This window comes from Lepidochelys kempii, chromosome 9 (assembly GCF_965140285.1).
Source record: "Lepidochelys kempii isolate rLepKem1 chromosome 9, rLepKem1.hap1, whole genome shotgun sequence".
Classification (NCBI taxonomy): Eukaryota; Metazoa; Chordata; order Testudines; family Cheloniidae; genus Lepidochelys; species Lepidochelys kempii.
In genome coordinates, this window is record NC_136388.1 from 6,824,727 (window position 1) to 6,892,935 (window position 68,209).

Sequence of the window (68,209 nt, forward strand, 5' to 3'; positions counted from 1 at the left end):
CCCAGTCCATGGTGGGTGCTGCTGCTTTCTAAATAACACAATTAGCGTAACATACACAGACCGCAGTGAGCAGCCAAACACAAGGCCATGGTTTCCAGACGTGATGACAGATCTGACATTCCTTCCAGAAGTCTGGTTTTATCAGCTAGTGCCAAACACCTGCCTCTGAGGATCAGGCCCCTTCAGCTTGTCTCAGTTTTGGCACCCAAAATCCCTTGTCATGTCTTAAGGTCTTGGCCCGTGGACCTGATTCTTCAAACTCTGCCTCACTAGAGCGGCCCCATGAAGTCAGTAGGGCTACTCATGTACATAAGGACTACTTGTGCGAGTCAGGATCGGGCCCCCAAGAGCGAGAGAGGGCTGGCATGTCAGCTGAGTGCACCTTTAAATTTTTAATTAATAAATATCTGTGGATATAAATTTCCTAGGCCTGATCCTGAGCTTGCTCACGGTAATGTAGATGAAGAGCGGAAGTCACCCACGGAAGTCATAAGAGCGGCCATACTGGGTCAGACCAAAGGTCCATCTAGACCAGTATCCTGTCTTCTGACAGTGGCCAGTGGGGAATGAACAGATGCCGGGGAATGAACAGATGCCAGGGAATGAACGGAATAGGTCATCATCAAGTGATCCATCCTGTGTCTCCCATTCCGAGCTTCTGGCAAACAGAGGCTAGGGACACCATCCCTGCCCATCCTGGTTAATAGCCATTGATGGACCTATCCTCTGTGAATTTATCTAGTTCTCTTTTGAACCTTGTTATAGTCTTGGCCTTCACAACGTCCTCTGGCAAAGAGTTCCACAGGTTGACTGGGCGTTGTGTGAAGAAATACTTCCTTTTGTTTGTTTTAAACCTGCTGCCTGTTAATTTCATTGGGTGACCCCTGATTCTTGTGTTATGAGGAGGAGTAAATAACACTTCCTTATTCACTTTCTCCACACCAGTCGTGATTTTATAGACCTCTATCATATCCCCACTTAGTCGGCTCTTTTCCAAGCTGAAAAGTCCCAGTTTTATTAATCTCTCCTCATATGGAAGCTATTCCAAACCCCTAATCATTTTTGTTGCCCTTTTCCATATCTTTTCCAATTCCAATATATCTTTTTGGAGATGGGGCGACCACATCTGCACGCAGTATTCAAGACATGAGTATACCACCGATACACAGTCAATATGATATCATCTGTCTTATCATCTATCCCTTTCTTAATGATTCCCAACATTCTGTTCGCTTTTTTGATGGCCGCTGCACACTGAGAGGATGTTTTTCAGAGAACTATCCATAGTGACTCCAAGATCTCTTTCTTGAGTGCTAACAGCTAATTTAGACCCCTTCATTTTGTATGAACAGCTGGGATTATGTTTTCCAATGTGCATTACTTTGCATTTATCAACACTGAATTTCATCTGTCATTTTGTTGCCCAGTCACCTAGTTTTGTGAGATGCCTTTGTAACTCTTTGCAGGCTGCTTTGGACTTAACTCATTAACTTACCTTAAGTCACTGCGGTTGTGCCAGGGTGAAAGGAGCCTCCATGAGATCAGAATCAGACCTGCTTTGCTTGTAGCGTATTTGCAGAGAGTGCTTTGATAAGCTCATTGAGAGGTCGTCTGGTTTCATTACAGCTCTTTTAAGAATCTCTGCAGCCTGTGCCGAAATGCCGGCTTGTTATTTCTTAAGGGAAGGCATCAGCCAATGAATCAGAAGAGATATCCCTTGACCCACTCCCACCTCTTGCAACAGGAAAAGTGGGCATGGGGGACTACTTTCTGTTCCTTCACAGTGGAAGGACCCCTAGTGTCATAGAGCTGTGCTAAATCCTGACCCTGGCCCTTAAAGTGCATCCCGAGAGCCTTATCAAACTTAAGTAGAAGTTGGGGCAAACGGAGCCTCTTGTGGGCAGCCCCAGCACAGAGACCAAGGAGCAAACTATATGCAGTTGCCTTCTCACCCCCGAAAGTGGTGCCTTCCAGGGAGGGCTCTGCAGGGTGCATGTGGAGCTGCGTGGATGATTGTGCGTGTGCGTGTGTGTGTCTGAGTGTGCACGTGTCTGTGTGTGTAGGTGAGCATGCACGTATGTGAGTGTGCACGTCTCTGTGTGTGTGTGTATCTGAGTGTGCACGTGTCTGTGGGTGGGTATCTGAGTGTGCACGTGTCTGTGGGTGTAAACGTGAGTGTGCACGTGTCTGTGTGTGTCTCTGAGTCCGCATGTGTCTGTGTCTCTGGGTGTGTATGTCTGTAGGTAGGTATTTGAGTGTGCACGTGTACACATGGGCAGGTGAGGGTGTGTCTGTGAGCACCAAGCATGGCACATGTAAGCAGCACTAAATTTACACACACCCAAATGAAAAAGGGGGGACAATCCCCCCTTAGACGGGTTTCAGAGGAGCAGCCGTGTTAGTCTGTATTGGCAAAAAGAACAGGAGGACTTGTGGCACCTTAGAGACTAACCAATTTATTTGAGCCTAAGCTTTCATGAGCTACAGCTCGTAGCTGCTGCTGCAACTGGGAAACACAGGAGCCATTGTTTAAAGTCCGTTAAAGTTTGCCTTGTGGATTTAATTGCCTGCAATATTTTATCATTCTGAATGAAGCTGTTTATTGCTCTAAAACGGGACAAAAGAAGCGTCTGAAATCCTGCAACGCACGCTGGCGTGTGTGTACAAGCGTGTGCACGCACGTGTGTGTGCATCTATATTCATTGAGACCCTAACCGCCCAACCAAACTGAAAGACTGCTCGGAATGAAACGCCTGTGGTCGCATGTTGTTCCAGGCCTTTACCAAGGGGGGACGTTCAGACCGAGGCCTCTGCTAGAAAGGCTGCCAGCCACTTAGGGGCTGCGTTTTTCGGGTCACCAAAATAAGCAGCTGGATTTTCCAGCCAGTTCAGCACATTGGGGGCCGAGCGCTCTGGGAAATCCATGCCGAAATGTCGCAACGGGAGCTGCTGGGGGCTGAACTGTTCTGCCACTCTGGCAGGTGCTGAGCACTTGAAAGTCAGGCCCTGAGCTCTTTGGGAACCGGGGCTGAGTCCCCGAATTGTGTGCACCAGGCCAGTGATGATGTTCAACCCCTGGGGTTAGGCTTAGGCCAGAGCCAGGCATCAGGCTCCGTGACGCCTCAGCCCTGGTTGTCTTCACCGCGCCAACAGAAAGGAACACAGTGTGCAGACACTGATGACGTTGTGCTGGTGGGACGTCTTTTAGCCGGATCCTGCTCCCGCTGGAGTTGTGAGCAAAGCTCACACATGGACTTCAGCGAGGCAGGAGCAGGCCTTTGAGCCCCAAAGGAGCCAGAAACTCCAGTTCCAGGCTGACGGAGAAGCTGCTCATTGTGTTGTGCTTTGGGAGCCTATTCCCTTATTCTGCCTTCTCAGGTAGCGCCCAGACGCGGCAATCAGGAGCCTGCCCCGCTGTGCTCGGGAAACTGAGGCACAGTGATGTGTCTAAGGTCAGCCAGCAGGGCAGTCGCAGAGCTGGGACCAGAACGCAGGTCTCCTACTCAGGTCACCTGCCCCCTGGACCATGCGGCCTCTCCAGGTAACGTGTGCTTTGGCATCGCCCAACCCCTGTAGCCCTGATGTCATATGGACTCGTTCAGAGCCTGGGAGGAGTGCCGAGGAGCTCCACTCTGCTCCTGCCTGGCTGCTAGATGGAACTGTGCACCTTCTGCAGGAGGCCTGCTCAGGACCGGCGTGACCTGCATCCAGCTGGTGGGCAGGAGACTGAAAACTGAGCTACAGCTTTCAGAGGAACAGCCGTGTTAGTCTGTATTCGCAAAAAGAAAAGGAGTACTTGTGGCACCTTAGAGACTAACCAATTTATTTGAGCATGAGCTTTCGTGATGAAGTGAGCTGTAGCTCACGAAAGCTCATGCTCAAATAAATTGGTTAGTCTCTAAGGTGCCACAAGTACTCCTTTTCTTTTTGAGCTACAGCTGTGGCTCGAGAGCACCCCCTTCTGTCAGGGGGCCCTAATGGACACGCTGCCCATACCCCAAAGCACAGTGCATCTGCAGGGCGATCAGATGGTCCTATCGAAGCCTGGGTAATGGCTATTAATGTTGTTTTCCTCCACTCTGCTTTGCTTCAAGTGAATTACCTGGGGCTCCCTGGGAATTATCCTGCAATTACTGCGGCTCTCTGGGTAGCCGCCAGTGATTTATTTAACGTGGAGCAGCACAAGGAGCTGGGCCTGGCAAGTACTGCACAACCAGACAAGCCCTGGAAGACCCAGCAGAAGAGGCGGAAGGCAGAAGGGAACCAGTGTAATGACAAGGAGGTCACTGCTGTCCCCTCCGCCAGAGAACCGATTGCAGGCCCAATGGCCGAGCAAGCAAACAGCTGAATGAAACCAAGCTTAATGACAGCATCTGTCCCGATCTCCCCTTACCCAGCACAGAGAGGGCCAAATACAGACCTAGACAACACCAGTGCCATTTGGATTTGGTTTCTTTCTCCATCTATCACTGCAGCTTTAATACACCCATCTCCCTCCAGACTTCAGTGTTAACATCTTCAATGGCCAGAGGGTGAATAACATCCCTGCCCCCAGAGTGTCCCAGCAACGCTAAGCGCTGTGTGGCGGAAGGCCCGTCAAATCAGGCCAGGCAAAGCACTCGAAGAGCATATGCGGGGTTACAATCCTGTCTTGGGAGGCAGTTTAAATGGTACCTAGCTTCTTCACCACTGATTTCACCTGTTCTGTGACCGCTTGGGCTGAGCCAGGGTCAAAGTGGAAAGAGAACAAGTGAATCATAGAATCTCAGGGTTGGAAGGGACCTCAGGAGGTCATCTAGTCCAACCCCCTGCTCAAAGCAGGACCAATCCCCAATTTTTGCCCCAGATCCCTAAATGGCCCCCTCAAGGATTGAACTCACAACCCTGGGTTTAGCAGGCCAATGCTCAAACCACTGAGCTATCCCTCCCCCCCTTCGGTCGCGTTGTTTTAGTGGCTCGCAGGGTGTTTCCAGACACGTGTTTATACCTCACGGTGACCACGTAGGGTGTGTCCGCACTGCAGTTGGGAGCCAGCCTGGCAGCCCGGGGAGACAGACTCGTGCTCGTAGGAGCCCGCCCGACCCGGTAGGCTTCAGAGCCCAAGCTCCACATCCACACTGCTCTTTTTGGCGTGTTAGCTTGAGCCCCGCGACCTCAAGCCTGCCTGCCTGGTCCAGGAGGCTCGCTCCCAGCCGCAGTGTAGACATCCCCTGGGGAGTGCTGGGTGGGGCGACAGTCCTGGCGTTGGTGCATCAGAGAGAGCACCACATCGCCACGAAGCTGACTGGCTGAGTTTGTCGCTCGTGGCATCGCTGGCTATTCGCCGTGAGTTCTTATACCACCCCCATCACTCAGCTCCTTCCAGCCGGGCACTGGGCGATGTGACTAACGTCTGTCCCATCCTCGCCCCGGGGGTGAGACGCGTGGGTCTTGTTATGGTAAAGTCTCCGCTCCAGGGACCATGCAGGGAGCAGCCCACAAACAGCCAGTGCCAGCAGCTGGGAGGCTCCTGTGGGGTTCAGTGGCTAGGGATTGTGCCCGCTATGCCATGTGCTCGTTCATGGCATCCCTGCAGTCTTGCAAGGTGCTGCATACACCCAGTCTGCTGTGCGCTAGGGAGGAGAGGAAGGTTTTGTGGTGGCACTGAAGGAGGGGAAGTGTCTCTCTCTCTCTTTTTCCTGTCACCCATCCAGCCAAGTTTCCATACCACGCCCATCACCACAGGATGTGAGCACCTCCCAACCCCCACAGATTCACCTGGTGGTTTGAATTGAACAAACGGGGGAGCGTCATGTCCCCCAGCTGCCTTCTCCTCCCCCACCAGCAAGCCCCAAGCCTCCTTTGGAGGGTCAGCTGGGGGCTGTGAGGAGGGAGGTTTGCTGGCTTCCCAGCTGCCAAGCACCTCAGCCATAACTTCGGGAGCCTGACCCCGAGGGCTCTTTGAGTAGGTCTCAGGGTCAATGCAAATATTTGCCATGGCTTTAATGACCCCCTCTGTGCAGAGTCCTGGGCGGGGAACAGAGACCAAGGTCAGAGAGCTTTTCAGGGTGTAAGCCACCCTCTGACTATTAGGGGGAGGAAGAAATGCCCCCTGGGGGCAAGTTACCCCATAACTGCCTCCTGTGGGGCCCCTTCCTCTGAAGCAGGTGATGCTGGCTAGCGTCAGAGACAAGATGCTGGGCTACATGGGCCCTGGATCAGATCTAGACGGGCATTCCCTATGGCACTAGTGAGTAGGCTGCGGGGGAAAGCCTTCCGGGTAGTTCCCAAGTGTACGAGGCGTTGGAGAGGACGATGGCAGTGGAGGACAGGGGCCTATGCTCCAGCTCCTGGAACCAGAGATGAGCCAGGGTGCCGCAATCCAGGCCTCCTGAACGAGGGTGGGTAATGGCAGGGAGTGATTAAGGGCTGTGGATCTCAGCTCAGACGAGATCGAGGCCATGGGGGAATTCTGCTCCTGCTTCGAGGAGGTGACCCCAAGATCTCTGGCTCGGGGAGCAGGGGCAGGGCGAGTGGCCATGAGAGAAGGGATTGGAACAGGGTCAGGAGTCATTGAAGGATTCAGTGCTGCGGCCACGAGCTACCGGGGTCCAGACAGGCTGAGAGCCCAAGCCGAGGGCGTAAGAGAGAGGGCCTGGGGGGAGGCAGAGCTGTTGTGATCACGGGACCAGTGGGACATCCCAGAGGCAGACGACAAAGAGAGGAGGACAGAGCCTGGCAGCTGCATGCGGGGAAGAGGCATGCGGAAGGCATGAGCCCAGGGCTGGTGGGGACAGAGAGAGAGGAGAGTGCTGGAGTCACCTGCTCCTGGAGGGCCGGCAACGACCAGGAGCCCACTTAGGACAGGTGGAGGAGGAAGCCTGTGGCCTTAGCCTAGAAGCAGGTCACTTACCGCCTTACCGCCTTACGGCGGTCCCAATGGGCTGGAGGGGTCAACACCGGGCTGCTAGTGGTGGACGGGGCTGGGCTGGGAGAGGCGAGCAGAGGAGATCTCTGTCTCCAGGGTGTCGAGCAGGAAAGGGCGGCTGGTGCTGAGAGGATAGGGAAGCAAGGAGGGGCCACCCTTATGTCCAGTAACCCAGTCTCTGCAGTCTTCCCATGGCGGGCGGGAGACCCATTTGGCCTGGTTTGGAGCAGGGACTGGACTCCCACGGGAGCGCCCAAGACACGGGGATAGTGGGGACAAGGGGGAAGGGGACACAACCTCCCCTGGCTGGCTCTGTGTGTGTTAGGCATGCTCAGAGCACACCTACTGGATTGGGCCCCGCAGGCAAGACAGACAGGGGAACACGGCCTTTGCGAATCTGCTGGGGCTCAGGCATGAGCTTGGTGATGTCAAGCAATGTAACTGCCTGGGGGGCTTGACTGAGGGAAACGGGGGCACCTGCCGGGCTGAGCAGCAGCTGAGCACCGATTCTGTGAATGTCACTGGTGCCTAAATGTTGGAGTTAGGTGCCTAAGTCCCGCTTGCGACTCTAGCTGCGCCGGCAGCCATCTGGGGTGCTCTGAAGTGAGCCAGGAAGGGGAGAGGGGAGCAGACCGGTGGCCAGGGCAAGGAGACAACTGGAGGTGATGCCGGGATGGCAAATCTCCATACTCCTCAATAGCTGCAGAGCCCGGCTGGGTCTGTTCTGGGTGGGGTGACCAGATGTCCCGATTTTATCGGGACAGTCCTGATTTTGGGGTCTTTTTCTTACATAGGCTCCTATTACCCCCACCCCCGTCCCGATTTTTTCACATTGCTGTCTGGTCACCCTAGTTCAGGGGGTGAGGGATGAGCAAGGAGGCACTTCCTGCATCCACCGGACCTTCCGGGGCACATGGCAGGATATTCTCGAGAGCAGCGGGGCTGGGGGTCAGGATTGAGAGGCGTGGAGAGAGCTGTATGCGTGGGGAGTCCAGGACTGGACTAGCAGGGGGCTGAGGGTCTGGATTGAGGACCACGGGCAGGGAAGAGTGTGGGAAGCTGGCCTGCCTCTCCCTGCATGGTGCCCTGCTCTAGCCAGCACTTGTAACCGTTCGCTTTCATGAACACTAAATTCAGGCAAGAGCAAAAAGGGCCTGGGGGTTCCCAGCTGCGCGGTTGGGGAGGGTTCTCGCAGCGTCTAGACTTTGTCACTTTCACCCCAGCGGCAGCGCCCGTCCCACTCCTCTCTGTGTGGCGCAGACAATGCAGCGGGCTGGGGCAGTAATGCAGCGTGAAGCCCCCGGGAGGGGCGCTCAGAAAGAGCCCAGCCCCGGGAAAACAAAGAGCCCCTGAAAGGGAACGAGAGAGCCTGTCCTGTGAAGCCGGAGCACTTTCCTCCAGGGGCCGGCTGGCCCGGCGCAGACACGACGGGGGAAAAAACCTGCCTGGCCAGGTGCCCGTGATGAGGTTACTGCTCCCTGGGCAGCAGAGATCTCAGAGGAGCCCAGGCGACCAGCCGGGCTGAATGTCAATGAAACCAGCACGAGCCAGACGCAGGCCCTGCCGGGTGCTCGCAGTCACACAGGGGGTGCTCTGCTCGCCCGGCACCAGCCCCTCGAGAGGCTGCCTGGCAGGCTCAGCAGAACGCTCCAGGCCACCCTGTTCTCGGGCAAGGGCCTGGCTTTGTGTGCGGGAGGCTGCCCTCTAATGGCGAGCCCGTTGGGATGGCGCGGGACCCACGGCCGCTCCTCTGAGCCCCAGTGGCAGAGGCCTGTCCGTGTGGAGCTGACGGATGAGGGTTCCCCCCTCCCTGCCTCGTGACGTGCTTGTGTCTGTGACGGTGACACACCCGGGCCCCACTCCTGCTCCCACCCCCACCCTGATCGGCCCAGTGTTGTTGGGCGGTGGATGAATCGGGTAGCTCCACACACGGACCTGTCACCCCTCCCCTGCGCGCAGTCCCTGGGCCCTGTGGATGAGGTCTGTCCTCAGTTGCTCTGCTGCGGCCACAATCTGGGTAGCACCTGGAGGAAGATCCAGGCTTTGGAGCGTGTTTCAGCTGCCTCTGCTCTTTCCAGGCCTTCCCCCACCTGAGACTGTCCGCAGCCCCCAGCATCTCTGCAGGATGGGGACGCTGTTCAGTGCATCAGAGAGGATGGGGCCGGGCTGCTGGGGAGGAGATGCAGGGGAGCAGATGGGGCCAGGGAGGAGGTGTGGGGTGGGAAGAGGCAATGGAGCACAGGTCTGACCCCAGCTTGTGCCGCGCATCATTAATCTCCCGTAGAATCTGTTCCCATGTGTGCCGGGGAAGATAGCAGCTGACGGGGAAAATCCTCCGCTCAGCAGTTATTGTGTAAGTTGCAACACAGAGTCAGGGAAATACTGAGTTATAGCAAGGCCCGAGAGAGGCAGAAGCAGACAGGCCAGGAGGACGGAGCTACATGGCAGTGAGGCTCACAGGTCCACCCCTTGATGTCCATCTCCTTCACACAGGGCCTGATGTACAGGAACAGATCATTAGTCAGTGAAGCTGCAGCCCCACGGACTGTATCTGGCCCAGCAGCGTGTGATGCTGCAAGTGAAGAAAAATCCCTTCCTGACCCCTGCAGTGAGCAGCCAGCACCTTGAAGCATGAGGGTGGAGCTCACTATTGCTAGCAGTGCACAGCAACTACAGACACTGCATCCCACAGTGATGGGTCTGGGGTGACAGACAGCAGTGGGGGTGGGAGGTACAGCCCCATGCTTTGAACACAGGGAGCCAGGAACACCAGAGTTCTGACGCCAACGCACTGGGAGACCTTGCACAAGTTGCTCCCCCGCTGTGTGCCTCAGTTCCCCTCCCCCCCCATCCCCATGGAGTAGAGTTAATGATCCTGAGCCCAGTGTGTTGTGGGGATCAGTCACTCAGTGTTTGCAACGTGTAATTAATTCACGAAATATTATAGCCAATCCTCGTCCTCTTCCTCCTGCCTCATTGTGGCTTCTCCTCTGAGCCTTGCTGGGTTGGGCAAGGAAAGGTCCAAGCAGTACAGGCCAAAGCAGCCTCCCTAGCATGCACCCACGCTGGGCCGTTTTACTGCCAGTCACTTTAGCGGATCCAATGTGTACAACTGTCAAGTGCTGTCCTGCCGCGGGGCTGCTAACCCAGCTGTCTGGGGCCACCTGAAACCGAACATCTCCACCCAGCAGGGATCCCACCAACACACACACAAAGACACCCCATCACAATCCACACATAGCCCATGATTTATACACCCCCACCATACACACACACGCCACAATGCACCATGCTCCTCATATACACACCCCCCCCCCCCCCATGATACATATGATCCACCCACCCACCACACTACACCATGATCCTCCTCATACACAGCCACACATACATAGACTCCAGGATGCATCTGATCCATGCACACACCCCCTTGCTACACACTGTTTGTACACCGTGGGAGAAGGATGTGCACTTCGGGGTGTTACAGAATTTTACAGCTCTGAGCCCAGAACCACCACATTACTCATCGGTCTGTTTTTAGTGTGTGTGTGTGTTTTTCCCCCCTCCATCTCAAGTACATTAGCTACTATGGAAACAGTGATGTCATCCCTATGGGCAGAGCTTAGCAACATCCACAAATGCAGTATATAAAGTCCTGTGGCCACATTCAGATCTCAGTTCACCCGGCTTCAATCTGCAGCGACTACTTTGGAGGCAACGGAGTGACTCTGGATTGACTCTGGAGCAGAGTTTGGCGCCTGGTTTGCAGTGCTGGCCAGGGCTTGTGGTTGGCTGGAGGGCCAGGGGTGATCCGATTATCCCGTATGTGGTATAAATAGAGAGTATGGTGTGGATCTACTGAACACATGAAATAGATCTCATATGTCTGTCCTGGGTGGCTGGGTTATTCGTCACCAGCAGGAGATGAGGGCTCCCCAGTTGGTGAGCCGATAAATGGCCGGTCCACAGTGCACTTGATCACTCCTGGCTATTTAGACTGTGTTTGAAAGTGTCCTGGAAGCCGAAACCCAGAGGCTGCTGCTGCCTGCTCAGTGATTTATCTGCAAAAGTCAGAGGAGGGTGGAAGTCGCACAAAGGGCTCGAAGCTGTAGCCGCAGCCAAGGGCATCTGCTGAAAGGCTGAGCGAATATCGGGCCAGATCCACTGTGTGTGTAGCAAAACCCATCTGCTACTCCAAGGGTGAATTTTGGCCAGGAAATCAAACCCCGGAGAAAGAGGCAATGTTCATTCCCAGGAGTTATTAAACCTGTGAGGCCAGAGTATCCAATGCTAAGTACCCACAATCGGGGCTGGATTCCCCAGGGCTCAGCACCCACAATCGGGGCTGGATTCCCCTGGGCTCAGCACCCGCAATCGGGGCTGGATTCCCCAGGGCTCAGCATGCGCAATCAGGGCTAGATTCCCCTGGGCTCAGCACCCATAATCGGGGCTGGGTTCTCCAGGGCTCAGCACCCGCACTTGGCACCAGGTTCCCTGGGGCTCAGCACCCGCAATCAGGGCTGGATTCCCCAGGGCTCAGCTCCCACAATGAGGGGCCAGATTTTCAAACGATACCAGCACCCAGGGGAGGCCCCTTAATAAGTTCTGACTTTTCGAAGTGCTCAGCCCCCAGAAGCTCGCACCGTGACCCCTCTAGCCAGCTTTTCAGATGGGCGCAGCACCCAAAATGTTGAGATCTCTGGAAAATCTGGCCCCCGATAGTGAGTGCTGAGCCCCTTGGAAGAGCTGGCTCTGAGAAGCAGTGAACAGGGAAGGCGCATTGGGAGGAGGGAGAGAGGAAAGTTCACAGCCTATAGAGGAGGCTGGTCTGGACTAGGAATTAAAGGTGTGTCGCTAGCATGTGTTAGCTGACACATTTTAATGCTAGTGTAGATGAGGCAGTGTGTTCACATGTGTTAGTTAGCTTGTGTGGGCCAATGTGGGCTAAGAGCACAATTTAAATCCCAGCCTAGGCAAGGCCTCAGTCAGTGATTGCAGCCTCCAGGCCTTTGTGGAGTGGGCTTGAGTGGGAGAAAAGAGAAAAAAAGATCTGGAAAGAAGAGAAGTGATACGTGGAGGTGAACAGGGGTCATGGGAGAGTTGCTAGCTGCATTGCGCTTCTATAGTTCTAGGGGCACAGACAACCAAAACCAATGTCACTGTAGCTAGAGCGATTCACACAGGAGCTGCCTCACTGTAAAGTCAACCTTTGGAACTCACTGATGCAAGAGGTCTCAAAAACAGATTTTCTGGAGCGATTTTGAAATGGGGGTGGATGGTCTGACTTCTAATAACATTTTCAGCCACATGTGTTAAAAGGATGGTCTCTCTTGTTTATATAGTGTCTTGCATTTCTCTAGTGCTTGTCCTCTTGAAAGATCCTAGTTATTACTATGCTGCACGATGGGGCCAGTGAGAAGTTTATAGAGGCAGCTGGATTAGAATTCGGATATTCCTCTCCAAAACCACAGGTCCCATCCACTTGAGCTAAAGGAGAATCTCCATTAATAGTTAGCAGTATGGGACTTATGACACACAGTTGAGCAGTTCTGATTCTCTCCGATAGAGGGCCATGGTGCACATACATAGTAGCCAGTTCATTACACTCTATACAGAGGTCACTTCATCAGTGAGATGCAGCCACCTCTGAAATGTGAAATGTGGCAGCTGTCAAACAGTACAGAGCAAGCTACAAAACAGCTTAGCACATGGGTATAAAAAAACAACCCCTCACCACTTCAGGCGTTTATACTGATCACCTGTGGGGCTGAGGAAGGAATCCTGCTTTCTCCCCTAACCCTACCCTACCACATATAGTATGGGGCAATGGGCTTGGTGCATTATGGGTTCCCCACCACCACCTTCGTCTGTATCATCGGGTGCTAGCTGCTTCCAGAGGCAGGATGCAGGACTAGGTGAATAAGTGGTTTGTTCTAGTGCGGTGAAGCCTTTTAAGAACTGATCGGTTGATGCTTTTTTACAGGGAGAAGAGGGGTTCTGCTCACTGATCTTACAGCCAGAAGGGACTGTTACGACAATCTGTTCTGGCTTCCTGCTTAACACAGGCCAGGGGACCTCAGCCAGTGATCCCTGCCTCCAACCCAACTCCTTGTGGTTGAGCACGAGTGTGTCTTTTAGAAAGAGGCATCCAATCTGGATCTAAAGTCACCAAGCAATGGAAGAAACCACCATGTCCCTCACTAGGTTTTCCCAATGCTTAGTTTCCCTCCAAGCACCGGAGAAGCTCCCACGCCCCATGGTAACTTGTCCCAATGGTTAGTTCCCCTTGCTGTTAAAAATGTGCATCTTACTTGCTGCCAGCCACTGGATCTTAGTCGGCTTTTGTCTGCTAAGTTAGAGAGCAGAGCGGGGATGCCAGTGTGCACAGCTGATTGTCTGGGGAAATGATCAGTACCACGGTTTCTTACAGAGATACTAAAAACTGGGCTGGCAGTTAACTGATGGGGTTACCTGCCTAGGGCTCCTCAGCACTGGAGGGCTGCAAAAATGAACCTGGCTCCACCGCAGATCATAGCCATAAGAAGCGAATGATTACTTGAGTGTCTCGTTTCACGGAGGGATTCGAAGTGACTGCACCACTGTTCACCAGAGCTGGATACCGGATAAACTCCCTACCCACTCAGCTTTCAGTTGGATCCTTCCCTTTGCAAGGTGGGATTAAGGATTATTAATGAATTACTTGTTGTTATTTTTGTATCTGTATTATACCAGTCCCTGGAATTTTAGACCCAGATCCAAAGCCTACCACAGTCAATACAAGTCTTTCCAGTGACTCTTGGGCTTTGGATCAGGCTTGGTTGTACAGTTCTTTGTATTTCATTATTATTGTGCGTTAGCCGGAGGGTTCCCACCATGTTTCTTTTCCTGTTCTTGGGTGGGTGAGAATCAAACCATTTTTATTTCCAATAAAGCCTGAACTTGCTCTCCATTCCCACCCCCCGGTGCATTAACCCAAGAGGGCCCTGTCGAGATGGCGGCTGGCCGAGAAGCGAGCAGAGGTGGCAGCGGTGCTTTAGGGCACCGTCTGCAGCCTCAGTGAGACTTGCTGCAGGGTGGTGAAACTGTTCCCTGTGCAAAGGCCCGTGCACCGGTTATGTCACACCAGGGCCATGCCTGTAAGTCTACACTGGGGTGTAATGGAGCATAAGCCTTGAGTCAGACCTTTGCACTAGAGTCAGTTTCATCCTGGAGGATTCATGACCCTGAGAGTTCAGGGTGGTTTGACTGAGCTCAATTTCACTGCAAATTGTGTCAGTGACGAGGTGTTAAGCTCTGTATTCAGGGTCCCCGTCACTCCCTCGTGCTCTCTGTTGTTACCGTTCCATCTCTGCTCATTGCATGCACATGCCTACATGCCCCCTGCCCTTTTGGCTGCTTCTGGAATTCTTCCCTGCTGTGTGTGGGTGCTGGGTTCTGGTAAACAGCCACTGTGCTCCACCCCAGAGGTAGCTGCAATTTCAGTGATTCCCTATGCACCCCTAACCTGCTTCCTGGGGATGTCACAGGGGTTACTTAGATAATGAGAGTGGAATGCACTATAGCAGCACACAGTGCAGAGATTGTGACCTTATGAGGGAGCCCCCCTAGATACTACCAGAGTGGGAGGTACCTCTCGGCTTTGGCCTCCTGCAGGTGCCCCAGAAGCAGGGCTGAGGAATGAAGGACCAGTCATGCACTCAGACTAGCAATTGCTGCACTAGCTCCTGTATGGGATGGGGGGGAAAGAGCTGGAACCAGCCCCCCCCCCCCTCGGCCCCCAACAACAGGGAGCAGCCCAGCAGCCAATAAACTTGCCTCCCAGCAGCTGTGCAAGTCCCATCTCTGTCATGCATTCAGACATTGCGCTGCTTTCCCTGAGCCCTGGACTGTGCCATCCAGATGCCTGGGGAAACTGGCAGCCCCAGCTAAGATGTACCAGCATCACAGTAGAGTGTGAAATGGAGACAGGGAATATTTCTTCTGGGAATGCTTGTTTCAGGCACGTATTATTAGGGAGTAGATGTTTATTGAACTCTTTAACATACTGGGATTAATCTCCTGAAGCTGATCTAGGCTATGATGATCCCTTCAACAGCATCTCTTACAACCCTAATTAATAGAGCTTTTGGGAAAGAACTTATTGGAAAACCGAAGAGCTACAAATCCACTAGCCTGGGCGCTTTGCACCCTGCAGGGCTGGGGCCCCGATCCAGTAAGGCATGTCAACACATGCTTAACGTCAGCCATGAGAACAGTCCCATTGACTTCCGTGGAGCTACTCACATTAAAGTCGAGCACATGACATGCTGAAGTGCTTTGTCGGGGCAGGGACTAGGGGAGTTAACGCATGAAAGTGACAGTCATTTCTGAAAAATCATGCTTGATTGCATGGCGGGAAGAGATCAAAGGGAAGCAAATGTGGTACCAGCTTTCAAGCAAGCCAAGCAAAGTGATCCTGGTAATTACTGTCTTATAAATCTGAATTCTGACCCTGATAAATAATGGAGGAAATACCACGAGAGAAAAATTGCCAGACATCTAGAGAATAATAGAAACATGCAATGAATGGCCAGGGTTTTATAAATCTGGCGAGATGGTTATTTTTTGGTTTCCTTTTTTTTGTATAGAATTTTTAAAATATGAGAGGGTAGTATATTTGGAGCCTCGTAAAGAATTTGATACAGTGTTTCATACAACCTTACTCTGACAATTAATTCAGACCAGCCTAGGTGTAAATATTGGGGCATGGACGGAACACTGGCTCAAAGGATGTAAATTCAAGGTAGTAAGAAACAGCAAAGCACTGAGTTGTGGAGGGAAGGGCTTGGTGTCACAGGGACTGGTGTTAAGTCAGGACAGCTTGTTTATTACCTTCTTAAATGAAAAAATGACAAAGTGAACTAGCTTGGAAAAGCACAGCTAGTACATTCAGCACTCTTACAACCTTGCTATTTACCGATAGAACCGCTTAAATGTTGTTTGTGATGGTTCTCTATTCTGTGTACCAAACTGCACCATAGGGTCTCTATGGATAGAAATTCCAGGCTTGAATAATAGGAGTATAGTGGTAGGAATATGCTACTGACCACCTGGCCAAGACGGTGACAGTGACTGTGAAATACTCAGGCTGATTAGAGAGGCTACGAAACCGAAACACTACCTCTTTATTGACTGGGTACATGTCACCTCAGGATGGGACGCAGAGATAAAATTTCTAGACACCATTAATGACTGCTTCTTGGAACAGCTAGTCCTGGAACCCACAAGGGGAGAGGCAATTCTTGATTTAGTCCTAGGTGACGCATAGGATCTGGTCCAAGAATGAACTGCTTGGTAATAGCAACCATAATGTAACTAAATTTAACATCGTTGTAGGGGGAAAATACCAAAGAAACCCACCACTGTAGCATTTAACTTCAAAAAAGGAAACTACACAAAAATGAGGAGGCAAGTTAAACGGAAATTAAAAGAAACAGTCACAAGAGTGAAATGCCTGCAAGCTGCATGAAAATTCTTTTTAAAACATCATAAGAGAGGCTCAATTTAAATGTATACCCCAAATAAAAATAAGCAGCAAGAGGACCAAAAATATGCCACCATGGCTAAACAATGAAATAAGAGAGGCAGTTAGAGACAAAGAGACATCCTTTACAAATTGGAAGTCAAATCCTACTGAGGAAAATAGAAAGGAGCATAAACTCTGGCAAATCAAGCGTAAAAGTATAATTAGGCTGCCCAAAAAAGAATCTGAAGAGGAACTAGCAAAAGATACAAAAACTAACAGCAAAAAGTTTTTTATGTACATCAGAAGCAGGAAGCCGGCCAAACAAACAGTGGGGTTACTGGACGATTGAGGTACTAAATCAAGTCAAGGAAGACAAGGCCTTTACGGAGAAACTAAATGAATTCTTTGCATCAGTTATCACTGCAGAGGATGTGAGGGAGATTCCCACACCCGAGCCATTCTTTTTAGGTGATACATCTGAGAAACTGCCCCAGACTAAGATGTCAGTAGAGGAGATTTTGGAACAAACTGATAAACAGTAATAAGTCCCCAAGCCCAGATGGGATTCACCCAAGAGTTCTGAAGGAACTCAACTATGAAATTGCAAAACTACTAACTGCACTATGCAACCTACTGCTTAAATGAACTTCAGTACCAGGTGACTGGAGGGTAGATAATGTAACGCTGATTTTTTTAAAAATGGCTCCAGAGGTGATCCTGGCAATTACAGGCCAATAAGCAAAACTTCAGTACCAGGCAAACTGATTAGAACTACAGTAAAGAACAGAATTATCAGACACAGAGATGAACATGATATATTGGGGAAGAGTCAACACGGCTTTTGTAAAGGTAAATCAGGTCTCACTACTCTATTAGAATTCTTTGAGGGGGTCAACAAATGTGGACAAGTGGGATCCAGTGGATATAGTGTATTTAGATTTTCAGAAAGCCTTTGACAAGGTCCCTCATCAAAGGCTCTTAAGAAAAGTGGGCAGTCATGGGATAAAAGGGAAGGTCCTCTCATGGATTAAAGTTAAAAGATAGGAAACAAAGGGTAAGACTACATAGTTTTCACAGTGGAGAGAGGTAAATAGTAGGGTTCCCCAGGGATCTGTACTGGGACCAGTGCTGTTCAACATATTCATAAGAAAGGGGTAAACAGTGAGGTGGCAAAATTTCCAGACAATACAAAATTACTCAAAATAGTTAAGTCCTAAACTGACTGCAGAGAATTACAAAGGGATCTTACAAAACTGGGTGACTGGGCAACAACATGGCAGATGAAATTCAGTGTTGATAAATGCAAAGTAATGCACATGGGAAAACATAATCCCAACTGTACATACAAAATGAAGGGGTCTAAATTAGCTGTTACCACTCAAGAAAGAGATCTGGGAGTCACTATGGATAGTTCTCTGAAAATATCTGCTCAATGCACAGCAGCAGGCAAAAATGCTAACAGAATGTTAGTAACCATTCGGAAAGGAATGATAAGCTAGAAAACATCATGGTGCCACTGTATAAACTAATGGTACATCCACACCTTGAATATTGCGTGCAGTTCTGGTCACCCCATCTCAAACAAGATAAATTAGAATTGGAAACAGTACAGAGAAGGGCAAGAAAGATGATTATGGCTATGGAACAGCCTCCATACAAGGAGAGATTAAAAAGACTGGAACTCTTTACCTTAGGAAAGAGACGACTAATGGCGGATATGATAGAGGTCTGTGAAATCATGAACGATGTGGAGAAAGTGAATAGAGAAGAGTTATTTACCCCCTTCATATAACACAAGAACTAGGAGTCATCCAATGAAATTAATAGGTAGCGAGCTTAACACAAACATAAGGGACTACTTCGTCACACAATGCCCAGTCAGCCTGTGGAACTCGTTGCCTGGGGATGTTGTGAAGGCCAAAAGCATAACTAGATCCAAAAAAGAACTAGATAAGTTCCTGGAGGATAGGTCCATCGACATGTATTAGCCAAGATGGTCAGGAACACAGCCCCATAGTCTGGGTGTCCTTAAGCCTCTGACTGCCAGAAGCTGGAACTGGACGGTAAGGGATGGATCACTCAATAAATTGCCCTGTTCTATTCATTCCCTCTGAAGCATCTATCACAGGCCGTTGTCGGAAGTCAGGATACTGAGCTAGATGGACCATTGGTCTGACCCTGTCTGGCCATTCTTATGTGGTCAGGAATTATGGTAAGTGTCAGAAATAACAGTCGAAGTGGTAAATGGTAGGTCTGCATCTTCACCAGTAATCAGCTGAAATGTGGTGGGCTGAAGGGTCCTGGAAAGCAGCAATGGCTGAAAGGGACCCAGGGGTGACCATGGACAGCAAATGCAACGTGCGCCTGCAGTGGGAGGAGGCAGCTGCACTGAAGCACCATGTCATGGAACAGGCAGGTGATGGAGCTCTCTCTTGGCTTAACACTGTTGTCAGTCGGATTGCATCTAGCACACTGTATGCAGCCTGGAGAAAAGCTGGGGCAAACTGCAGCCAGAGAAGCCATTTGCACAAGTTTTATGGTGTTACAACCCCAGGATCTATGCTGCATATTCTTCAGCGCCATCTACTGGCACTTTATCTACTAACTACCTATCTCCAGAAAGAGAGGGCGCACTCCTGGACCAGGGCCTCCTTAGCAGAGGGATATTGACAAATCAGAGGGGCTGATTAAGAGAAGAATGACAGTAACGAACAAGGAGCTGGAGAGACTGAATTATGAGATGAGACTAAGGATTTTCAAATAAGTCTAAAGGAGCTAGGTGCCCAGCTTCTGCTGAATTTCAAACGCCCTCCGTTGAAGCCCCAATCCTGCAAAGGCTTATGCACATTCTTAATTTTAAGCATGCAGGTAAATATTTGCAGGACCAGGGCCTACCAGAGCTTGGCCAAGTGACCAGCTGATGACAAGGTGAGGACATGATAGTACTCTGCAAGTACTCAAAGCATGTTAACAGCAAGGAAGGGGATGAATTGTTTCGGGTGTAAAGTATAACTACAAGTGGTGGGAAGAAATCAAGAAAGGGAAAAGTTTAGGCTGATTATTGGCTGCGGGCAGAGGTGACGCGAGGGGGCGGGTGTTATGTGGAGTCACGTGCCCCCCCCCCACCCCACCCCCAGATTTCTGCCAGGGTTTATATACCCTGCCCTGAACGCTGCTGCATACCACCAGAACCTTTAAATTGTGCCTCCCCACTGTCAACAGTCAGGCATTATCCCTGGCTGTGGGGAGAGAAGGGACAGCTTCTTAGAAGATTTGAAGCGGTGAAATGATATAAGCCATATTAGTTGAAAACGCACTGGGCCAAACAGTGGGGGAAAATTGTGCCGGACTCAAGAACAATCCTGCCCCCAGAGACTGGATTAGAAGCTGGATTCCCCTCTTATGTCTCTGCAAATCCAGAATATCTCCACTGAAGTCTTGCCAGCATAAAATAGGTATGAGTAGAAGGAGAATCCAGCCTGCTTGTTTCTGTTCATCTCTCACATCTGTGGTAATTACTGGAGCTGGCCAAACAGAACCAACAAAGTGCCACAAATCTGAGTTTGCATTTGGTATTTGCTGTGGTCACTGCTGGGCTCCTTTCGCCTCTGCTTTGCGCGGGCGTTTGTGAGGTTGAGTTTCACTGGCAGCAGCATCTGCAGGGAGTATGTTGCAAGATCACCAATGGAAGTGTTGTGTTTGCACAAAATGAATCTTACATGGGAGGCCCCGAGCATTTGCCAGCTCTTCCAGTGAAGGGAAGCGGTCCAACCTGCATATTATAGCTGTGCAAAATCCCATGTTTGGTGAGGAAAGCAGGCACGAGTTCTCTGTTTGCTTGAAGCTACGGGGAGGTTTGGAATGCTAGAAATAGGGCCAGCAGAGACGAATTGATGGGCAGAGTGCAGGTGAGGCAGTCAAAGGTGCATGCTAAACTATTAATCATCATTCTTTGTATTGCTTTCTCGACACTGGCCCCAAACACGATGTTACAATCCCTGGCCCGAACAGCTTGTGCAGTTTATCAGCTGGATATCAACACCACGTGAGTGTCTGGTGTGTATTATTTATTATTCATTATTATTATTGTTACTGGATGTTCTCCATCTGTCTATTAACAAGCTCTGTGTTGTGTTGATCACTAAACATGGACCCAGGGTGAGAAATTTTCCAAATTATATTTTCATGACCTCCGTCGCTGGAAAGGCTTTTCTCCCCAGCCTCAAACACTTTCAAATGTTTGATCTAGAGCAGGTTGGAGGAAAATGAAAAAAATAGTTTTCTGAAAAATGTTAAATTTTTTTTGTCATTTCAGAGGCTCCAAACTGAGCCAGTTTTTTTGCAGTTTTTTAAAATAAATATTGTGGGAACTATTGATGCTTATCGAAATTACTCATTTGCTGGAATTGCAGGTTTTGGGAGATTAAAAATGTCAATAATACAAATAAACAGTAATAAACATCCGCCTTTATTTGCAGACAGCAAGAATTGTTGACAAAATCAACAATTTTTCATTCTTTTTTAAAGTGTATTTTTCATCGCTGAAAACTTTTTCTTTAAAAAAAAAAAAAAAAAAAAGTCAACCAGCTGTAGTTTAATCCAGGTGAAGTGGAATAAAATATTTACTCTATTTTAGGCAACAATATAAAAGGCAGATTAAATACTGAAAAGAAAAACATGTCTAATGTGGGAAGACGCGCTATAGTGCAACCTTAAAAAGTGATTGGACTGGAATATCTCTTCCTCAACACTGTCTTTCTCTTGTTGGCCTCCTCCCTCCACCAATCATGTCTCCTAGTGGCCCTGCCTCCTGGTGGATGTCCTTCACGCACCATGTTCTTAATGTCCCACATGGAGCTCTGAAGACCATTCTCTTCCCCCTTAATGCTCTGTGCAGGCCCCTAGGAAGTCCCATGTCACAGCCCCAGCCATGAAAGAGTGGGTGGGACTCATATCTGCACTGCTCCTTTTACTTGGATGTGGATCACTTGGTGAGGTCCAGTTTGCTTTCAAGGTCTACTGCTGGCATTTCAAAATTTGCATGGGCGCCAGTGCGTCACACTTGGGTTAATTTATCACTGTATATGATATGCCTTCTGGTGGATGGCTGAATCGTACAGGAGTCCTCCAGTATGTCACAGAAGCCAGACCACACCCGGTAGAACCCCTGTGCTAGGGTGATGCCAAGTGTGTTCGGTTATTCAGGGGAGAGGTGAGACGTGCTGGTAGCACATCAGAAAAATGTGTTTATTTGTGCATTTGGGGTTCTCGAGTGGTCCTCGTGGCAATTCTGTAGGACTTTGGGGCCCTCAATTACTGAACTGCCTACAGCCACATGGTGTTCAGTCCTGAGTGCTATCCTTGCATATGACCTTCTGCTCCAAACGTAGTGGTCCCTTACTGCTGGAGCTAACAGGCATGTGTAGATAAATTTTAGGACATGTATCTTCTATTGGTTGCAGCCAGTAGAGGGTGACATAAAATACACATTTGAACACGTGGCACTCCAGCAGTGGGCAGTGCTCCTGCTCACACGCTCCCTACATTCATTGCAACTTCCATCACCGAGAGATACCCGGCGAAAGGTGGTGTAATGCTGGTGGCTTTGGGATGACAGCATTGAACCGAGAGAGGTGGCTTCTATTTCTATCTCTACAATACACTTCCTGTGTGACCATGGACAAGTCGTTTAACCCCCTTTGTGCCTCAGTTTCCCCATCTGCGAAATGGAGCCAACTGCTTCAGAGGGGCGTGAGGAGGATGATTTCATCAGTCTGTGAGGTGCCCAAACACCATGGTGATGGGAGCCACAGAAAAACCAGATATGGCATTAAACAGGTACCTTGTAGAGAGGGAGCTCCTAGCTACACTAGGTGTTTCTGTGCACATTGAATGTATATCAAATGATCATTGTTAAAATTAACTAAGGCTATTTGGGCCCTTTTCTTACTCCTTGTGCCCAATCTTGCCACCCTCTGCACTTCCAAGCTAAAGCCATGAGGCACGATGGGACACGCACTATGTTGTAATAATGACACGCTGAAGCAAGTTGTGAAGCAGGAGGCTGGAGCATTGCGGGTGTGTCATTGTTACACAATAAACAACACATGCCCTAGAGCATCCCATTGTAATTATATGGGGCCATGGTTGTGTGTAAAGGGAAAAGGAAAGGAAAACTTCTTTCAAATGAGGCACCGTTTCGCAGGAAAACAGTTCAGGGAAGAACGGATCCATATCTTTCCAATGACGGTGTTTGAACTGCTGCCCCAGGCCTGGAGTTCCCACAAGTTCTAAAAGACTGTCAAGTGTGAATATTAATTAAATAACTTAGATAATTAGTCAGACTCGTTTTCCCGCTCGTGGGCATATTGATACGGCATGCGGAGACATAGGTGCCGACTCCGTGGGTGCTCCAGGACTGGAGCTCCTATGGGGAAAATAGTGAGTGCTCAGCACCCACCAGCAGGCCCCACCAATCAGCTCCCCCCTCCCGCCCCCCGCCAGCGTCTCTCGCCCACCATGGATCAGCTGTTCAGTGGCATGCAGGAGGCGCTGGGGGAAGGAGGCGGAGCGAGGGTGGGCACACTCGGGGGAAGGGGTGGGCAGGGGCAGGAAAGGGCGGGGCAGGAGTGGGGCCTTGGGTGGATCAGGGGTCGAGAACTTCCGGGGAAATGGGAAAGCCGGTGCTGGTGTGCGGAGATGTGATTAAAGAGTTCCAAGTCCTGGCCCTATCACCCAGTAAGAACACTGCTCATCACGTTCATCAGTCAATCAGCTAGGTCAAATGGAAACAGCTTGAGACCTAAGGCTCAGGAGACCTGGGCCTGATTCCCAGCACTGCCATTTACTTGCTGTGTCACCTTCCGTACATCACTGCCCTGTTGTGTGCCTCAGTTTCCCCATCGCTTACATTGGAATGTAGAAGCTACGAGCTGATCACCTAGTTGTCCACGCCAGGGTAGGTGTTTGGGCATGTTCTGCTGGCACGTTTGGAGCCCCTGCTGCATCGGAAGAGTTGCCCACAACGGTCGGGCTTTATGAGGAACAGATCCACGTTAAAAGAAAAGGAGTACTTGTGGCACCTTAGAGACTAACCAATTTATTTGAGCACAAATGGGTTAGTCCCTAAGGTACCAGAAGTCCTCCTTTTCTTTTTGCGAATACAGACCAACACGGCTGTTACTCTGAAACAGGTCCACGTTAGATGCCATTTTGGCCCTCCGCTCGTTTTCGGAGATACACCGCGCGTTCAAGAAGCCCCTGCACGGGGCGCATGTCAATCGCAAGGCTGCGTTTGATTCCGTTGACCGAGTCGCGCTATGAAAGGCCTTAAAAGGATGTAGGGTGTCCCAGCCATTCTGCCGGACTTGATTAGCAAGCTGCGTAATGGAACCACTGCCCGTGTACCTCTTGGGAATCAGATGTTGGCACCTTTTAAATCAGTATCTGGTGTCAGGAAGGGCTGCGGCTGGGCCCCTGCGCTCTTGGGTCGGGCAGTGGATTTCACAATGCAGCATTCCATCAGGTCCATGGGCATTAAGACCAGTGATCTCTCGCTCTCAGACCTTGACTATGCTGATGACATTGTTCTTCTAGTACAGAGCCCCGACAGGTTTCCCAAGGCATTCTAGCAAATGGAAGAGGCGTCGGCCAAGGTCAGCCTCCATATTTGGTGGTCAAAGACAAAGCTGCAAAACCTAGAACCAGGCCCCCCGCCATAGGCGCCAACTTCTGCTAGCGCCGGTGGGTGCTCGACCTCCCCCCAGCCCCCGCCCCGACTCCACTCCTGCCCCGCCCCGTCCTGCCCCTGCCTCGCCCCCATTCCAACCCCTTCCCCAACTCCAACCCCCTCCCTGCCCCTATTGCAGCGGCGTATTAATGCCTAGGCCGACAAGGCCTGGGCCAGCAAATTTGCAGGGGCAGCAAATTTATAACAGCAGCCAGAGGCTGCTTCCCTCGGTGTCGGTTCGCACTCTCTGCCCCTGGCCCCGCCCCAACTCCACCCCTTCTCTGCCCCCATTCTCTGCCCCCTCCCTGCCCCTATTGGTCCCCTTCCCCAAATCCCCACCCCGGCCCCGCCTCCTCTCCTGAGCATGCCGCGTTCCCCCCTCTTCCCACCTCCTTCACGAAGCTGTTTCACGCACAAGGACTGGCAGGGAGCAGGGAAAAGTAGGACCCGGCGGAGGCAGAGCAGAGGTGAGCTGGGGCGGAGGGCGGGCAACAATTATTTTAGGGCCTAGGGGCGGCAAAATCTTTAATCCGCCACTGCCCTAGTGGATTCCTTCCCCAAATCCCGGTCCCAGCCCCGCCTCTTCCCCACCTCCTCCCCTGAATGCGCCACGTTCCCACTTCTCCCACCTCCCTCCTGGAGCTTGTTATGTCACAAAACAGCTGTTTTGTGGCGGCAGGTGCTGGGAGGTTGGCAGAGGAGCGGGGACGCGGTGCGCGCAGGGGAGGAGGCGGAGGTGAGGTGAGGCAGGGGGGCGGGGAGGGGAGCTTGGATGCCAGTGGGTGCAGAGCACCCACTAATTTTTCCTCGTGGGTGCTCCAGCCCCAGCGCACCCATGGAGTTGGTGCCTATGCCACCCGCAACTCCAATCTCCAGTCTCCAGCTTGTGCTATTTGGGTTCTATACTCGCCAGTCCCTCCAGCTCTCACACGGGGATTCGTCACCAGATTGGCATCGCAGCCATGGGTCATTTACAACGAATATGGAATCCACCTTGTCTCGGCACGACAACCCAGTTCAGGATCTGTACGGTTGTGAACATGGACACTCAAACGGGGCAAAGCTGGAGGCTTTCCACACAAAATGCCAACCTCGAATAAGGGGGCATAAAATGGAACAACTTCAATCGTAATGCAGACGTTTATGGTCGCTCTGACCTACTGGCTCCTGGGGCCACTGTCCGCAGAGGGCATCTTATGCTTTTTGGACATGTCACCAGACTGCCGCAAGATGGGTGACTTGTAAAATCTGCGAGGGTGTTGTGACGGCTGATGTGTGAGAGCCTGGGAGGAGAGAGACTGTAACCTCCCATCCTTTAATATTTTTGTTGAGCGTGTGTGTCATTTTAGTCCTGGTGAAAGGTACTGGAACGACAGCCCTGGGAAATAAAACCACCTCTCCAGCCGCAGAACAGGCATAGCAGAGGGAATAATGGCTCTTCAAGTGTAATCCACTGGCCGCTGTGTATTGCGCCCTCCCACCCCATGCAGATCCACAGGGGATGTGACTCTGTTACAGCTCTTGCGCTGTAGAGATTCATGCCTGTGGCTCTGAAGGTCCTCGGTTCAGTAACTGGTGTGTCAGTCAAGATGGTGGCCAGCGTTCAAACGTCCCCCTTCCAGCTCCTCCTAGAGGGCAGCTCAGTCTCGATGGCATCTCTGCTAAGACTGCCATCCCAGGAGGCCAGTTCTGAGCGGTGGCTTTCCAGATGCTGACTTCTGTCCACTGGAGGTAAATGCTTTGGAGCCCCTGACCCAGTGACTGAGCCAAGCAGATAGTTTTCTCTGGATAAAGTTCTTCTCACAGTGCTTCTGTTTTGAGAGCTCTCAGGCAGCTGAGATTGGGGAATGTTAGTAGAAGAGGGCCGTGTGCTGATTTGGGCATCACAGGGCTTTCTGCAAAGCAGGAGGCTAGCAGCGTGTCTGTGACGTCGCTGGGAAGAGGAGAGCATCTCTGGTATCTGCACACTGATGCAAGTATTAATTTTAATACCGACAAGCTGGATTTCCACTGGGCTGAGACGTTTCAGGGACTCATAATGACGCCTTTGTAACCCGGCGGATAGTAGTTCTACCTAGAGCAGTGGTTTTCAAACTGCAGGTCACAACCCAGTACCGGGTCGCAGAAGGTAAGGCACTGTGTCACGACAGCTCTGGTCAGCACCGGCAACCGGGCCGTTAAAAGTCCCATCGGTGGTGTGCCTGGCTAAGGCAGGCTAGTCACTAGCTGATCTGACAGCGCACTGTGCCCCAGAAGTGGCCAGCAGCAGGTCCATCTCCTAGGCGGTGGGGCCATGGGGCTCTGCGTGCTGCCCCTACCCCGAGCACCAGCTCCACACTCCCGTTGGCTGGTTCCCAACCAATGGGAGCTGGGGGGGGCGGTGCCTGTGGGCAAGAGCCACATGGAGCCGCTTGCACGCCTTCGCCTAGGAGCCAGACCTGCTGCTGGCCGCTTCTGGGGTGCAGCGCAGTCTGCCTTAGCACCCCTGCTGCACCGCTGCCTGGGAGCTGCCCGAGGTAAGCCCGCACCCCAACCCTGTGCCCCAATCCCCTGCCCCAGCCCTGAGTCCCCCTGGAGCCCCTTCCTGCACCTCAAACCCCTCATTCCCAGCCCCACCCAAGAGCCTGCACCCCCAGCCCAGGACCTGACCCCCTCCCGCACCCCAACTCCCTGCCCTAGCCCAGAGCCCCCTCCCACACTCTGAACCCCTCATTCCCGGCCCCACCCCACAGCCCTTACCCCTCTGCCCCAGCCCTGAGCCCCTCTCACACCCCAAACCCCTCATCCCCAGCTCTGTCAGGTCGCGAGCGTCAATAATTTTCTTCAACTGGGTCCCCAGAAAAAAATGTTTGAAAACCACTGACCTAGAGTGCGTGTAGGAACACGGCTGGTGACTGGAGAATGCAGAGCCCCTTCTTGGGGCTTGCAGTACTTATAGGGAATTGACAGTTGCCTGCCCATCACCCTTGGTTTCTGTTTACACTGTGAGCGCTGGTGGAAGGAGCCAGACTGAGATCCTCAAGGAATGAGAGCTTCTCTCTGCCTGCAGGATGGGGAGCAGGCCACCAGCACATCTCAGAGTTGCCCTGGAGGGGATGCTGCCTGGGGCCAGAAACATGGGCCAGGGTGGATAAAATTCAATGATTTTTTTAAAAATTGTTTAAAAAAAATCAGATTTTTTTAATTTAAATCAGATTTTTTGATAAAAAGGTTTTTTTCCTCAAAAAGCAATCTAAACATCGTTTTAATTAAGATACATTATAGCTCAAAGAGATCTCATCATGGAATAGGGATTTTAAATTCTAATTCTATAGTATGAGACAATATATTTGTGTAACGGTTAAGAAAAGTTTGTAAATGAGTTCCAATAGTTCATGGATTAGGACCTAATCTTATGAGGTTCCAGGCAGGGGCTTCTGTACAGATTATTTAGGTTAATCTTTCTATCTACTCAGTGCTAAATCTAGAAGATCCCATCAGAGATGCTTAGTTTTGCAGTTCTCAAAATGTGGATTTGTGTCTCCAGAGATAACATGCTTGTTAACAGAATAAAATAAATAAATAGAGGCGAGAAATAACAGACCTCAACCCTATTGTCCCTCTGCAAAGTTGTGTACACAGAGTCAATCCCTTACGTCTCTCTAAAAGTGCAAAGTTTCAAAAAGTTCAATGGATAGAAGATTGTTGGGGGCGGAATAGATCTGGACAAGGAGAAGAAGTCTGGAGATAGAAGTGAGAAGGGAGGGACAGGCAGTAGAAACAAAAGTGAAACTGTTTGAGCAGCATATTCCAGAAGTCTTGAGGTCTTTCTGAGTGTAGCCTTCATTGATCTGAGATCTACCATACCATTCTCTCACTAGAAGGGAAAACCTATAATGGCAGCAGGCCGTAAAAGAGACCCAGTTTGGGTCTCATCTATCTTTGAGTTGTGAAGAATATTTATTAAGGTTATAACAACCAACAAGAATGCACTTTTATGTAGAAATCCATGATTAAATCGAGTCTTCCTGACTTGTGATTTAAATCAAATCCACCCTGACAGGGGCCCACCGTTCCTTCACCCCTCTGCTGAGGCTGCGCCATGTAGCCGTGGGAAGTGGACACCAGGCTGGAAGCCATCCATTCGTTTCAGAGGTCATCCTTACTGGGTGTGAGAGATGGCCCCTCCTAACCTGGCCTGGATGCGAACTGGTGATCTAGAGGTGAAAGGCTCCATCCCCCATTGCCAGCCAGTCATTCTCCACCATTATCAGACTAGTCGTTCTAGAGCCGTTAGCCATTCAAGAATTGAAACAAAGAATGTGGGTGGATTACTCCATAGCTCCGTTACCTTTGCTAGGCTATTTTTAAACACCTGGGTTTGCTTCCCCCCCTCCCCATCACCATGGAAATAATTCCATTGTTTTGCATGTTCCGTTCAGCACATTCAGGGCAATGGAATCAGTTCAATGCGTGTTCCAGATTGATTTTTGCATTGAACCTCCCACCCATAACCCACCCCCCGCCGGCTCCCTTTTACAACCCGGGCCAACACTCCGAAGAGAAGCAAAGCAGAGCCCGGACACCCATAGGACGCCCCTCCTGCATGGCCAGAATGTCACCTCTGCTGGCTTCGAGTCCTACCCCACGGGGCTGACCTAGAAACGGTAACGGGAGCCCGGGGATGCTCAAGGCTCATCCCTCTGTTTTCCAGAGCTGCTGAGTGACAGTCGCCCCGCCCCGGCTGCTCCAAAGAGCGCAATGAGAATTTCCTACTAGAAGCAGCTCATTGCCATGGAATAAATCGCTCTAGCAGCAGGATCTTTGCAGAGGATTAGAGAGAGGCCAACTTGCTGAGCTAGTGAAATGCTCCCCCCCCCCCCTACACACACACACACCACCCTTTGCTGAAGAGGAGGTGAAACTCCTACTGCCTCTTTTGCCTCCTTAATTAATTTGCCAAATTTATCACCTACCACGGAAGAGCAGCCCAGCCGTCGCTCAGCAGTTCCAAGCAAAGTTCAGCCCTATAAACTTCGGTTTTGAAGCTCCCCCTCCTTTGCACACACTCCTACCCCCTCTCACTAGCATCCTCATTCCTCTCTGTCACTCGTCTCTCCTGGCGCAGGCTAGATAGAGGGGTGGGGAAGCAGTAAAAGAGCAGCTGCCTTTTACAGGCAACAGTTTTGTTGTTGTTGTTCCTCTTTGGACTGCTGAGGCATAAAATGTCAAGCTCCGTCTGTTTCTCTCTGACACACATGGGTCAGGTCATCCCATCCCACTGAGCTGGACGACTGTAACTAACCGACGTGAAACACAGGTGGGTTTCTCGCTTGGCTTGTTCTAAGGTGGCCTTCGTTTTAGTCATCAGTCCCACGCGGGGTTATTTTAAAAGTGTCCTGGTGGGAATGTCATTTGCAATTTCATATTTTTCTTTCCCAAATATTCAAAGTTTCGATTTTAATCTCTCCTCTCTCTCTCTCTCTCTATATATATATGTATCAAAGTGTTCTACAGACATAGACGTCTCACCCTGAAAGAGCCTCCCCTGCCGGAGAAGGAGACACGCATGAAATGTTAACGTGAAGTTCAGCAAAGGAGCGTTATTTTCCTCAGAGTATTTGGAGAATCCCCAGAAGCAATCTCCAGGCTTTGCTACTGCGCTCAAAATTCCAGCTGCACTGACCACCCGCTACAACCCCAAAACCACAGTCACTGCCATGATCGGAACCGACCACTCCTCTTGGAATGTAAGAGGGGCAGCCTGCGGAGACCACAGATCCTTGTATGCGCTATGCCATCTAAATCCAACGTGTAGAGATAACTACACCTGCTCTGCAGTGCCCCCGGTCCGAGTGGTCACACTTTGCACCATCCTCTGCTCAGATCAATAGGGAGCATCACATTCCGGGATCTGTTGTCTGAGCAGGCTACTCATAATTAACTGTTTGTATGACAGTCACCCCTCGAGGCTGAGAGCACGGTGCCATTGGGTGAGACACCGTACGTACACACAGCGACAGAGTCCCTGCCTCGGAGCGCACTGACAAGGTGCGAGTGGGGAAACTGAGCAGAGGCACAGAGAGGTGACGTATACACTAGGGCAGGGGGTCCTCAACCTTTTCCTTTCTGAGACCCCCCCAACAGGCTATAAAAACTCCACGGCCCCCCTGTGCCATCACAACTGGTTTTCTGCATATAAAAGTCAAAACTGGCATTAGGGGGTAACAAGCAGGGCAATTGCCTATGGCCCCACGCCACAGGGGGCCCCGCAAAGCTGAGTTGCTCAGGCTTCATCTTCAGGCCCGGGTGGCAGGGCTCAGGGCCCCAGTCTTCAGCCCCATGCGGTGGGGCTTCGGCCTTCTGTCCTGGGCCCCATTAAATCTAATGCCAGCCCTGTTTGGCAGCCCCCCTGAAACCTGATTGCACGCCCCCAGGGCCTCAGACCCCTGATTGAGAACCACTGCACTAGGTCACACAGCAGTCATGGAGCTTAAAAGAGAATCCAGGTCTCCTGACCCCTAGTCCAGTGCCCTGCCCACTAGACCGTGCTGCCTTCTCTAAGGCCACCTCCTTATTCAAGGTGAGACAACCATGCTGTTGTGGGCTGAACACCACAGGGGGTCATTTGCCCACCCTATTTTAACAGTCTGTCACACCTAACCCCAATGTTGAACATTCAAGTCCCATGGGCACAATAAGGCAAAGTGGAGATGAGCACAACATTTCCAGCTAGAGGCGAAGATGCTGGGAATCTGGGGCATGTTTGCATCTTGTTGTGAACCTGCAGTCAGGACTCAGGTCATCAACAGAGCTACTGCATTTGGGGAATGTTCCCCTGAAACAGAAGCTCTTTTCCAGCCGAAAATTCAAAGTGAGTTGTTGAAATATTTAAACTTAAAACATAGTTTTGAAGTTGGCTGTTGTGTGGGATGGGTATATCGGAAAGCCTAAAATCCATGTTAAAATAGCTTCTTTGGCAAATTTAACAGAGACAAGGAAACTGGGGGAGCAAAAAAATGCCAGACGTAAAAAGTGCTAAAAAATTCCATACCATTTTTTCTCTTCTTAAACAGCTTTGCTGAAGTTTGGGCAGAGATGAATGTCAGGGTCTAATCGCAGCAAATCAGAATGAATAACCATCCAAAAATAAACACAGCAGGAATCATAGAAATGCAGGGCCGGATGGGACCTCGAAAAGTCAGCAAGCCCGGCCCCCTGCGCTGAACGATTCATACTTTGTAACGGGCTAGCAGCAAAAAACTCCATTAACAGGGCTACTTGGTTCCTTTCCCCTCTTCTCTGTACAGCCCAGTAGCCGCTGAGTCCATTCCACACTGCTACTGCGATCTTGTATCCGGGTTTTCGCAACCACTCTATCGAAGACGGACAGGAGCGTCGCCCAATAAGGGGCCGCAAAGCGTCAACACAGCGTTCGCTCGGGGCTGCTAGCCAATCCGCGTCGCCTGGGTCCTATATCCCGCCTTCCGAGGACAGGCACTGCTCCGGCCCAACGGCCATGTTGAGTGTGGCAGAAGCGCTGCTCCGCCCGGGGCTGCTCGTCCGCCCGCTCCCATCGCCCCATTCCTGCGACGGGCACCGGGAATTGCCTTATGAAGGTGCTGCGGTGGCGGCTCGGCCAGATCCGGCCTTCTAGAGCCCCTGGCTGGGAGGGAAAGCCGAATGGTTGCCCCATGAAGGGCTCCGGGCGCCATCTTGAGTGTGGCACTTTCCTTCCCCCCCCCCCGTTTCCATGCCCAGCTGCCTCCATTGAACTCAATTGCAGCTTGAAACGGGACTTTCTGCCGGTCCGACTGCACCCGGCCCAGATGGGCCGGGGCCGGGGCCGGGCCGGGGCGTGTGACACAGACGCAGCTTCGTGCAAAACGTGGGGAATTGCGCAAAAAAAAGAAAGAGAAAAAAAAGGGGGGGTGGTTTTCAAACAAAAATTGCAATGTGGCTTTTAAAAAAAAATGCAAAAAATCCTATTTTGATTTATTCCATTGTATGATATTAAGGCGGGGGGGGTCTCTCTCTCTTTCCCCTTTGCACCCCATTTGCAAAGTTACGGGGGGGGGGGGAATGGTAGGGCTCTAGCAAAAGGGGGAAAAATCCTCGATGCAGGTGGGTTGGGTTTTTTTGTTTTGTTTTTTTAATTATTCTTCACCCATTATTTTGTGCAAATTTCTTGCTTTTGGGAAAACTGAGTTTTGGGTTTAAAATGAGATTTACAAGGCTAAGGCGGGATGAGAGCGTTGATACCCAGGTAGGAAAGATGCTGGATCCTCCCCTCCCCCCCCAAAAAAAAGTGTGAAATTGGGGGGGAAATCGGATCTGGTTTTTTAAACTGTAATTTCCTGGTTTTTTTAGGAGGGGGGGAGGTTTTGTGAATGGTGGGGCTGGATCGTAAAAGGTTCAGTCAGCACTGAGAGAAAGGGAGCGTGTGGAGTGGGGAGGGATCGCTTATTCGATCGTGGATTGAAACCCCGACCGCCTCTCCCGTGAGTTGGAAAGTCCCAGCCCCGTGCGAGGTTTTTCATAGGGACGAACGCGGCTCTTGGGTTTTAATCAGCGAAAGGCGGAATAACTCCCCCCCCCTCCCCCGCCGCTTGCACGCGTGTAAAACGCGCAGCGGCTCTTTACAAAGGGGCGGGGGGGGGGGCGATTAATGTAGAAGCGGATTTCTTTTGCATCAACTTTTAAAATCCCCCCTCCCCTTACAGAGTGTGGGTCCCTTCTCTAATGGCAGCGGAGACTTGCTGAAGTCGGCGGCGGCGGCGGCACCGCGGCTGCAGGAGAGAGACGCAGGCAGAGACTGGGGCCGGGGTGGGAGGGGGTCGGTTTCTCCTCCGGCTTAGTGCCTCTGTTCCCTTCCAGCCTCGGCTCAGCGCTAACAATGCAACCCAGGGCTCTGCGTTTTGCACGCGGGGCGACTTCCCTGCGGAGGGAGGGAGGGAGGGAAAGGAGCAGCCATGCCGTTGCCGCGCTTTGCTGCCTCTCGCAGCGCTCCGCATGCTGAGGCCGGGCGCAAACTCATTGCACCCATGGGGGGGCTCTGCCGCTTTAAGCAGCCTTGCCCATTGTTCGCCCCCCGACCAATGACCGGGCCCATCTCCCCTCCGCCCGGCCAATGGGGATCGCGCAGGGGAGTGAGCGCGCCGCCCACTAATCTATATTAAAGGTAGTGGCGCCGCGTGAGTTCTCCACTGGCTCTGTCCAAAGCCATCTTTGCATTGTTCCTGCCCTGCTCCGCGCCGCCGGACCTGCACTTTGCTTATTTTTATAGCAGAAATATTTTCTATACCCCGCTCCCCGCGCACCATGTCAGACGCAGCCGTGGACACCAGTTCTGAGATCTCCACCAAGGTGAGGCTCCAGACCCCGCTCTCCTCCGCGCCCCCCCCCTCCTCCGCGTTTTTTCCGCTGTATGTATTTTTTTTTTTACTTCGTGTGCCCCCCAAGTACCGTTTTGTCTTGCGGGGAGGGGGAACCTGCTGTGGTTTGTTTGTTTTTTCTCTACGAGGGGTGGGGGAAGGGAGAGTGATTTGTCTCGTAAAGGTTGCAAACCTAGAGTGGCTTTTTGGGGGGGGGGGGGAGTTTTGTAAAGTCTTACGCTGGAGGGGTTTTGCTAGGTGTGTTTCAAGGAGGCATTGGGCTGATGTTGCCTGTCTAGGAATCTTTCTCTCCATTCAAATCGCCTCGCAGCTTGACAGCCCCCTCCCCCCATCAAACTTGGATCCCACTTTAGTCCCCCTGCCCTAAAGAGGGGAAATAACCTGCCTGGAAAGTGGTGGGAACGGATCCGGCACGAAACACCCACTTTTTAAGGGGGATTGATCGCAGCCCCCTTGCTTTTGAAATGAAGCGTTTGTTGGTGGGTTTGGCTGGGTTGGGCATTTAAAAAAAACAAACCATCACCCAAACAAACAAACAGCCCGATCACTTTAATTGCACGGAAATAACTTTACAACTTGGCGGAGGCGAATAATCGGAAGCGATTTCGTTGGATGGCCGGCGGGGGGGCGAGCCTTGACTTTGATGGGAAACGCTTGGATTTGACTGCGAATGTTTGTGGTGATCTGCGCGGGTTCTTTGTTTAATGATGCCAGGAAGCGAGCACGCCGGGCCGGCGAAATAGCGTGGCTTTCCCTCTCGGGGATCGCAGCCCCAGATACCTGCCCGGATCTCCCCCCTTCCCCAAGCCCCGCCACTTTCAGTGTCAGCCTGGCTCCCCAGCTGAGGACGGAGCCCGGTTTCTCCCCCCCCCCCTTTTTTTTCTTTTTCTTTTTAAGCGGGTTAAGATCCCCATCAGGCTGCAGGGTTTTTAACTCCAGTTAAAGACCGATTAACCTTGTGGGGCAAAAGGAGGGAGGCGAAGGGAGGGACCCCGCACTGTTTTAATCGGAAGCTTAATATCGCTTGCGCTTTGTCCCCCTTTCCCCGCTGGCGTTTGCCCTCTGAGCTGGGCTCCCCCGTGGCGGGGGGAGCTGGCGAGCAGCGGGTATCCCATCCCGGGAGGTGAAGCCTCAGGACAGAACACGGCTCGAGCGAGGGGAGATTGTCAGGGAGCCCACGCGTGCGAGTGGGTGGGAGTCCCGTGGGGAGGGGTGGGGGTGAAACTTCCAGCCACAGCTGGGGGGGGGGGAGAGAACCTCCGGCCCCGCCTGGCAGCGTCCGAAGTGGCCGGGCTTGGATACAGCGTAGCGAGCGGTGGATACAATGTAGCGAGGGTCACCCCACGCGGTACCAGCCCCGCTTTCCTTGCGGGGTCGCGGCTTCTCCCCGCGCTCCGGGCCGATCACTGCGGGGGGGGGGGGAGTTGCGGCCATGATCCTCCAGCCCCATCGGGCGCGGGGGCGGGGGGGTTTCCTCTGCCCCCCGGCAGGGAAGTGTGGGGAGGACGCCGCTCTGCTCTGGGCATTGGTCTGGGTTTCCAGGTGTTCCGCCCGCCGCCCTACCCCCACCGGGGCTGGGGAGTAGGTCAGCGCCCCCCGCCCCCGACAGGCGCGACAGCCGGTTTCGGGCTGCGGGGCTCAGCGCCGAGCCGCCACCGGGCTCAGCGGCCCAGAATCCGGCTTGCAAATTTCGTTTTCACTTCTGTTTTCCCGCTTCTGCGATTCGAGAGTCCCCGGACCCCAGCCCCCGGTCTGCGGGGGCTCTTCCCGCCCCCCGCTTCCCTTCTGCCCCCCCCCTTGCTGAACTTTGGCTCGCTCGGGTCCCAGCCGCGGGCCAGGGGGTCCCGCCCAGCGGATGCAGGGGGGGTGGCTTTGCTCCCTCGCTCGCCCTCCCCCTCCAGCAGCCTGTTTCGGAGGGATCTGGGGGCGGGGGGGGTGAGAATCTAATTAACCTTCCCCTGCCCTTTGGGGGCGGGGGATCTTTCCCCGCTGCGCCCCCCCCCCTCCCCGGATTTGTGTAGCAGCCCCCTACGCTTCCCCCGCAGGAGTGCACTTGGGCGCGGGGGGGACGGGGGTAGACCAGTGTCGCCCCCGCTGTGCGAGCTGCCCCTAGTGCCCGGGGGAGGAAGGCTCGGGCGATGCACCCCCAAACCTTGCAGGGAGCCGGCTCTGGAGCGGGCGGCGGCGCTTTGCACCTTTCCCAGTCCGGGTGGGGCGTTGAGTCCACCTCCCGCCCGCCCCCGTGGTGACTGCTGCGGCCCTGGCCAGCAGGACCCCGCCCCCATCCCCGTGGGGGTCCGGCGGGGGAGCACACCAAGGGCGCGGGTCCCGCCCGCTTCACGTCGGGACACTGAAATAAACAAGACACTGAAGATTTATTCCGCCGGGTGGGGGGAGGGGTCCCAGAGCTGCCGCCTCGGCTCCCGGGCGGTGGCTCCTCCTGCGCTGCTCGGCACCGCCCAGCTTCGCAACAGCTCGCTCATCACCACGTGCTGCCGCCTCTGCGCGCTCCGCCCGCGCGGGGCCCCATGGGAGTTGGAGTTCTCTCCCCGCGGGCGGCCTTGCGCCGGAGGGCCCCGCGGAGACTACAGTTCCCGGCAAGACGCGAAGGGCGGGGCCGGCGCGCCGGCGCTGGGCCAATCAGAAGGCGCGGAGAGTGGCGCGCGGTTTGAAATAGGGCAGGGCGCGTGGCGCTGAGAAGCCGGCGCCCCCTGCTGGCGGGAGGGTTGCTGCAGCCCACAACCTGGCCCTTTGAAGCCAGAGTGAGCCCCATTGACTGACTCGGAGCACTGGGGGGTTGCAGTTGGGATTTGGGGTCGCAGCAGACTGGCAATAAATAAAATAAATGCAGCTGCCAGTTCCCTGAGAATCCTGGGAGCGTTCAACTTTCTTTTGCAAACTGCTGATTTTACCGAAAATTGCAGCCCCTTAAAATGCATCGCACCTTGGAGTCCATGCAAACTGAGTGACTGAATGGTGTGGCTAGAACTAAGGGGGCAGGGGAGTCCCCTGCAGCAGGGCAATAAATCACATAAATAGTCCAGAAGTACCTGGGACTGGACCAATCCTCACAGTTTGTGGAGCATATTTTTTACCCCACTTTTAAATGATCAGTCCTGATTGTTTTATTTGATCTGTCTGTACTGGGGTCTAGCTATGACATGGCCTATGAATGCAGTTGGTTTTGATGGTTTCTAGTATCTGTTACTACTATGTCAAATGGAATATTCGAGTTCACTTTTTGGGAGTAGGAGAAGGTGGAGGCTAGGGCTTCCCTATGACTAAACTTCACTGCTGTTTTATGGACAAACAGCCCTGCCACACCTATAACTGAAGGCTCCATCAAAGCATTAAAACTAAAGTAATACTGCTACCTTGACTCCTCATCTGAAGGCTGGTACAAATTTATCTATTTGCATTGGATTCGTTCTTAGGAATGGAAAAAATAGTAGTATTTCTAGCAGAGCACTGTCTCTATGCAAATAAGCATGGCCTGGTAAGTCAATTATAATCTAACTGAAAGTATCTTAAATGGAACACTGATGGCTGGTGCCTCGGATTTATTAAACTAAAATTAGTCATAACATTACTGCTCCTCCTTAGCCATAAGAACCACTTGTGTTTTACGCATAACTTCTCAAAAAGGATTATGAACATAGTAACTGGTGACTTGGAAATTTTGACTATTTTTCATTTCTTCTGTGTTAAACTTGGGGTATCTTAGAATTTTCTTGTAGGTCAGTTTAAAACCGTGTGCTGGCTCTAACTAGTTATGGCATGGCAGCGAATAAGAGTGAGGTTAAATGCGAGCATCTCACTCATCCAGTAATGAGTCGGAGATAGTGTAAAAACTGATGGAGTGGGTTAGTTCAGAGAAACTGCAATTTGCATGGTATTCAAATGTTAGTGGAAGGAGGAAGTAGATCTGCACTTCTGTGAGCCATGAACAGAATATTTACTTGACTAGGTGATGTCTCAGTAACAGGTGTAGTAAACCCCAGTGCTTTCAAGCTGTTCAGGGCTAGGTCGTAGGCTTGGTGCCTTGGGATAATGCAGTCACACTTTATTAATCCTTGCTTGGTTTATCCAGATGCCTGGGTATCTGAAAGGCTTAAGTAGTTCACTGTTCTAATACGCCAGTGCTGTTGACCGAATAATCCAAAGGTTATTTTAATCCAAATAAAAAGAGAGAGGTGGCCACAGTAATCAGGGCTGGCCATGCTGTGACAGTGACTTGGGTGACACGAGGAAGTGACACCAACTCTGAGAGTGAAAGTGACACGCTTCCCTCCAGGCTGGGGGGCTTGCGGAGATGCCGACAAAAAAAGCCAGGTTTGCTGCTGCAGCAGAGGGAGGAAGCTGCCAAAAAGTTTCCAACACCTCATGGTCTTTGTTCAAGGCAGACTGCGTGGCTGCCCTGCATCCCTGGTGAAAGGCCTCTTAACTTTCCTTGGCAGGGGTAATAACTTCTCTTGTGGCGAGCAGGATCTAGCTGCAGCTGATGCAGTCACATAAAGGGAGGATGATGCAGACTCGGGTGCCAGAGCGTTCTTTTTAGCCATGTGCAGGAACAAAAAGTTGGATCCGTTCAGCCTGTTTGCCGAGTGACTTGGCATGACATCTTGACAGTGATCAACAGCAAAAACATATGGGCGCTTGCTCTCTCCTGCCTGTGCTTGCGGTTCAGATTTGAACTGATCTAGCAGTGTTGAACCTAACGGCGCCATGTTCCTTGGAGTAATGTGGAAAAAATCGCTGTCTCCCTGCTGTTTGACTAAGAGTCTTGAGATTTATCCTGGATTTCCACTCTGTGACTACAAGTAAGAGCAAGCTGGTTGGGAGAGACACCACAGGCTCTGCTAATAACAATTTGGGCTCAGTTCTCTACCCTTCCCTGTTGTGAAGGCAGCAAGTGGCTGTGTGAGTCTGCAGACCCTGGGGTGACTGATTCTGTAATTCAGCACACTGATAGCCAAAGGGCTATCAGTGGGAATGCAGCCGTTTCCCCTGAACACGATAAGGTGGGAAATGAGCCAATGCTTTGGCTGAAAAGCAGATGCAGGGGACCAGCTCTTTATGTTTGGAAGATCCTGGGAGTTCCTAAGTTAAATGTAGCCACCTTTTGCTTTAATAAAGTGTAGTAATACACACTTAAAATCTCTCTCTCTCTTTCTCTCTTCCCGCCGGTTCCAACCCCTGCAACAACTGCCCAGAACAAGTTGCTTGTGCAAGGGATGTGAAGGGGAATTGTCTCCCAGACCTTTCTCCCCCCCCCCCGCCCCTTTTAACTTTCCTACCGTGAGGACTGTAGGCTGGAATCCTGGTGACTCATTGGTTATTTTTGTTCCTTTAAGGATCTAAAAGAGAAGAAGGAAGTTGTGGAAGAGACAGAAAATGGCAGAGATGCACCAGCCAACGGCAATGCTGTAAGTATCGCTAAACCAGTCTTGGGAGATGGTCCTTTGCTTGCTGATGTTCCTGCAGACTCCTTCTTTGACGTCCTCTGGGAGGAGGAAACGTTCCATACAGCAGCACTTGGCTGTGTAACCCCATTGTGAAAGCAACATGCTGGTGCAGTTTCAGAGTCAGTGAAAGCCTCCAGCCCGCAGGCGATTTCCAGGAGTACGGGAGGGGGAGGAGAGGTGTGGTGGGAGCTCTTGGGCTGACTCTTACATCCCTCAGAGAATGCTTGTCTTCAGTGCCGCCTCCTTCTAGAAGCCGTCGTTTGGGTTGAAAATGTGGCAAACAGATGGGTGGGAAAAGCCTTGTACACAAGGAAATGTGGGGTTTGCTTGTTTGGTTTTTTTTTGTTTTTCTTAAAACTGCCAGAGGGAAACTGACAATGCTGCCTTTTAATCTGACACGATGTCACAATAGACTTTAGATTCCTGTCTGAGGCTCAAGATGCAGCCGCCACATTACCATAAAATTTAAGTCCTTCATCTTTGTTTCTGCGTGAAGCATAGACGGAATGGGGAACAGCCTTGAAGTGAAAACACATGTAGCTTGCATGTCAGCCAGTGGGCACCTGCTACGAGAGCTGAGAGAGGGAGCCAGGCAGGGGCCTGTCTCCTCAACTTGCACTTGCTGGATGGGTTCCTAGATCGCTTGATCTCAGGCTGCGGCTCTGTGTGTGGGGGGGGGCGGGGGGTGGGAATGGGAATGGGATGGGGAGGCGAGCCATTTCCCTCCATGCATTTTTTTTTTTTAAGTGAGTGTCTTGTCTTGACAAGGAGAACGAGGAAAATGGAGAGCAGGAGGCTGACAACGAAGTAGACGAAGAGGAAGAAGAAGGTGGCGAAGAAGAGGACGAGGAGGAAGAGGGTGATGGTAATTTTTCACCCTGCTTTCTCACCTTAGAGCAGCCAAATCCGGCCCTTAAACGGAGCCCTTTAGCAAGAGGCTTGAGTTACCGCACGTGGCCGGCGAGTGCCAGGAGCAGCATCTCCCCCTTGTGGCTGCTCTGGGGCAGTTCTCTGCCTGCTGCCACTGAGGGTCTAGCCAGTCTTGTATTGTCCCACCCCTTCCTCCTAGCGGCCCCCGCCAGCCCGGGTTTGGATTGGTTTCCAGTGAAATCAGCCCCGGAGTTGGTTCTAACAGGCTGAGGACCGATCGCTCCCCATTCTGGCCGTGCTGCGTAGCGCAGAGGCCCTGAGGAGATGCTCTAGCTCATAGCGCGTAGTTGAAAAACCTGCCCTCAATCCCAGGAGCTGTGCAGGTACCAGCAAAACGGCACACCGACGGGCAAAGGCGCAGTCTGACTGGCCTGACCTGGCCGGGGAATGAGCCAGGTCTCCAGGGGGTCTCCCTTTGCAAGGCAGGCGAAGAGCAGAGTGCATAGGAGGTCGATGCCACTCTCGTGCAGTCCGCACAATCATACTCCCTTCCCAGGCTAATGATTCATGCTAAGCAATTGGTTCCAGTTAAGCAGATGCATGAGCCTTTAGCTCTTTCCTGCAGTGCGTCTTATCTGCAGCTAGAACAGGAGCAAATGGCTCATTTAAACTTTTTCAGACTGTCTCCCCTTGCAGCTCCTGCCTCCCTCTGGTTTCCTAGCGTAAGCCAGCCTGCAGGCAGGCGTCAGTGGACCACCAGTCACTTCCCTACCTGCTTCCCTTTTCAGCCTCCTTGTCCAAGACCCACTTGGCTGAAAAACACCATCTATTTTTATACCCCATTAAGGCTGGGAGGAGGTTGCGAACCATTATTAGCAAGCCATGCCCCTTGAGCTCAACCTGAAAAAAGTCCTTTGATTAGCTATTCCTGGTTAATCCCCTGCAATCTTGGGCGGCAACACTTGGGTTGTGCTGGGCGTGGGGTTTTGAGGCCAGGAATTGAAGGCCTTTAAGCAAGCCCCTGTTTGAATAGAGGAAAGTCTGGGCTCCTGGCAGCAGCCCCAGGAGGATAAGGGGGACATGGCGCTCTCAGTATAGGAACTGGTTCTTGGATAGCTCACTGGAGATACACGGGCAGCCTCGGCCTTGCAGGATGGAGGTTTAACCCTTGAAGTTGAATTTCACCCCAGCCTCGTGGGAGCCTGGGCCATATGCCTTTTCCATGAAACCCATGAAGGGCTGCCTGCTACTTCTGGGTGGTTTGCAGAACTGGGCTTCGCTGCGGGTGTGGGGCGTTGATTAGATACCTTGGTGGTGAGCATGATGCAGCCCCCTCTGCCGTCACCCCCACCCCTCAAAGAAGAGCATGGATACGATGCGGAGCACTGAGCCATCTGCGCCCTGCTCGATGGTTAACGCCTGGCATGGGGAGGGGAGGGGGAAGAGGGAGGCGCTCTTTGAGGAGGGGTTAAGTCATGTCTTTCCAGCCTAACCCCAGGTAATCTCTGCGTGGAGGAAGTTCCTAAGGGGCTGGTCTGAGCAGTCTAGGCATTGCATAGGAGAGAGAAAAGCCAGTAAGGGCTGCCAGTGACCCTCTTGCCTCCTGCTGGTTTGAAACATTGGGAACTAAACTTCAGCCCAAAGTCATCAAATCTGTTTTTAAAGACCCCCTCCATCCTCCTTAGCCCTCTCCCCCCCATCCTATCATTTGCTTTGCTGAAAGAAGCTCAGGCAGCTAAGTGTGCCCCCAATCAGCTTGACTGCAGTCACGTGATCCATCCAAGTAACCCGGTGCGTGAGCTCGCGGGCGAAGTGTTGAGCCATCACTTGCAGCTAATCTGGCAGCTCCAGAAGCTCGGGCAATGCTGGGTCTGAGCGTCTGCTGGCAGGGGGCAGGCGGGTGGGTGTGCCAGGTGGATGACCCTAATCCCCAGCTGTCTATACGTGCAGCTCGTGGGGACATTTAAAGCCAGCTTACTGGCCTGAACGCTGTCAGTTTAGCTGGGCCTCCCGTTATGCAAAGGACTTAGGTTGGTCTGCAACCAGGCTTTCCTCTCCCAAGTCTCACGCCCCTCCCGGTTGGACTCGGGCACCGTAGACAACATTGTTCTGATCCACTGGCCTATTTGAGCTCAAAGTGGGTCACGTCTGACTCTCTCCCTAGAAGGCTGTGGCCTGTCAGCAGAATTTGTTGGCCGCTCTGATAATTAGAATGTGTTCTGACTCAGAACTAATGCGTTCTGGCTCTCTTAACTCATTAAAGATGGACTAATAGCTGCAAAGAGAAGCAGAAGTAATCTGGAGTAGTTAGAGCAGCCGCTAGGAAAGGCTTTTCTTTTTTTCTTTTTTTTTTTAAAGCGAATTTGATGCTGGTCGCTCTATTTATCCACACAAAGAGGGGGGGGAGAGGTGGCCAAGCCTGGGGCTCCCGCCCCTGCCAATGCACCCCACTCCAGATGCGGAGGGGACCATCTCTAGTGTCCAGGTGGCCCACTCAGCTCTTGGCCCCTCTGCTGAGGCCCCCCTACCCCTAGAAAAGGGTCGCGTGGTGACGATTTTGCAGCCCAGGAACCTGCAGCGATGGGCATCAGGGCCCCAAGCAGCTGTCAGGCGGTAACTGCTCAGCTAGGATGCAGCTGGCTTTGAACTAGTCGGATAGCGGCCCCGTCTCCTATTCCCAGCTGCCATCTTTTGTAATCATCCCCACGCTTCTCGTCCCACCCCTGCACGGCGGGCGTGTTGATCTGGTGTCTGGCTGCACAAGCCAGAGCCCGAGGGTGTCTGATGCCAGCCGAGTGCGGCGTATGCCAGACCTTGCAGCGGGGGCAGGAGGGCTGTTCTGGGCGTTGCAGGGGAGCTGCGCCGCGAGCCGCTGGCTGTCTGGAGGGGGGCCCCACGCAGCCCGGCGCTGGGCAACGTGCACGAAGAGCTGGCGCTGCCCTTGAACGTCTGAGGAGCAGAAGGACAAGCCCTGAGCTTGTCCCCGTAAGGGTCAGGTTCCCGTTCCAGCGGGTCTCGGCCTAGTCGGGCGCTTTGCTCGACCGCCTGCCTGCCCGGTGTCCTTTCCACGTCAGGCTGGACCAGCGTGAAGCTGCCACCAAAGGCTCACGTTCCTTGTTCTCCCCGCCCCCCCCCCCAGGTGAGGAAGAGGACGGCGATGAAGATGAGGAAGGCGACGCACCCACAGGCAAACGGGCAGCTGAGGATGACGAGGTAGGTGGGCTGCCTCAGGCTGTGAACCAAGGAGAACAACCAGCGCTGCTGCTCCTGGACTCTCTAGCTAGCCGGGAGCCCTCACAGCTACTCGAGGGCTGGGAGAGGAGGGGGATTGGCAACAGTGCTGGGTGCTCGGGGAAACCCTGGGGTGGATTAGAGAGGGCTGGGCAGCCAGCTCCCAGCATTGTCCTCCATTTGTCAAGTCCTGATGAGCGTGGGAGCTGCAGTGCTCTGCTAGAGAGGAGTTTGTGTGTCCGTCCGTCCCCGTGCGCGCTTGGCTCTGCACACAGCCAGGCTGCGCATGGGGGAGGCGGGCGCTTGCTGAACTCTGGGTCCCTTTCCACACTGCACCTGCTCCCCTCGCGCTTGGCTCCGGCATCTGCGCTGACTATTCGGTGCGCACTTGGTTTCCAGCCACACACCAGAAGGAAGGAAATGCTGGGAGCCTGGGGGGGGGGGGGGGGTGAATAGGTACTTCCTGGCAAGGAGGGGGGTCTCACTTGGTATCCAGGGGTATGTCTACACTGCATGTTAAGCCTGGGTTCTGATTCAGATTTGAGCCTAAGCCCCTCTTCCGTTACACACAAGTCAGTTCAACTCTCGGCAAGCAGCCAGGTCCTAGCACCCTGCTGTGGGGCGGGGAGGGGGTGGGTGGGTCAGAGCCTGATTCCCACTCACGGGGGGCCAAGCCCTGTCATTTTGCCATGTGGACGCCGCTCGAGCCGCAGACCCGGGAGTCAGGAGGTCCGCAGGGGGCAGGCTTGTGTTTCAAAGGGACCTGGTCACTGGTGGGGGACGTGGGATGGAGGGGCACAGGCAGGCAAGGAAGATAATTGGGCTATTAACTCCTTATCCCTGGGGGGAGAGGAGACCTAAATGCCAAATCCCTTATTGCTGGCCCCAGCTCCACGGGGCATGTGCAGGGGAGTTTAGCTTCCAAGAGTCCTAATGGTGCCCATAAGGGCCCTCCAAAACGCACACACCTATTGCTGAGAAGCCCTGATTCACTACACAAACGTCCTAGTGCTTCTTCCCACGCTGGCCCGAGCTGGGCAGATCCAGCCAGCGATGTGTTGGTGGCCCTGCAGGTCTCAAGCTCCCTAGCAATGCCAGCAGGAGCTGCTGGGTGAAAGAGAAGCCAGGCTGGCAGGGATGAGCCCCCTGCCTGAAACAAGGCTAGGCTGCAAATCGTGGCTTTGCCGGTCTACCCATGCAGTTGCCGGGCTGACCACAAGTATAGCCACTCCCGAAGGGATGAGCGCTCCTTACGCGCTTCAAGGGGCTCTGGCAGGATTTCCCCGGGGCAGCACCCGGCAGACCGTGGAATCCGCACTTCCCCTGGGCCGCCTGGCCAGGCTTGTCGCCGGCACCCACCCAGCCCCCTAACGCCTCTGCTCTTCCCCAGGACGAGGACGTCGATCCCAAGAAGCAGAAAACCGACGAAGATGACTAGGCAGCACATATGTATAATTTTTTTTTTTTTTAAATAAGGAGAAAAACAAAACAAACAAAAGGCCAGCGCGACCTGTTCACTTTCAACGTCCCGTCGCAACCCCCCGCCACGGTCACCCTCCCCAAGTAGAGCGAACCTGCCTGCAATGCCGACGCCACTCGGAACGAATGCCCGAAAAGATTCCCCCCCGCCCCCCGTCAGTGGGGCGAGAACCCCTCTTTCCCCAGCACCAAAACTTCAAGGCCCTGCTTTCTTTCTTAAAAATACTTTAAAGGAGAATTTGTTTGTATTTTTTATTTACATTTTATATTTTTGTACATATTGTTAGGAGGTCAGCCATTTTTAAGTGATCTCGGATTGACCAAATGGGGGGGCTTTGAAGTGTGTCTCTCTCTCGTTACCCATCTCTGACTTTACTTGTGGTGTGACCGCGTCCCAACAAACCATTCTCCCGAAGGAGGAAAAACGACCTTGTAAAAAAACAAAAACGCAAAAAAAAAAAAAAAATTTACAATCTTATTCCGAGCATTCCAGTAACTTTTTTTGTGTATGTCCTTTAGCTGTACTATAAGTCGTGGGTTTGTATGAGATGGCAAGGCCAAAGATAAAAGGTTTTTTTTTTCTCTGTCTATGAAGTTGCTGTTTGTTTTTTATTTTATTTTATTTTATTTTTTTTTTGGCCTGTTTGATGTATGTGTGAAACAATGTTGTCCAACAATAAACCGGAATTTTATTTTGCTGAGTTGTTCTAACGAAGCTGGCTCCCAATCGCTGGTTTGTTTTTTGGTTTTATTTTTTTTTAAGTTGATTTGATTTGTCTGATCAGAAGCTGGGCCAGGCCGGAGAGGGAATTTGATGTTGGGATTTTGCTGGGCGCTCCAGGCCTTCCCTGTATGCAGTAGGCTTCCTAGATTCCAAGACCAGATGGTGGTCTAGTCTGAGCTGTATAACGCAGGTCCAGAGAACCTCCCAAATTCCTAGAGCAGATCTTAGCGAAACATCCAATCTTAAATTAAAAATGGCCAGTGAGGAGAATCCACCACCTTGGAAAATTGTTTCAGTGGTTAGTTATCCTTCTTGTTAAACATTTATGCCTTATTGCCTGTCTGAGTTTGTCTGGTTACAACCTCCAGCCTTTAGATCATGTCAGATACCTTTCCCTGCTAGCATGAAGAGCCCATTATGAAATATTTGTTCCCCAGGTAGGTACTTACAGGCTGACCAAGTCACCCCTTAAACATCTCTATACGAGCCCTTCCCTTCTGCGAGTGTCTCCCGGCTGAGGATCCTAGCATCTAAACGCTAGCCACTCCCTGGGAGGGAGAAACCCTGGAATGGCTGTGGAGGCTAAATACCCTCTTGATGGGAAAGAGACATGATTTCAGAGGTACTCCTCTGCGGACTTAGGCCTAGCTCCTCAAAGCTATTTAACTCCCAGGGGAATTAGATCCTGAAGTACCTTTCAGGAACTGCTCCTCAGCTGCCCCAAAGGATGAGCAAGTATATGCACTGCAAGGGCTCTGGTCTTTCAGCCGAGCAGCCTGCTTGTTTATGCCTCTTCCAGCTGGTTTCTGGGTTAGTAGGACAGCGAGTCATCAGGGGACTCACCAGGAGCGGTGCTAGAAGAACGTCTGGGTGAGTGTTTAGAGCAGGGGGTCTCCTGCAGAGGTTGTTCAGCAATTCCCGGCCACGGGAGCTGGTAGCTCCGAGAGCGGGAAGGCTCTGCAGGCTGGCCATTACGGACATGTGAATCCCAGCAAAGCTGCCATTTTCTCCAGGGTAGTTTCTTCGGCAATTGCAAGAGGCCTGGCTGTGGGCGAGAGCATATTTAAAGGTATGGACACCATCCATCCACCTAACCCTGCCTGTGGTTTGCATTCGGTTTAATCTGCCTGTCGCTGCAGTGTTGGACTCCCCAGCGGCATCTGGCTAGGGTTATTTCTCTAAGGTCCCAGTGTTTCTATAGGGCGCAGCGGCTGGGGGTGGGAATAGCACTCAGCCCATCCTGGGAGGGGCACAGAGCTGTATGTGGTAGGGGAGAAGCAGCTGGAGTGCGATGGGGAGGCAGAATCGGCCGCAACAGGTCTTTGAGCACTTTCATGGGCTCATGTCCTAGAGTGGATTTCTGAATGACTTTGTAGGACAAGGGAGGAGTTTTAAAAAAACCCCAGCAATCCCTAACCTGCGGCCTATCTCTGCTGCTTTGCTCTAACTTCCCTCCTCCGGGGTTTTACAGCTAGGAATCACTCAGCCTCCATCACCAGCTGAGCTTAACCAGGTGGGCCGAGCGGTCGTGAGAACTCTCCCCAACGGGGAAACACTGTTCTCCGTCTGAACTGGGCCGAGACAAAACTGGGAGGTGTCCCCCCTGCTGTGTAGTCTTAGTTCCTGGAGTTGTATTGCATCCCCAAGAGTCGGTGAAAAAGCCCATGTAGGATGGAGCATGCTGCAGCGGTTTTAGCTGGTTGCAAGGGTCACCACCTCCTGTTAGTTTGAAGGCATCCAGCCCACCAATGCTCTGCACCTGAGTCGCTCTGTACTTACACTGATGTTACTGAGCTCAAAGTCTGGACCATTGTCCTGAATCACCTGCCTAATTGCACTAGCAGCTGGTATGCAGCATTGTGGCCGTGTCCATTCCAAGATAGGAGACAAAGTGGGGAAGGACTGACTTTATTGGACTGACTTCTGTGGGTGAGAGGCAAGCTTTTGAGCTTACGCAAAGCTGGTCTTCAGGCCTGTCTTTCTCACTCAGCGGGATTTGCAATAGCTGGTTTTCATACCAGCTTTGCAGGCTTCTTCCTCTCAGGCTGCGCTGGCTGTGTCCAGCCACATTAGACTCTAAGGTGTCACAAGGACTGTTTTTTTTACTTACTACCCTGGCTCTTTGAAGGATGATTAGCAGGAATGAAGGGTGATTGATCGATTGGTGAGTTTTCCACTCTCCACCTGAATGGCTGCTTTGACCTGATTATGGCTTGCATCAGCAATCGGGGCAGGGGGACAAAACTATGCACCACAATGGACCTGGCAAACAAGGAGCGTAGGGACCACCACTTTGTCCCTTGAAGTAGCTGGGAGCTTACTTCAAAGACTTGGGCTGGGGAAGATGTGTTGGAGGGGGAAGTGCTAAACAGAGGCAGGAATAATAGATGTTGAAAGTGAGTAACGGAGAGCGCATCCCGTGCACAGCAGAGCGTCCCCACAGCACGATCAGCCAGCCAATGGCTCCTCCTGATGCCCCGCTGAAGGCTCTGACTTTTGGTGGGTGACCAGCCTAACCCAGATCTTCTGTTTCCTGATAGAGCCAGGGGAGAGACTAACCATCTTAACCCTTTGGAGACTGCAGACAGAGGGAGCAGCTGGTGGACACCTGGCTCGAGGCTGGGCTAGCTCTAGCCTTGTCTGTCAGTGCCTTGGCCGTCCTGCCTCTGACAAAAAGCGGGTCTTACCTTTGAGGGCCTTGGCTGTGTGCACAAGAGGAATAAAAGATGGGGGCAGGGCTCCTGAACCCAGCCCTGACGCTAGGCTGGCAGCAGCGGGCCCCAGACCAGTTTAAGGCAAAGTCTGAGCTGCCCAAAGGATCTTGCCCGTCTCTAGGCCTTTAAACGCTGCAGTGAAAGAGAAGGCAAAGTCAGACCATGGGGCAGCTTTCGGGCAACGACCCTGGTTTCTAATGCTTCAGCCCCCTCAAGCTCAGGGACTGCTGGGGCTTCCATCACTGGCAGCTGAGCTCCACCCAAGCTGCAACGGGTTTCGCCTCATCGCACCCTGGAGAAGGGGCCTTATCTCCATTTTAGCGATGGGGAACTAAGGCCCAGATCTTCAAAGGGGCCTAACTTCTGCTGACCTCAGTGACTAGCCAAGGGTTGGCCAGAGTGGGAACTCAACAGAGGTCTCCCATGCCCATGGCTGGTGCTCTAACCACTGAACTGTCCTCCCCCTGCCATTTGCACAAGGATCTCTCTTTACAAGTGTGGGTGAGTTTAACCCCCGGCAGTACGTCGGTACCACCCACCCCAAGAACAGAGGCAGAGTGAGGGGCTCAAGGCCACACCATGACAGAGGCAGGAGTGGAACCCAGGAGACCTGCTCCCCAGTCCTGTGCTTTTAGGGACCGTGCTTCTCTAGGGGGGGGATTCCCGCTAGGGCTGCGTGGACGGTGTTTACAGCGAGGCCAGTCCTGGCCCCGCAGGAGGTTTGAACTCATGGCTCTGTGCACGGAGCAGGCACAGCCAGTGTTTATGGATGTGCAAGGTAAAATATGCCCATAAGCTCCCGGCGCTATAGGGCGTGGGCGGAGTGAAGCGCTGGTGCCCCACAGAGCCCCCATGGTCCTGCCGCTTCCCTGCAGTCTGAGCTGCTCGCTTCATGTTAACAAGGGGTTAAATGGGGGCTGGGAACCTGAGCTGGCATAGAGCCCGCGCCTGGCCAGGTTACTGTCCAAGGTCGCCCTTGCGAAAGGGAGGCTTTGTCTGCATGGTGAATTTGCCCAGATCCCATCGATCCATGACCAGCCCCCCGTGCAGCTGCCCTCCTGTAAACCCGCATTGTGGAGAAAGGAAGCGGTATTTACCCCAGGGGAGCGCCGCAGGCATAAATCCTGGCTTGGCCGGCCTGCAAAGGGGTTTGTCCCAGTGTAGCTACCCCAAGGGCTGGAATCAGGGCAAATCCCCCGTGCAGCCAAGGCACAAGACATGGTCCTAGGGCGTCGACAACTGGGGAGGGAGGGGAGACCGTAGCGGCTGCGACGAAACCGCTGAGTTTATGAACCTCTGGGAGAAAGGGGGAGTGAAACAGTCCTGTGAGAGTGAGAGCGGGAACGTCTGCTCGAGCCCAGCCTGCAGGCCAGCTGCCCCTGGTCCACCGCTTTTGCCTAGCCCGCCCACTGTCCCCAGCTCATCGCCCTGCCAGCCAGCTGCCCTCGGCCCACCACCCTCGCCCTGCCAGCCCACCAGCCTCATCCAGCCAACCAGCTGCCCACCACCTTTGCCCTGCCCCCCCAGCCCCCACTGCTGTCCCCTCCCAGGCTCACAGTCAGGCTCTTTTGGCCACCGCTGCCTTGTATGCGAGGGGCTAACGGCCCCCGGGGGGTGCGTACTGCAGGGCAGACTTGATGTTGCTCATTGCCATGAGGGGGGAGCTCTACTCCCTCAGCCCTTCCCCTCAGTCCTACCCCACCCCAGCCAGGACCAGCAGGAGGTAATCGGGGGGGGGACCTCTTGACACCCCCCACACCAAGCCCCCTGGCAGTACTTCCAAGGCAGCTGGGCCAAGCTGTAACCATAACAGCTTGTGCCTCTTTCCCAGCCAAGCGCAATGGCCGGGCAGCTTAGGAAGGCTCCTCTCCCCACATGTGTGTCCCTCATGGGGGGGTTGGGAAACACATGCAGACCAGCCCTTTGCACGCCACGGGCAGGGAGAAGCCCTGAGATGAAAGGGCCCAGAGGAAGCCTCCGTTAAATTGGTGGCAGGGGACTCTCCTTCTGCTCTGCCCCTCCTGCCACGGATCTCCAGGTGCTTCACTGAGCCTCACGGCCCCGTGGAAGGGAAGCAAGCGTTTGAATTGCCATCCTACTGATGGGGAAACTGAGGCACACCTCAGCAAGGTGACTCGCCCAAGCTCACAAAAGAAAAAAAAGGGGCAGAGTCGGGAATAGAACCCAGGCATCCTGACTGCCCCTCCCCCACGCCGTTTCAATCACAGGGGCCTGCCCAGCTGGCCACGGGCAGTGGCCCTTGCCACAATCCTGGGCTTTTCCAATGAGGCTGGGTGCAGTGATAACAACAGCCACAAGGGGGCATAGGGGGCCTGACCAAGGCTCTGAGTCTAACGTCTCAAGGGGGGGCGTGAGGAGGGCACCGTGCCCCTGCCAGGTTAGCAGAACATTACGTAGCCACAGCTTCTGTACGCAGAGCTCAGTGCACGCATAGCAAGCTCCCAGCATCCCTCCAGTCCCCGCTCCGGGCCACCCTCCCATCCCCCCCTCTTTCAGGGACTCCATACAACCCCCTGCGCCCACCCCAACCCTCATACCAGGGGTTCTGTGTGTCCCCCATGCCCCCTCCCCCAGTGCCATTCATCCCTCTCCCCCCCAGGGCAGAGTGTCCCATTGTCCCCTTCACCCCATGCCCAGGGCCCTGTATGCCCCCCCTCATGCCCTTTCCCCATCTTCATTCCAGCCCTCCTTCCAGGTCCCTGTTTTCCCCTCCCTGTCTACCCTGCCTCCCCAGGGCCCTGCATCCCTATGCACCCACCAAGTCCCCCCAACCCAGTCCCTGTTCCCGTATCACCGCGACTCCCCATCACCCCAGTCCCTTGTGGGTTCCTGCTTTCCCCACCACCCCATTGGATCCCTGCAGGCTGTCGAGTTGAGTTCAGACCTCTTTTTGTTCAGCCAATAAATCTTCCGGGGGGGGGGGGAATTTCCACCCCAAAAACACAGGAGAGCCAGGGGAATGGATGGAGTTCCTGGAGGATAAAGGGTGAGACCTGCAGGCCCAGCAGTGACAGTCTGGCTTTCCCCACTGGCATGTCAGTGAGCAATATTGATAAAGCACCTTCCATCCAAAGTATCCAACCAATTGATTGCAAACTCTAGACACAGAATAAGGTGATTTAACCCACCCCTGAAATGCAGCCACCTCTGGGGTGGAATACAACAGCTGTTTAACAACCACAGGGCGATGCTCCACAGCAGAATTTAGTGCAGAACATCCAATGAGAGCTGCAGGGGAGAAATAGGTCAGCAGAATAGAACCACCTTCTTCTCCGTTTCCATCCTATCTGGCCCCCTTGCCAGTTTCATTCCCACCTGTTCTGTTTTTCCACTTGCCTGGGGGCCATGTTCCCGATGGATCTCCTGTAGTTTGTCGTCTGTCTCAGAGCAGCAGACAATCTAGACAACCCCGGTGCTGGGCTGGGAGGAGTGGCTAATGTTACTGACATGAGTTAGTATCCCTTTGCCGTAGCCTCTTTCTCCGCCAGAAGACTGGTGTCCCATTCCCTTTCAGTCTCCAGCTCTGTCTTCATGAGCAGTCAATCTGGACAAGGCCCTCCCTCGCCTTCCCCACCATTAAACAGACACGGGGTGCTCAGACTCTCCATCCACGGGCTGCACGGCCTCCTTGCCACAAACCAAAGGGCTGTATCAAGTGGAAAACCTCCCCACCAATGGCGCATACCCTCCTGGTCCGTACAAGGGTGCAGGCCACAGAGACTACATGTCCCAGCCTGCAATGCTCCTCGAGCCAAGCCACCTGGCCACCTTGCATTCCAAGACCTGTTGCTTCCACGGGCCAGGCCTCTGTATTAAAGGTGTGGGCCTCCGCCGGATCGAAGGGAGGCCTCCGTAGGACGAGGACAGGCTACACTGTGCAGAGCAGTGGGGGATAGATTATGGTCCCTGTGCCAGCCCCACACGTAGGGGACACGGCCTTCCTTGAAAACCCTGGCATCGGGGGCAGAGATGGAAACATCTTAGGTGGGCCGGTAGCGGGGCCATAAAGCCGCCTTTGCCCCCATTGCCCTGGGCTGTGCTTCCAGGACGGGCAGCAGAGAATCACACCTTTGCTGTACATTGGGGTTGCTCATTACTTGGCCGGGGGTCCCTTTGTGAAGGGCCCTGCAATCAGAGACGCTTACAAGTACAAATTAGGCTTTGAAGCAGCGCTTCGCCCAACAAGCCCAGAGACAGGGACCTGGTCTAGCGAGCTGCCCACGGCCAGGGGGGTCTGCTCAGCTGCTGAGGAAAGGCAGCAGTTTTCCCCTTTGGAGTGGAGTGAGAGACATGCTCCTGAGATCCGCCGATGCCCAACATGGATCAGCCGGCGGCCTGGGTATGTTATGCAGAGGCCCCAGATGTCGGAGAACAACAAAGAGCAAGGAGACCACCCAGCCTGAGACTCGAGCCTTCCTAGTCACGTTAGCCCATAGAATAAAGCGATACAAGTGCTTGCAATTAAACACCCTGGGCTGGAGCCCCCGCAATGCCGCTTGCCATGGAGTGGGTGGAGCTGGGCTGGTTTACATCAGCAGAGGGCCTGGCCCTAAGGAAGTAGCAACAGGCAGAGCTTGGGTTGGAGTGAAGAGTGGAAGCGGGGTGATAGCCTGGCTCCAAAACAGGGGAACCTGGGCCACCCTGGCTCCGCCTGGAGATGGTGTAAAGATGGCTCCTGTGCTGGAGAGGGACCCAGCTGCTTTCACCAATACTGGCCTCTTCAGAGAGGCTGATCCTGGGCAGACGTTCGGTGGGGCCGTGATCTGCGCTCCAGGAGCTCCAGCTGGGTTCTAATCCCGCCGCAGGCCCCGATTCCCTCTGCAGACTTGGGCGAGTCACTTATCCACTGTACCACTCAGTTTCCTGCTCTAGGAAACGGGGGACAATGGCAGTTTTACCCCCCTCCGGGGAGGATTCGGGAGGTGCTCTGAAGACAGAGTGAGGAGGCTGCACTAAAGAGGAGCGGGGAAAACAGAGGGGAAAGGCAGGAGGCTACCGGGCACCGTGATTGCATCGGAGGAAATACACAAGACAGCACCAATAGCCCCAGCACCTGCAGCGCGATTTGTGGAAGCTGAAGTACAATAGCTGCTCAGAGGCCACGGTGATGGGCAGGGTGTGAGTACCTAGAACAGAACGATCCAGAGCACTGAAATCTGCCAGGCTTTGGAGTGTCACGGGGCGGTCAAGTGGGGGAAGGGACGGGATGAGGAATCTGGCAAGCTGGGTTCTGTTCCTGACGCCGACATGGGCTTCTTGGCTGTGTCTCGAATTCTCTGTGCCCCATTTGCCCCTGTCTGTGTAACAGGGCTACCAGTGACTTACCTGGGAGGGACGTGGCAATGCTCAGCCGCTACGAGGCACTTAATGTCGTACACGGCTGTGACGCTGTTGCAAATGCATCTACACATCAGCAAGGCCCTGGCACTGACCCCGGGAAGCATCGTCTCTTTGCTCCACCCCACCGGTCCTTGACTGCAGCAGCCACGGCCCCAGGTGGTGCTGGCAAGCCAGGGCTCGCTGGGTGGGGTTGTAGCAGGCACCTTCAGTCGTGTGTGGATTGGCACAGCAGGGCCGTCACACACTCCCCAGGGCGACACCGTTGCTCTTTGGCTGCGCTGTCAGGGGCCTGGGGCAGGGGAACCTGTCCCTACTCTGAGGTGCTCCGGGGAAGAGAAGGCCGAGCCCCTGGGCATGTCCAGGGAGATGTCTAGGGTGAGGGAGGTGCCACTCTGTTTCAAGGCCCATCAGCACCATCGTCACAAGCCCCCCTGTGCACACTCATCCTGGTGCTTTGGATCTAACCCCTCCTCCCCTTTCTGGGGGCAAAAGACCTATCTGGCTTCAAGACTAAGCTTGATAAGTTTATGGAGAGGATGGTATGATGGGATAGCCTAATTTTGGCAATTAATTGATCTTTGACTATTAGCAGTAGATATGCCCAATGGCCTCTGATGGGACGTTATATGGGGTGGGATCTGAGTTACTATAGAGAATTCTTTCCTGGGTGTCTGGCTGATGACTCTTGCCCACATGCTCAGGGTTTAGCTGATCGCCATATTTGGGGTCGGGAAGGAATTTTCCTCCAGGGCAGATTGGCAGAGGCCCTGGGGGTTTTCGCCTTCCTCTGCAGCGTGGGGCACGGGTCGCTTGCTGGAAGAGTCTCTGCACCTAGAAGTCTTTAAACCACGATTTGAGGACTTCAAGAGCTCCGACATAAGTTAGGGGTTTGTTACAGGATTGGGTGGGTGAGATTCCATGGCCTGCGTTGTGCAGGAGGTCAGACGAGATGATCATAATGGTCCCTTCTGACCTTAAAGTCTGTGAGTCTATGATTCTGGGTGGAAGCCAGCAAGGAAAAGCCTTCGCATCCCTGGTGACAGTGACACAGAGCAGAGAGGAGCGCAGGCACCAGAAGCCTCCCCTCTCCGGGATTAGCAGCCAGTGCCAGATGGAAATTCCTTTGACTGCGCCGAGACACCCTGGGGACTGGAGCAGCAGGAGCACAGCAGCTAAATTAGGGCGTGCCAGGAGCTGGATATGCCTTTACCAGGGGAGACATGGGCCCCAAGCCTCCTTCCTCCTTGAGCTGCCAGCCCCTCCACCCTGGAGCCTCTGGCTTCAAGTCCTGTGAGTTTCTCAGCCTGTTGGGCCCAGTAGGAGCGAGATCAGAGCCAGGCCCCCAGGCTTGTCTAGGTGGGGATCATCAGCTGCAAGGCGGCACGTGCTTTATCCGTGCCGAGCGGGTGCCCCTCACACCTCGTTCGTGGGATCGTGGAGCCCGTCTGCTCGGTGCTGCCTGTGTTAGCGCCGTAACTGGGGGAGCGGGGAAGCGCCCCCTGTGTTTATCGAGCCCCAGGGGGATGGGCTGGGAGGCCAGTGCGTGGCTTTGCTAGCTGTGAGCCAGCGGGCAGTGCCACGCTGGGGGGTGATGCTCTGAGGCCTCTCCCTCTTGGACTGCAGACCTCCCGTCTCGCCAGGGCAATAAGCGATGTGAGCAGGTGGGATCCAAACTTGCCCACAGTCATGGACTGGGACCCCACTGCGCTAGGTCCCGTAGAAACCCAGAACACAACCATGGTCCCTGCCCCAAGGAGCTTCCCATCTATGTACAAGACAAGAGACAACAGATGGATACAGGCAGACCAACGGGGCAGTACCAGGAAGCAGTGAGACACTATTGGTGAGCGGCCGTGGTCACAGCACAGACACAGCTTCCCTGGTGTCCATTTGTTTGGCAGCTTTCCCAGCAAAGGACAGTTCTGAAGAACGATTTGAAGGTGGCTAACGAGGTGGCTTTGCAGATGTTTATGGGGAGCTTCTTCCCAGCATGAGGGGCAGCCCTGGAGAAAGTGTAAAGGGGGTTGTTTGAACATTTAACAAACGGGCAGAAGTGGCTGAGATCATGGGCCGACGGGAGCCGGGAGCCCACATCTTGATAGCGAAGGCGAGATGCTCCGTGGTTTGAGCCTTGGCCTGCTAAACCCAGGGTTGTGAGTTCAATCCTTGAGGGGGCTATTTAGGGATCTGGGGGAAAAAATTGGAGATTGGTCCTGCTTTGAGCAGGGGGTTGGACTAGATGACCTCCTGAGGTCCCGTCCAACCCTGAGATTCTATGATTCTATGACGGGTCGGGTGGGAATTCGCCTGGACAGCGAAGACAAGCAGCTTCGGTTGGATGCGACAGAGAAGGAGGGATGAAACAAGAGGGGTGACGGGCAAGGAGAAGTGACGAGTGATCCTGGGGATCTTAGACACAAGGAAGGGCCCTGACTTTTAGAAGATGGGTGCTTAGCACTTTCTGAAAACCAGGTCCCTTTAAGGCATCTCATGCCGGGAAGCCAAACATTGAGGCCGGGGCCAGGTCACTGGTCACTACTGAAAATGTAGGTCTTAGTGACCGTGTAATGCCTGTAACGTGGGGCTGGATCTCCTGCTGGCTGGTCCCCAGAGGAGATAAGAGCCTACACACCATGTCCATGCTGTTCTGCTGACCTCCACGGGTCAGTGCGTTGCCCGAGGACAGCGCTTTACCAAGAGACCTGACTGCAACCTGAAACGCAGCCCCGGGGCAGGGTGAGCTGGATTTCTGAAGAAAGGGAGATCTCTGGTGGAAAGCAGGAGAGTTGCAAGAGGACTGCAAAACGGCAGATTTTCGAACGCTGCCTCTGCTAGCCCAGGGGGCACAGGCAGGGAAGCGGCGGGCAGGGAGCTGCCCCTCTCCTGTGTGCCCTCAGCTGGGGTGGTCTGAAGGAGGAAGGTTGCCAGTGGAGACCAGACCCCCTTGCCTTGCAGGGACACAGGTGTGAGCATGTAATGTACAAGCCCCAAACAGCTTGTAGCTTCCTCCCAAAGATTGGTTTGCTACCAGACAAGCTGCCCTCAAAGGATGCGGGGGCACCAGATGCTCGGGACTAAGTTTTCCAAGGGACACTGTTTCAAACAGCAGCCGCTCCAGTGGGCCAGCTGCTCTGCCAGCAGTCTGCATGGCCAGGTACCGCGGTGGTGGTTTCTGATCACGTGTTACTAAGTGTCTGGCTAGTTCCTCTTGGGCGGCCAAGCCAGGGGACGATGGGTGAAGTAACTCGCAATGAGCCTCCTTCTGCTGCTGGGCCTTCTTCTTGCCCCTTAGGTAGCCTAGCCTTGCTACAGTGGGGCCAGGGGGAAGGGAGGTTTACTTGACTGGTGGGGCTGGGGAAGGATTCTGACCCCTCTGGGCACAGGCTGTATTTGACACAAGCAGGAGAGAGATGGGACCAGAGGCTGGAGTTGGCTCCCCCAGGCAAGGTCAGCTGGAGACCTCTAGCCATTGATCTCTGATGTGCGAGTCTGTGTAGCTAGGCCCACAGCCTCCTACTGCAGGGGGACAGACCTGACCTTCAGCTCATTTTCATTGTTCTTCTGAGATTCCAGTGTGAGGATCCTTCCTCCGTAGGTCTGCCAGCACCCCTCAGTCCCAGCCCGCAGCCCCCCGGTACCAGCCCCGGGCTCCCCACACCCAGCTCTGCCAGCGCCCCTCAGTCCCAGCCCCGGGCTCCCCACACCCAGCTCTGCCAGCGCCCCTCAGTCCCAGCCCGCAGCCCCCCGGTACCAGCCCCGGGCTCCCCACACCCAGCTCTGCCAGCACCCCTCAGTCCCAGCCCGCAGCCCCCCGGTACCAGCCCCGGGCTCCCCATACCCAGCTCTGCCAGCGCCCCTCAGTCCCAGCCCCGGGCTCCCCACACCCAGCTCTGCCAGCGCCCCTCAGTCCCAGCCCGCAGCCCCCCGGTACCAGCCCCGGGCTCCCCACACCCAGCTCTGCCAGCACCCCTCAGTCCCAGCCCGCAGCCCCCCGGTACCAGCCCCGGGCTCCCCACACCCAGATCTGCCAGCGCCCCTCAGTCCCAGCCCGCAGCCCCCCGGTACCAGCCCCGGGCTCCCCACACCCAGCTCTGCCAGCGCCCCTCAGTCCCAGCCCGCAGCCCCCCGGTACCAGCCCCGGGCTCCCCATACCCAGCTCTGCCAGCGCCCCTCAGTCCCAGCCCGCAGCCCCCCGGTACCAGCCCCGGGCTCCCCATACCCAGCTCTGCCAGCGCCCCTCAGTCCCAGCCCCGGGCTCCCCACACCCAGCTCTGCCAGCGCCCCTCAGTCCCAGCCCGCAGCCCCCCGGTACCAGCCCCGGGCTCCCCACACCCAGCTCTGCCAGCGCCCCTCAGTCCCAGCCCGCAGCCCCCCGGTACCAGCCCCGGGCTCCCCATACCCAGCTCTGCCAGCGCCCCTCAGTCCCAGCCCGCAGCCCCCCGGTACCAGCCCCGGGCTCCCCATACCCAGCTCTGCCAGCGCCCCTCAGTCCCAGCCCGCAGCCCCCCGGTACCAGCCCCGGGCTCCCCATACCCAGCTCTGCCAGCGCCCCTCAGTCCCAGCCCGCAGCCCCCCGGTACCAGCCCCGGGCTCCCCACACCCAGCTCTGCCAGCGCCCCTCAGTCCCAGCCCCGGGCTCCCCATACCCAGCTCTGCCAGCGCCCCTCAGTCCCAGCCCCGGGCTCCCCACACCCAGCTCTGCCAGCGCCCCTCAGTCCCAGCCCGCAGCCCCCCGGTACCAGCCCCGGGCTCCCCACACCCAGCTCTGCCAGCGCCCCTCAGTCCCAGCCCGCAGCCCCCTGCTGTTCCACCACAGCCCTCTTCCAGTGGCATGTCGTCATTGTACGCCCCCCGCCAGGGCCGGCTCTGCCAATGGGACGATTCCATCCAGCCCCCCGAATGCACAAACAATATGGTGTCGGCCGCACAGCGTGACCTCGCACACACCATCCAGGCCAGGTCACACTGCCTGGAGGACGCCCGTTTGTAGAAGACATTGGCGTCCTCCACACGGGGTGACCTCGGACAGTCGGTGTGCATGAGGCCCCGCTGGGCGGGGGACACCCTTGTGCATGAAGGGGTACGGCTGTGAGCACACCCCTGCCATCTTCTAAGCAGCCCTTGCCTATTGTGTTGTGCTAGATGGTCCAAAGATTTAAGGAATGCCCCTCGGCTGTGCTGGGAGAGGCCTTCCCAGATGTATGCCCCTCTGGTTAGAGGCCAACTACCTTCCTTCCCTGGAAGGAGAAATGTATGAAGAGCTGTAACTGGGTGGGATGTCAGGCCTCCCTCCTCGTCCAGCAGGGCCTTGGGTTCAACCTCAGGACGGGCGTGGGGGTCAGGAGCTGGGTTAGTGTCTCTTCCTGCCTCTGCCGTGGAGCCACTGCATGGCTGTGGGCCACCATGTCCCCTCCCACTGCCTCAGTTGTACTTCACATCCTCACTTCATAGGCACTGGATCTGCTGTTTATTCGGTGCGTTGAGAAGGCTCTGCAGGGATGGACCTGGGGAAATACAGGCTTGTTGATAACAGGTGACCGGGCTTTCTGCCCAGTTCCACAGCCCTGGGTTGGATCAGCCAAACAGCACCGAATCAATAGAGTGCAATGCAATGGCTCCTGGCACACACAGGCCAGGCGGCCTTAGCCTGTGGCTCTGTCCGAGAGCACGCAGGGTGGCGCCCACCACGAGGGACAGCCCAAGCTGAATCAAGGCCAATATCCACTCTGAGCCCATGAGACTGAGGCCATCTGACAAGCCCGGGGCCCAGTCCACTGCTCTGGGACAGCCCACCAGCAGCTGATAAGGGGAGCAGGGGGAGCACGGCCTGCAGCACACACAAGGACACAGTGCAGAGCAGTAGGTGGATCCCCAAGACCAAGACGGAAAGTGGTGGGGAGAGGCCAGTGGGGCCGTCGCTGCGGGGGATGGGGATGGGTTGCCTTGCTAGTGCGTGTGTGTAGCCAGGGGCAGGTGGCTTTCCCCCGCTGATCCACAGTGCTGAGCTCCTCGGGGAGGCAAGGGATGGAACTGGGCTGGCAGCTCTCTGGGCCGCTTGCAGGTGAAAGGCGCTGACTCAGACAGGGCGCGTTTGTGAAAGGATGTAAGACAATGGCATGCAAACCAAGCCCTCCATCCCCTCCAGCTCGGTCACTGCTCCCGGGGGGGTATGCAAAGAGCCATGTGTGACTGGCCCTGGGGCCAGCGCCGAGAAGAGCCAGCTAGCGCCCTTAGCTCAATGCACCCTGCTCCTTTTGTCCAGAAGATTCAGGAATTGCATTTCAGCCAGGATCTGCCGTTGGGTTTATTGGCCTTTCACCCCGGCCACTGCTCCCACTGCCAGTCTCATGCTGAGGGGCAAGGACGCATGGCTGGCAGCTGGAGCCGAAGATTTACAAGCTGACCAGCAAGCCGAGGGCATTCAGCTGGGAATCCCAGCCGGGCCTGGCAACTTGAGTCTTCTCTTCCTCACTCAGAAATCTAGCGGAGCCCGGAGTTCTCTCCTCCATCTCCTGGTTTGACTTTTTTGGCCAAAGATTTCTGGAGCTGATTAGAACCCTGGGGCCCACTCCAGCCCTGCTGTCACAGCACGGCCAGGCGTTCGTACCAAGATCTGTGAACTGTCCGAGGTGTCCACCGGCCTCTAAATATCCGAACGGATCTCGCTGTCTAGTCGGGAGGTGGCTCTGCTTGGCGGCTTATCAGCTGCGTTTCCTGGCTGGTTGACCCACTGGGCGAAGGATCATGTCCTCTCCGGGAAGGGACGAGCCTGTTTCTGTCTCCTGGGTGGTTTGGGTACGGAGCTCTCTCTCGCAGCTGTTGGTAGCTGGGCAGGCGGCTGATTCTTTGCTCTGCGCGCTCGCAGGATCCCACGCGGCTTGCTCATCCTCAGACCTCCCACATGGGGACTTGCAGGGGCGTGAGACTGAAGGCTGGTATCTAAGCCTCCCTTCCGTCCCGCTCTGGACTGGGCTCCCAAGGGGTTGGAAGCATTGTTGTGGTACAGCGCCATCTGGTGGCCCCGCAGGAGAAGTGGCAAAGCTAAGGATGAAAGGCCAGCCCTAAAGTTACTGTCATAAATCATGGGCTATCACCAGCAGGAGAGTGAATTTGTGTGGGGGGGTGGAGGGTGAGAAAACCTGGATTTGTGCTGGAAATGGCCCAACCTGATGATCACTTTAGATAAGCTATTACCAGCAGGACAGTGGGCTGGGAGGAGGTATTGGTTCATATTCTCTGTGTGTATATAAAGTCTGCTGCAGTTTCCACGGTATGCATCCGATGAAGTGAGCTGTAGCTCACGAAAGCTCATGCTCAAATAAATTGGTTAGTCTCTAAGGTGCCACAAGTCCTCCTTTTCTTTTTGTCATAAATCGGAGGCCACCCCCAATTCCACAGCTGTTCTGGGTGCACACTAGGACAGCAGCGGAGAAAGAGTCCCAGCCTCCCGCTCCATCAACACAGGCTGGGGGAGGCTGTGTCGCCCAGTGGAAAGATCACTGCCCGGAGACTCAGGAGCGGGCGGTGGTGTGCGCACACCCGTATGACAATATTCCGGCCACTGCATCCAACTGCAAATTTACAAAGAGTAAATCACTAAAAAAAAAAAAAAAGGGGTGTCTTAGAATAAAGATGAATGCAAAATAAAACAGGGAGCTTCCATTTTGACAGAGTGGGGCACAGAAAGCAGATCCAGTTAATATGGGAAGAAGCTGGGGGTCTCAGCTCCCTTTTCAGGCCCATAGCCTGGGGCTCTTACACTCTGGGAGTGTACAGACAGCTCCTTCTGGGTGACCATGGGCCAGCAGGGACGGTTACACCCATTCCTGTTGCTCCTGGATCTGTCGCGTTCCCCTGCTGACGCGATATCAATTTGTCCTGATTTTTTAAAAGATCATTGCACTTTAGCGGGCATTGGAAAGTTCCCGCTCTCTTGTGCATTCCCATGGATGCTCCAGGCTTTGTGCCCCTACCCTTCATTACCCATCCGGCCGCGATCTCTGACAGACGCACCATCATGGCTCGCAGCTGTGGGGACAGGGAAGTAGGCGCTTGTGTTAGAATACCTCCTGGCTGAAGATTGCCACCTGGGAATTCTGCTCTTGGCATCGGGTCACGCTTTCCCCCTGCTTTCCGTGAGATCACAGAGCCTGAACGAGGGAAATGTCCTGGACAGGGTGAAAGGGAGGTGCTGGGAGTGTAATCCCAGCCAGCTCCTGCACTCCTCGGCCACACCAGAGTCCCCTGAAGAGGGAGACGAACTGTAAAAGGCTAGGCCCTGGTGCTGGTTTATGGGTCATCACCTCCAGCTGGAGAGCCAAAATGAGCTCAGTGGTGAAGCTAAAGTCTCCCGCTACAGTGAAAAATATTCAGGGTTTGAGGCTTTTTAGAGATGAGGGATGTTAGTAGGAGAAGGCAGCTGGCTGGGATTCTGGAGACTGGGGTTCAGGTCCTACCTCTTTGTAAAGCAGGGCTGGGGAACCGTTTTTCTGTCACGGGCCATTGACCCACAGAAAAAAATCAATCGCGGGCCACTCACCCTCCCAGGGTTGCACGGGGGCTCGGGGCTTCCCCCGCAGCGGGGAGAGGCGACGCTTACAGCTCCAGCCCCGCAGGGGGGACGCCCCAGGCCAGATGAAATTAACCAATGGCCTGATCTGGTCTGTGGGCCATAGGTTCTCCACCCCTGGTGTAAAGGGATTCACACACTGCAGGAGAACTGCCTTGTGGCCAGGCATGGCATAGCAGCTCTTGCCCCATATGGCACCCCTTACCGACGGTTACACCATGACTGCGCTGGTCTCTTTTCTCACAACTTGGCCCTCAGGCCAGGTCACACTTTAGTCCACCCCTTCCAGGGTGACAGAGCATCCGACACAGCTGTGGTCCAATGACCTACAGCAGGTCTTGCCCCGGTCTTTGGGCTGCGTGGTCCTCACACCCCTTACCTCCGTGGGATTCATCCCCCCATCCTCGGTGGCTGGAAGAGGAACCCAGCCTCCCTCTGCTCTGGGGTCCAGCCCAGGGACCCTGTGGCTGGCAGCCAAGGTCTGCTCCCTCAGACTGCGTCCTGCCTCCCTGGATGGCTTCCTCCCTCTTCTATCGCCCAGAGAGTGGCTGCCCTGTCTCTTGCTGCAGCCACTTTCTGCTACAAACTCCCTGGCTTTCTAATTACCATCCAGCCCCTCCCCAGCTGGGCTTCATTATCAGTGCAGCCTGGCTTCTTTTTCTTCGGCAGACGCTGCCAGGTATCTCAGGCCCACATTCACCACCCCCACCCCCCTCCGGGCCTGTGTGTGGTACACACCCCAGCACCCTCTGCCTTGCACTCACTTAGGCAAGTCACTTAACCTCTCAGTGGCTCAGCCCCGCAATCTGTAAAGCGGGGACGATCCTTCCTTTGACTTGTCTATTTGGATAGTAAGCTCTGTGAGGCAGGGGCTTTCTCTTGCTTTGTGTCTGGGCAGCGCCCAGCAAATGGGGCCCCTGGTCCCAAATTTGGCTTGGAGCCGGAGATACTACGTAAAACTACTGATAAGGAGTGATAGAGACGTCACTCAGAGATCTCCGCTCTTTGTGGATTGGCTTTTGGACACCGCGCTCTCTAGCCCTTCTTCATGACTAGAGCTGGTCGGGAACTTGCCGATGAAACTTTTTGTGGTGGAAAATGCGGAGTCATCGAACCCGAACCCATTCAGGGGAAAGTGTCGGGGTTAAGGCCTTTGGTTTTTTAACTGATTGAAAAATTTTTGAGAACAGTAGCTGTGAAATGTTTTGTCTTGACATTATTGGAACAAAAAAACTCCATTTTGCCGATTCCAAACGGGTTTTGGGTTAGAAAGTTAAGATAATTATAGTAAAAAAAAAAGTCAAAAAATTAATCAGTGGCCAGACTGAAAATAAAACATTGTGTTTGACCTGAACTGATGTGTGATGCCGATTGTTGTTGTTTTGCAAAAAAAAATTGAGATTTAAACTTTTTGTTCCAATTTGGGATGGGAAATTTTTTAGATATCTCAAAACCCTTTGTGGGATGAGAAACCTGTTTCCCACCCTGCTCTAATCCTGAATCCAAACAATTCGACTGCCCTCGCTGGACTTGCTCCAGCTTGTCTCACAAACAAGCTCTTTGCTCTTTCCCCTAGTTCATCTAGCCCCACCTCTCTCTGAACCCATTCCCATTCACTGCAGCAGGGCAAAACTCCATCTCCGCCCTGCCTCCTGGTCCCTGGCATTCATAGATTCATAATGTTTAAGGCCAGAAGGGACCATTAGATCATTTAGTCTGACTTTCTGTATAACATCGACCATTACATTGCACCCAGGTAGCCCTGTATTGAGCCCAATAACTTGCGTTTGGCTAAAACGTCTTCCAGAAAGAGGGAGAGACTCCACCACTTCCCTTGGTAGCTTGTTCCAAATGTTAATCACCCTCACTGGTAAAAATTGGTGCCTTATTTCTAATCTGAGTTTGTCTGGCTTCAGCTTCCAGCCATTGCTTCTCGTTGTGCCTTTCTCCGCTAGCTTAAAGAGCCCTCGGCTTCCTGGAGGTCTTCGTGCCTTGACCATCACTGGTAAGAACACTGGGACTTGACTTGACCGGGTGGCACATGCCAAATAAATAAATAGTATCCAGTGTTTTCTCCCTGTGTACACACTTCTATACTGTGATCAAGCCACCTCTCAATCTTCTTTCTGTAGACTAAATGGATTGAGTTCTCTACGTCTCTCCTTGCGTGGCATTTTCTCCAGCGTTGGAATAATTTTTGGGGCTCTTTCCTGCCCCCTCGAGTCACCATGCGGACAGCAGAACTGGAGGCAGTGTTCCAGTATCGGTCTCACCCATGCCCTGTACAGTAAACTGTACTCACCTCCCTGCTCACTACTCCCCTGTTTATACATCCCAGGATCACAGCTCCCCTTTTTTGCTGCCGCATCCCACTGGTGCCAGAGAGCCTTCTGCGCAGCTGCTGGCCTCTGGACCCGCCAGCCTCTGTGCCTGGCCTCATGGATTCTCCATCTCATCTCAGAGCATGGTCCCTCAGCTGGGTGTTAGAGATTTCCCCTTTCCCTCTCCTGTGATTGGATACGAAGCTCCATAGAGTGTTTGGAGGATAGAAGATGCTGTTCACATGGCACTGGGCAGCAGGGGACATCGCCCTTCACTCATTTCCGGGGTTATTTTTCTACAAACACCCATAAAAATAAAAATCCCTGATCCCCAGCCGGCCTCTGCGTTTGCCCTGCTTCTGCCGGTAGCCAGCGAGTCTCCAGCAGGAGGCCAAGATCAGCCGGGCACCGCCTGTGGGAGTAGCTCAATATGGCTTGCTCTCCAAACCATCCTCTCCCAGCACCGCCTCTCCCCACCAGGCCAGGAGTAGGGTTGCGGTGACAAGGTGGAGGGGGTTGCCATGGGCGGTCAGTGCCCCGTTGGCGGGCAAGGAGCAGGATGCAGCAGTGGCAGAGGAGCAGGACACTGGCCTATGATTCCTCCCCCGAGAAATTTGCCTTAGTAAAATGTTTGGAAACTATAATCATGTGACATCGATACATGGTTGCAATTCATGTTCTAGTCTGCAGCTGCTGTCAGGCATGGACATGAATGGCTTAGGTTTAGGGCTTCTGATGTTTTGTTTTAACCAATAAAACTCCCATAGGGCACCCCACAACAGAGCCTTTTAAAAAAAAGCCGTTTATCCAATAAACCCCAGAAACGGTTGCTTGGATCTAAGGGCTTGTCTGCGTGGAGCAGTAGGGCAGACCAAGGGGGTGTGATTTCTAAAGCACACTAACATGTTGCGAATAAATTGGTCCATGTAGACCCTGCGGGTGTGCACTAAGGGTTCCCTAGCACACTTCCGCACAGCGCAGTTTGAAACAGTTTTACGTTAAAAACACATGAGGGAAAGTTACCAAGAGATGACTCATTCCGGTATGTACTACTGCAATGAACAACAGACATAAATCACAGCAATACATACAAAGAGAAAGCCTCGAAGGACCCCGATTTTTGGACAACTACATAAAACTCAAAAATTGCTAAAAATAAACTCCAAAACCTGAAACAAAGAAACCCTGAAAAGCCAAAGCCCTAATTATGTTCCAGCTTTACAAAGAACAGTTTCTGTGTTGGGCAGGCATCTTACCTGGGGATCTCCAGACCCACAGGGTATTTTGTAAATGGGGAAGGAGAGGTTTAGGGGTTCCCATGGGAAAAGGCTAGTAACAATGGGATTGCGCCTGTGGCTGCCTTCACAGATGCTTAAACCCCCTTCCGCTCCATGGCAGGCTTCCCTCTGTCTAATCTCCAGCTTCCACTTCCTGTGTTCATCTAATACAACCCTCTTCTTCGTCTCTCTTTGGGTGCAAGAGTCTTCTCCTTTTGCAGCTCTGGAAATAACTTCTCCTATCATTCACCCACGTTGACATCTCCAGCTTGTTTCAAATCTCAGTGGAAAATAGCACAGGAAACATACAGAGAGCTCAGAAGACAGTTACATTTTCCGTAACTGGTGTTCTTCGAGATGTGTTGCTCATGTCCATTCCATATTAGGTGTCTGGGCTTGCCACATGTACCAGTGCTGGAAGTTTTTCCCTCAGCAGTATCCGTAAAGGACCAGCTCTGGCACCCTCTGGAGTGGTGCCCACATGGCGCGGTATAAGGGACACCGCCGGCTCCCCCCAACCCTCAGTCCCTTCATGCCGGAAACTCCAACCTTAGGGAAGGAGGGCAGATCGTGGAATGGACATGAGCAACACCTCTCGAAGAACACCAGCTACGGAACAGGTAACTCTCTTTTCTTCTTCGAGTGCTTGCTCATGTCCATTCCAGATTAGGTGACTCCCAAGCAGAACCATGGCAAATGTTTTGTGCCCCTGCCAAGCCGTAACAGGTCCTTATGCATGAGGTGATCCAACTGGAAATCCTCTGCGAGTCACCGGAAGTCCCTTCACCCCATCTGCTGTAGTGATGAAGAGCTGAGTTGATTTAATGAAAGGCTTGGTACGTTCTAAGTAGAAAGCCAAGGCCTTCCGGATGTCCAGCACGTGGAGACACCTTTCTTCAGTGGTCTTGTGCAGTTTGGGACAGAATACCAGGAGGAAGATGTCCTGGTTCATATGGAAGGTGGAGACCACCTTTGGCAGGAAGACCGGGTAGGGCCACAGCTGAACCTTGTCTTTGTAGAAGACCGAGTACGGTGGTTCTGAGGTCAAGGCTTTAAGTTCAGAGACCTGTCTCGCCAATGTCACTGCCACCAGGAATGCGACCTTCCATGACAGGTGGGAAAAGGAGCAGGAACCAGCGGCTCAAAGGGTGGGCCGGTGAGCCTAGAGAGGACCAAGTTAAAATCCCACTGCGGGACAGGAGCCCACTGCGGGAAGAGTCTCTCGAGCCCTCTCAAGAATCCGACCATCAAGTCATGGGAAAACACTGTCTGTCCTTGGATCGGCGGGTGAAAAGCGGAGATGGCTGTGAGATGCACTCTAATGGAAGAGTGTGCCAGGCCCTGGTTCCTCAAATGGAGCAGGTAGTCCAGGACAGCCTGTATAGAGGAATACGAGGGAGAGATGCCCAGCCCGAGCAATTCAGATGCTTCCTGACCGGCTTCCTGGCACTGCATTATTTCTGGCCACCCAGCAAGTATGAATGATACATCCCCTCCATCCCCCAGCTCCAATCGCTGCAATGTCTTTGCCTCCCTCCAGATCAGGTGGTCCCAGGGGGAGCTGGGCCTTTGAGGGGTTCAGGTGCCATTTCCCCTGCCATGACAGAGCAGGTGACGGAAAGCCAGGCTGCTGGGGATACATGAGGCTGCAGGATGTGCAGGAGCTAGCCAAGAGCCAGAGCAGAGGTGACCAAAGGCCCTGGGGAGCCAGAGGAGATGCCTACCCGGAAGTAGGCACCATAGGGGGTGGCCTAGTGGAGCAGGGTGGGCTTGGGGCTAGGGCAGGGCTGCTGCCTAGGTTGTGGAGCACCAGGACTGGGGTCTGCCACAGAGAGAGGGCAGAGGTCCCTCCTGTGATGCCATCTGCAGAGGGGAGCCGTGATGGGCATCTTGCCTTTTACTGGACTCTCCTTTTGCCCCGGATTGGGGGGCAAATCACCAGCAATTCCCAAATCCTCTGTCCAGCCAGAGGAGACATGGAGGCAGCAGGTGTACCCTGCTACCAGCCCAGGTACGCCCATGGTGGGCCAGGCATTTCCACAGGGCTGCATTTCACCCCAGCTCCAGCCTCCTCTCCATGCCAGTGCAGCGTGAGCAATTGGAGAGGAGGCAAGAGTTGCAACGCAGGCACTGAATGTAACGTGCCCTCAGGCCACCTGTGCACCATTTGTTTGCCTGAGTCAGATAATTAACTTCTTTAAGAGGGCTCAATTGAACCAGCTGAGCGTTAGCAGACAGAACAGATCCAGGGCACCCAGCCAGGAGGAAGGCCGATTTCGCTTTTCAGGGAGTTGAATGAGCTCCCGACTTTCCCAGCGGTCAGGGATAGAAGGTCCAGCCAGAAACATGGCCAGCCATGCGAGATACAGCGTGAGTGGCATGCTTGCAGTGCCTGGCTGGCTGGATAGACAGTGCAGGAGAGGGGAGGGATAGCTGGGGTGGATCTAGCTATTCTCCACTTCGCTAGTGCCAGGGGAATGGTTTGACTTCCTTCCCCTCCAAGCCAGCTGGAGCCCTCCTCCCCCATTCATCAGTATGGGAAGGACAAGGTGACTGCGATGGCTGATGAATCTCAAACCAGCACCTCTCCCCACAGTTGAAAACCTCTGGCCTAAAGGACCTGGGAGCAGGAACTCTGCACAGCCCCAGGCTCTGTGACTCAACTCCAATCCGAGGGTAGCTTAAT

General features: G+C 53.6%; 1 protein-coding gene across 3 annotated transcripts; it reads left to right on the forward strand.

The window, feature by feature from the left end:
* The first annotated feature begins 33,285 nt into the window (after window positions 1-33,285).
* Window positions 33,286-45,284, forward strand: PTMA (prothymosin alpha). 3 transcript variants are annotated; one of them, XM_073359139.2, is made up of 5 exons: window positions 33,286-33,483; window positions 38,867-38,938; window positions 39,746-39,836; window positions 42,987-43,060; window positions 44,469-45,284. In XM_073359139.2, the coding sequence occupies exons 1-5, from the start codon at window positions 33,439-33,441 to the stop codon at window positions 44,514-44,516; spliced, it is 330 nt and encodes a 109-aa protein (XP_073215240.1). In that variant the 5' UTR covers window positions 33,286-33,438; the 3' UTR covers window positions 44,517-45,284. The 3 variants fall into 3 exon arrangements, with proteins under 3 accessions (XP_073215240.1, XP_073215238.1, XP_073215239.1); XM_073359137.1 differs by having other exon boundaries at window positions 33,288-33,483; window positions 39,746-39,842; XM_073359138.1 differs by having other exon boundaries at window positions 33,289-33,483; window positions 39,749-39,842.
* Window positions 45,285-68,209: the final 22,925 nt, after the last annotated feature.

Coding starts and splice junctions, on each gene's coding strand:
- PTMA (XM_073359137.1), top strand. CDS start 33,439: ATGTCAGACGCAGCCGTGGACACCAGTTCTGAGATCTCCACCAAG. Junction 39,843..42,986: donor CGAGGAGGAAGAGGGTGATG/GTAATTTTTCAC, acceptor CCCCCCCCCCAG/GTGAGGAAGAGGACGGCGAT. Junction 43,061..44,468: donor GGGCAGCTGAGGATGACGAG/GTAGGTGGGCTG, acceptor GCTCTTCCCCAG/GACGAGGACGTCGATCCCAA.